Source organism: Acomys minous (genome assembly GCF_964271855.1).
Source record: "Acomys minous genome assembly, contig: scaffold_45, whole genome shotgun sequence".
NCBI classification, from domain to species: Eukaryota; Metazoa; Chordata; class Mammalia; order Rodentia; family Muridae; genus Acomys; species Acomys minous.
Genome location: NW_028182163.1, coordinates 629,511 through 701,599, shown reverse-complemented (window position 1 = coordinate 701,599; position 72,089 = coordinate 629,511). Strand labels below are relative to the sequence as shown.

Sequence of the window (72,089 nt, the reverse complement as noted above, 5' to 3'; positions counted from 1 at the left end):
GGGTCTGTGCTTATAGCCACACAGTGGAAAAAAATTCCAAGCTCTACTTAGTAGAGAATGGACAAGATTCACTGTAGAGTCCTGTGGCTTCATGAAAATTCAGAATAATCTATACTTGCTTATTTTTTGTTTTGTTTTGGACTTCTGTTGCTGTTTATTTTGTTTTGTTTTGTCTGGTCTTGTTATTGTTTTAGAGAAGGGAGTCACAGTGTGGCTCTGGCTGGCCTAGAATGCACTATGGAGATTAGGCTGGACTGGAACTCACAGTGATCAATCTGAAGGCCTGTGCAACCACATGAGATATAATCGATACTTGTGTCAATGTAAAAGAGCAAGGCATAAAATAGTGTAATTAATATGTTCCTATTCATTGAAAAATAGTAAGTAAATGCATAAAAATTATTGGAAGGGTACACAAAATGTTATTATATGTGGCAATACAACACTGGAGGTCTGTACCAAGAGAGATATTTTTGTTTCCTTAAAAGTAGATATATTATTTTATTTTTTAAAAAAATCTTGCCCATGCATTTCTTTTTAACCAGCGAAAGGCATTGAAGAGCACAAAGTGATAGGCCATTACAGAAAGGGGCTCCCCAACACTGATGCCATGCAGGACAGGAGGCTGAGTCCTGTGTAGAGGGATGCTGGCCCTCCTTGGCAGTTACATCTTAAAGACCACATTTGTCCCTTGAATGAAAGAACAAGTGTGATTTGGTTCTGATGATGTTTGGAAGAACATGGAGAAGTTCTCTTATATGTCACATCTCCTTCAGGGTCTTTCTAGTGTTATTCCAAATATGTGAGCTCATGGGACTGAGAGTAGATATGGCTCCAAAACTCCTTCATATCTGGTACAGGCCAAAGAATCTAAAGGGTGTCCTCATTTTTACAGAGGGATAGATGGGAGGGTCTTCATTCTCATGGAGGGACAAGGTAATGAATGGGAGAGAAGGGAAGGAAGGGTGAGAAATCCTGGGATCTGGGGAGGATAGGCAGTGGGGTGCTGCTGGAGAAGTTGAAGTCTGGTTTATTCAGACAGCCATCTGAGCTTGATCTATTACTACAGATTCCCTTTCTCAGAAGCATTCTCTCTTCCCCTGATCTGGGCACCCCCAGATGCTCTAAGAAGCATCACATAGCCCTCAGGAAAGATTATAGGCCTTACTCTTTACTAATAAAACCTGTTCAGCAAGCATCTGGGGATTCCTGGGGATACCTTCCCCTATGCTAAAGAGATCCTAGCCTTCGGCAAAGGTATGACCTTTAATCATACCTAGAAGTTCTTCCTCCACTCATAGGATAATTAAGTATTGTGTTTTCCTTCTTTTGTAGGATCCTGTGCTACTGCATGTAAATGAGGTTCTGTACAGCTACATGTAAATTAAGTATCTTGGGATCACTACCGCCAGCAAATCAGACACATTCACCTACAAACCCCTCCCCATTGCAAGGCTTATAAATAAAAGTTGGCTGGCATGCTCAAGAAAGTGCTTCCACCATTCCTCTACCACGATCATCTGAGACTCCATTTATTCTGAGGAAGAATCACTGCTGGACACCCTGAGCTTGACTGCTGCCTTGGCAGCCACTGAAGCCTGCTCCACTAATTCAGTGCCGACCTCAGGTGAAGCATCTGCCTGGCCTGCCTTCTGGCCAGTTTGGAGGATCAGCCCACATCCTCTGCTGTTCTTAGCATGGCAGCTAAACAAAGAGTTTTTGGTATCATCACAGGATCGTGGAGCTCCCCAGTCTCCACTGCCATCTAATACCAGCAATTTCATTCTAAAAGAGCTAAACTGTAACACTCCATGGAAAAAACTCTTTCCATATCCCAGCCTAGTGCACGAGCTTTGCCCAAAGCACTCTAGCCATTCTTTAAATGGGACCTTTGACCTTGAGGTCTATCTGCTCTCCTCAGGATGCTGAATGACAATGGTGAAAGAGGAAAGGGCAAATGGTTAGGAATATTACAAGACCTAGAAGAGACTATCAATTCTGGAACCTTCTACACTAGGGAACTGGAAGAGTTCCTTCTGATTCCAATATGCCTCTGAGACACCTGTAGTACTCTGTAAATTTGTTAACTTGTATGTCTAAAGCTGGAGAAAGTTTTAAAAAGTACTTAACTGACTCTCTCATCAGCACTTAACAGTACTTTTGTTAATATCATCTGTGGCTGATGAGATGGCACTACAGACAAGGGCGCTGACATGCATACCTAACAGCCTGTATTTGATCCCTAGAAACCATCTGATGGGAGAGGACAGACTCCCTGCATGTTGTCCTTTGACCTCCACACACAGGCATGGTATTTGTACCCCACAACACACACATGCTCAGATAATATATGAATGTAAAACATTCTCATTAATGATATATTGTTAACTATCTTTGTATAACATTGTATAACTTACATAGTAATAAATCCAGTTATATGATACTTAAGTGAAACATTTTTATCAGTTTAGTAATGCCTTAAAAGCACTTACAAGCATAAGTAAAACTCTGAAAGGAAAGAGACAGGCTAATGTTTATAACTGTAGTGGGGGCTCAAAGTGACAGTTTGACTTTATTTGTCATAATTTAAAATATACACAAACCTCGACCTAGTGGTTTCCTTTGCAGACATTTATCTTGCAGGAACACCCACAGAGATGAGAGGAGACTGTTGTAGAAGCATCTTCTTTATTGCTTAGCTCTTTGAGGTTATTCATCAGAAACAACCCCAAACGCCCAGCAACAGCTGGTTAAGCAGCCTCAGCACTTTCAGAGTGGAGCACCATACCGGTGACCCACATAGATAGAGGTACACATTTGGGATCTGAGCCAGGCATAGTGGCTCTTCAGCATTTGTATGGCAAGACTGAGGGATTGCTACAAGTTGAAAGCCAACCTGGGTTACATCATGAACTCTAGGACAGACTGGGACATAAAGTGAAAGATTGTGGAGATGGGGTGGGGCTGGCTGTGCAAGCCTGATAATCTAAGTTTGAATCCCTAGTACCCACTTAAGGCCCAGCATGGCCATGCACGTCTATGACCTCCTTCCATGTGTTCACTCACAGATGTATACCCTTGCACACATACACATACACCACATACACCCAAAAATTAAACTTTGAAGTTTATCAGGGGTGGGGGGAGGGAAGGAGAATGCATAAGTGAGCTATGGTGATATAAGACTGATCCCAGCACTTGGGAGATGAGTAAGGAAGAGCCAAGGATTCTAGGTCCTCTTCTGAGACCACCCCGGGCTACAAGAGTCCTTCCCTGCCTCCCCCGAAGAGAGGAAGAATAAGATCAGAATTAAAGGGAGAAAAACTGCAGGGAAAGCCACACGCTGTGTGCTCTTGTTTGAATTTACAAATGCTATAAAAACCTGGGATCACACACTCGGTGCTTGTCTCTGGTGCAGGAGGGACTCCCTATTCTACACACACATAACGTTCAACAGCCATGTACTAGTTTTGTTATGCGGAATAACAATGGTAATGCTGTAATAAGCAAGAAAAGTTCTAGTCAGAGAAAAGCCTGCTTGCCCATTCTGAAAAGCAGCTCATCCCAGGAGCTCATCAGTGCCATTCCTGGCCGTCAGTCTTGCCTTCTGAACAGGTGTGAGTACCAGTGCCTAAAATCTGGGAAGATACGTTTCTATTCTCTACCTACCTGGTCACATCTGGCCACTGTGTACAGTCAAATGTGCTGTCTGGGCCATCAAGATGACGCACGTGGTAGAGGGCCCTGCTGCCAGCCCTGACAACCTGAGTTTGATTCCCAAGACCCCAGAGTGAAAGAAGACATTGCCTCCCACAAGTTGCCCTCTGACCTCCACATATGAACACACACACACACACACACACACACACACACACACACACACACACACAAATCAAGTCAAATACACTTTTCCCATTGACCAGAAAAGCTGAGAGACCTGAGGTCTCATTTCCTAGTATTTATATAGTAAGGTTTCTTGTTTTGTTTTGTTTGTTCAAGACAGGCTTTCTCTGTGTAACCTTGACTGTCCTGGACTCACTTTGTAGATCAGGCTGGCCTCAAACTCACATTGATCTGCCTGCCTCTGCTGACACTACAGTCGTGGGCCACCACAGCTGGCTGGCACAACATGGAAAGTGGCAGACCTTTTATGTACATTAATATTTATTTTGAACAAATGAGATAATAGAGAATGAAAAGTAGGCAAAGACATTTGGAAACATCTAGAAGTCTTAGAGAATGTTTCTCTCGACTTCTCTCCATTGAAAATAGACCACGTTGGCCTTTTCTTAGAAGGTGCTCCTTCAGCATTCATCTTGTCACCATCCTCCCTTTCGCTTTTTATTTTTTCATGCCTCATGTGTTTCTAAACTTCTAAAACTGTGGGATGACAGTAGAAAAAACCTTCTCTATTGAGTGGCGTACGGTGCTCTCTGTTGGATGGCTTTTGAAATTCCCAGGCTGGTACATGACCTTGACTTCTCCCAGAGGAACCAGCAAAGGTAGCAAGGGTATGTCCCTTGCTCCCCTAAGTGCTTGCTGGTGCTGGGCTACCATTTGAAGGAAAGGATTCCCATTATTCCTGTCACTTGCCTGGTCTAGGACACTGAAAGGGACTAGGCTGTGACCTGTTCTTGCCTCATTTCAGTGAGGAACTTGAGGGGTGAATTGCTCACTGACTGCAGCTGAGTGCAGGTCTCCTCGCTGCTGACCCAGGACTCCCTCTCACAGCTGCTTTGCTCTTACCAGGGGTTGGAATGTCTCGGGTGTTTGACTCTAACAACCTAAGAACACCTTTGCCTTTCAGCTCATGCAGTCTGCAAGCTTCTGTCAGCACATTCTACTCAGGCCTGCCCCTAGGATCCCTGTCTTCTCCACCAGTAAGACAGGTCTTCACTTTGCCCCTACATTCTAGTGCCTTTGGTACAGGAAAGTACTCTGCACACTACCAAAAGAGAAACATAAGACACCAAGCCATCCACAAACCCTTTGACTTACAATGATGTCCTGACTGCAAGATATGCTAGTGCAATGGAGGCATGGCACAAAGCTCGTGGGAGTAACCAACCAATAACTGATTTGACTTATGGCCCACTCCATGAGATGGGGCCCATATCTGACACAGCTTGGGTGATAAAGAAGCAGAGACTACATAGCACCCAGACATAGGGTAAAACCAAATAATACTGATCTTTAAAAAGAAAAACAAAACAAAAACGTAGTGATAAAATAACTCCTAATGATATTCTCCTATACTCATATATCAGTGCCTTGCTCAACCATCATCAGAGAAACTTCCTCCTGCAGCAGATGGGAACAAATACAGAGACACCCCCCCCCAACCCCAGCCAGACATTATGCAGAGAGTGAAAGACCTTGGAACACTCTGCCCTAAATTGGATGTCATCATTAAATCCCTCCCCTCAGGACTCTCTAGAAAACAAGGCCCTCTAAATCAACATGAAGAAAATGTATATGAACTCACAGAGACTGAGGGAACATGCACAGGGCCTGCGTGGGGCTGCACTAGGCCATCTGTGCACATACTGTGGCTTCTAGTTTAGTGTTTTCATGGGATTCCAGAATGTGAGAGTGAGTGGGTCTCTGGTTTTTATACCTTCTCTTGGACTTTCTTCCTTCTGTTGGTTTGCATTGCTCAATTTCAATGTGAAGGTTTTTGTTTTATCTTATTTTATTTTGTTTTGTGATATTTCAGCATTAATTTTTAGGAAACCTACTCTTTTCTGATGAGACAGAAAGAGAGCCGATCCAAACGGGAGGGGAGGTTGGAAGGTACTGGGAGGAGTAGAGGGAGGGGAAACTGTAATCAGGATCTATTATGTGAGAAAACACTGCTTTTCAATAAAAAGGGAGGGGGAAAAAGGTTTTCAGGTCCAGGAGTTGCAGGACTCTGCTGTCCTAACAACCGCTGCACACATTGGCCTGGGTCACAAGGCCAGAGAAAAATCATGCTGCTGCTGCCCTCCAGTGTCCACCTGCGAGACCAGACCTACTTTTCTCTGGAAGGCAGGATGCCAGGTTTTTGAGGGACAACAACCGTGGGCTGAGCTGCAACACTAGAGCTTCCAGATGAGGCCTGAAGTGATTGACTCATTAGAGGCCAAGGGGTTTGTGTTGGGGCTCCATGTCCTTCAAGGAGGCAAGTTATAGTACTCCATGCTGATGTTTGTGAATGACATCAGTTTAAGGAGTAAACAAACATAGTCATGACCTCAAACAACTGGAAATGGCCCAGAATCATCAGTTCCTTACAAAACACCCATATCTTAAAGATGGGGGTCCTAAAGGCTTCTCCAAGTTGGAGTACCTAAAATTTACACAGTATTTCCAATGATGAATTGTGAAAGAGAAAAGAACTCTTATGGCATTAATATGAAAACTACATTTTTACCTACAATTCAAAGAATGAATTCATTTTCTATGCTCTTCACAGTAAATGATAATGCAAAATTGTTGAGGTATAGTGAGGCAATCAAAGTAGCAAATCCTGCCTGTGAGGAAACTGGAGGTGGGAAATTAGAGAGGAAAGTTTTGCTGGCTTGTTTATATGTTATTGTTCTGGATGTTCTAAGGATTAGAGAATTTGCCACAATTTTTGTAATTGTCATGATTTATTTTCTTTTTGTCATTTAATTGTCAACTTCACACAGCCTAGAACTACCTGTGATGCAAGCCTTGATAGAGAATTGCCTTGATCAGACTGGCCTGTGGGCATGTCGGGGGTGGGGGGGGGGCAGGGGATTATCTTGATTATTTTTTGATGTGGGAGGATCCAGTCCACTATAGGCAGCACCATTCCCTAGGCAGGTTGTCCTGCATTGTATAAGAAACTAACCTGAGCATTAGCCTGCAAGCTAGACAGCAAACATTTTCTCATGTTTTTTGCTTAAATGCCAGCCCTAATGCCCCTCAGTGATGAACTATGACCTGGAAGTATATGCCAAATAAATTCTTACCTAAGCTGCTTTTGGCATGAGTATTTCACCAAATCAACAGACTGAAACCCTCTAAATAAATATTCTTTTGGTACCTAATTTTGAACTCTTATTATATATTACATAATATATAATAATAGAATGCATTATATAATGTTGTGCTTCCATAAATCCAGATCAAATTCCTTCCTCCTTTCTTGTTCTGGTTCCTGGCTACACACATGTGTCCAGTCAGTGTCAAGTCAGTCCAGTCCAGGCATATTCCTGTAGCGATCCCTGGTGGCACCATCACCCTTCGAAAAGGTGTCCTAACTTTGCAAAGTAGCCTCATGTCTATAATTTCAGATCTAGTTAAACAATAGGTGCTTTGTAGCATTCAGTTATTTAAACTCTTCTGGCCTTTGTTTTTTTTCATCTGTACTGTGGAGTGGCCCTTGGACCTATTTTTATTATGTGTCTGTGGAGATTGAGTGAGTTAATAAATGGCAGGTGTTTGGAACTGGACCAAGCACAACGTAAGTATCAGGTAGGTGCTGGCTGCTGTCTTATTTTACTCATTGCCTGCTGTTTACATGGACTTCACAGTATACAAAAGAACAAGCCCTGCCCCCTGACTCCCCTTTTCTTCAAGATGATGATATTGAGAACTGGGAGGAGGCAGGGAAGAGGTTTTAGGACTTGGAGGAAAGACAGCAAAATCTTCATCACATATGATGACAACAGACAAAGTAAAGAGGCATAAATTTTAAAAATTGTGGGGAGAGCAGAATACAGAATGATAAATACCCAGAAGAAATAATTAAGGGCAGATTCCAAGATGGCAAGCATTGTGGACCTTGTTTAGAAGCTAGAGTAATCGAGTCAGGGAATTGGACTGATTTCTTAACCAGGAACACCAAGCTCCTTACCCTACTACAGGGGCAGAACTCCACAGTTTGAAAGGAATAAATTATGGGAAAACAGTGCTCCCCTGAACATGGGAAGAGCATGGACTCCCTGGAGAGCAGACTAGCATGGCAGCAGTGGCAACTGCTGAGGTAGGCTGATGGGAAGGCCTACAGGGAACCGCCGGCAGAGGTGATTGGCATGGTGTCCCTTAAGAATTGCTATGGGAAGTGGCATTTAACAGGGGCTGTGAGCAGTGGTAGGTGAAAGAGAGTGGAGACCAGCAACCTGCCTCAGTGGCAGGCTGTAAACCGCAGGTAGAAACAGAAGGGCAGACTGCTCGACAGCTCAGAGCAGCAAAACAGCACCCTCCACATGCACTGCTGCACAGGCAAGGAGCTGAGGAGAGGTTAAGGGGAAGCCAGGTGGAGTCCACTGTGCACTGGGGAAGCAGCTCCATGGAGCAGAACCAGCCGGCTTCCTGCCTGCTCCCTGCTCCCAGAATCGCAGCTCCAGAGCCCAGCAATGACTCAAACACTGAAACTCACCCCTCTGACAAAGATTGGGGATTCCTGTGGCATTTGATCTGCGAGGAAGATACCACAGAAACTGGGAACAAATTTGTGGGATACATTGGAAGCAGTGCTAAGAGGAAAATTCATGGCACTAAGTACCTTTAAAAAGAAATTGGAAACATCCCACATAAACAACTTAACAACACATCTGGAAGACCTAGGGAAAAAAGAAGCAGAAACATCCAAGAAGAGTAGACGTCTGGAAATGATCAAACTCAGGGCTGAAATTAACAAATCAGAAACTAAGAAAACAGTCCAAACAATCAACAAAACCAAGAGCTGGTTCTTTGGGAAAATCAACAAGATAGACAAATCATTAGCCAAACTAACTAAAAGGCAGAGAGACAGCATTGAAATCAACAAAATCAGAAATGAAAAGGGAGATATAACAACAGACACTGAAGAAATACAAAGAATCATAAGATCCTACTTCAAAGGCATATATGCTGCAAAATTTGAAAATCTAAGGGAAATGGACAATTTTCTTGATCAATTTCACTTGCCAAAATTGAACCAAGATCAGATAAACAAGCTAAATAGTCCCATTTCCCCTACAGAAATTGAAGCAATCATTGATAGTCACCCAACCAAAAAAAGCCCAGGGCCAGATAGTTTCAGTGCAGAATTCTAACAGACCTTCAAAGGTGCACTAATACCAATACTCCAAAAACTACTCCAAAAGATAGAAATAGATGGAACATTACCAAATTCATTCTATGAAGCCATAGATACCTAAAACTCACAAAGACCCAACAAAGAAAGAGAAGTTCAGACCAATTTCTCTTATGAACATTGATGCAAAAATACTCAATAAAATACTTGCAAACGAATACAGGAACACTTCAAAGATATCATTCACCATGACCAGGTAGGCTTCATAAATGTAATCCACCATATAAACAAACTGAAAATCAAAAACCACATGATCATTTCCTTAGATGCAGAGAAAGCATTTGATAAAATCCAACACTCACTCATGTTTCAAGTTTTAGAGAGATCGGGGGATACAAGGCACTTTCCTCAACATAATAAAGGCTATATACAGCAAGCCAATAGCCAAAATCAAATTAAATGGTGAGATACTCAAGGAAATTCCTCTAAAATCGGGAACAAACAAGGCTGCCCACTCTCTCCATATCTCTTCAATATAGTCCTCAAAGTTCTAGCCAGAGCAATAAGACAACAAAAGGAGATCAAGGGTATCCAACTGGGAAAGGAGAAAGTCAAATTATCCCTATTTGCAGATGATATGATAGTCTACATAAGTGACCCACAAAATTCCACCAGGGAACTCCTACAGCTGATAAACACCTTCAGCAAATTGGCTGGATACAAAATTAACTCAAAAAAGTCTGTAGCCTTCCTATACACAAATGACAAGCTTGCAGAGGAAGAAATTAGGAAAACCACACCCTTCACATTAGCCACAAGCAATATAAAATATTTAGGAATTACTCTAACCAAGCAAGTGAAGGACTTATTTGAAAAAAAATTCAAAACTCTGAGAAAGAGATTGAAGATGACATGAGAAGATGGAATAATCTTCCTTGCTCACGGATCAGGAGAATTAACATAGTAAAAATGGCCATCTTACCAAAAGCAATCTAGAGATTCAATGCAATCCCTATCAAAATACCTACACAATTATTTATTTTTTTATTTTTTTAAAGATTTATTTATTATTATGTTTACAGTGCTCTGCCTGCATGTACAGCTGCAGGCCAGAAGAGGGCATCAGATCTCATTATAGATGGTTGTGAGCCACCATGTGGTTGCTGGGAATTGAACTCAGGACCTCTGGGAGAGCAGTCAGTGCTTTTAATCTCTGAGCCATCTCTCCAGGTCACCACAATTTTTTAAAGACATTGAAAGTTCAATTCTGAACTTCGTATGGAAAAACAAAAAAACCCAGAATAGCTAAAACAATCTTGTACAATAAAAAATAATCTGGAGGAATCTCCAGACCTGATCTCAAGCTGTACTATAAAGCAACAGTAATTAAAACAGCATGGTACTGGCACAGCAACAGGCTGGTTGATCAGTGGAATCGAATCGAAGACCCAGATATGAATCCACACACATATGGTCACTTGTTTTTTTGACAAAGAAGCCAAATCCATTCAATGGAAAAAGGATAGCATCTACAACAAATGGTGCTGGTCTAACTGTATTTCTATGTGTAAAAAAATGCAACTGGACCCATATTTGTTACCTTGCTCAAAACTTAAATCCAAGTGGATCAAAGATCTCAACATAAAACCAGAGACACTAAGTCAGATAAAAGAAAAAGTGGGGAAGAGCCTGGAACACATTGGCACAGGAGACAACTTTCTGAACAGAACACCAACAGCCCAGACCTTAAGGTCAACAATTAATACATGGGACCTCATGAGGCTGAGAAGCTTCTGTAAGGCAGGAGACACTGTCAGGAGAACAAAGTGACAGCATACAGACTGGGAAAAGATCTTCACCAGCCCTACATCTGACAAAGGTCATATATCCAAAATATATAAAGAACTCAAGAAATTAAACACCACCAAACCAAATAACCCAATTGAGAAATGGGGCTTGGAACTAAGCAGATAAGTCTCAACAGAGGAATATCAAATGGCTGAGAAACACTTAAAGAAATGCTCAACCTCCTTAATCATCAGGGAAATGCAAATCAAAACAACTCTGAGATTCCATCTTACACCCACCAGAAAGGCTAAGATCAAAAATTCAAGTGACACCACATGCTGGCGAGAATGTGGAAAGAGAGGAATACTCCTTCATTGCTGGTGGGAATGCAAACTAGTATAACCACTTTGGAAATCTATCTGGTGTTATCTCAGAAAACTGGGAATAGGGCTTCCTCAAGACCCAGCTATTCCACTACTTGGAATATACTCAGAAGATGCTCCAGCACACAACAAGAAAAGTTGCTCAACCATGTTCATAGCAGCCTTATTCATAATAGCCAAAACATGGAAACAGCGTAAGTGTCCCTCAGTAGAAGAATGGATAAAGAACCTGTGGTACATTTAAACTATGGAATACTACTCAGCTATTAAAAACAAGGAATTCCCGAAATTTGTGGACAAATGGATTGAACTAGAAATGATCATAATGAGTGAGCTAACCCAGAAGCAGAAAGAGTCAAATGGTATATATTCACTTATATCTAGACACTAGCCCAAGGGGCATGTCCCATGAAAATCTTCACATACCACTAAAGTAGGTCAGAAGGGAGGACATCGTATTGGGACTTTAGGTGAGAGAAGCATGGGAGAATGGGGAAATAGAAGTATCCAGATGGTCCTAGAAACCTACAAGAAGAATATTGTGATAGGCAGATTTGGGCCTAGGGGTCCCGCTCAAACTATGGCATCAGCCAAGGACAATACCGGCCATAAACTTCAAACCCCTACCCAGATCTAGTCAATGGATAAGACATTCTCCACAGTTGAGTGGAGAGTGGGGACTGACTTTCCCACATACTCTGGTGCCTCATATTTGACCACGTCCCCTGAATGGGGAGACCTGGTGGCACTCAGAGGAAGGATAGCAGGCTACCAAGAAGAGACTTGATACCCTATGAGCATATACAGGGGGAGCAAGTCCCCCTCAGTCACAATCATTGGTGAGGGGAGTAAGAGGAAAATGGGAAGGAGGGAGGAATGGGAGGATACAAGGGAGGTGATAACCATTGAGATGGAATATGAATAAATTAATAAAATAAAATTTAAAAAAAAGAAACTTACACTTCAACACTGATGTGTTTCTCAGTGGTCAATTAATGGTGACAATTTTCTCACTGTGAGAGACCCCCAAATAAGTTTACACTGCTGGCAGTTTTTTCTCACCATGTCCAGAGTCTCAGTGGCTTTGAAATTATCTAGGTTTTAACTGAGATATTCTAAATTTACTATCAAAGACAAAGATGATTGAAGGAGGCAGATGGTGGGGTAAATGAAAATTTGTTGTATAGTTTCAATTGTCACCTTGACACAACCTAGAATTGTCTGAGTAGAAAATTGTAATGAGGAATTTTATATATTTATTTGGCCTATGGGCATCTTTATGAGGGGTCATCTTGATGTTGTTAATTGAAGTGAGAAGACTCAGCCCACTATGGGTGGCACCATTCCCTGTGCAGTTCACCAACTCTGAGAGCAGAAAGGATGACCAAAAACAAGAGTGCCTGTATCAATTTGTTCTTTGCTACTGGACTGTGGATATAATTGTTTCAAGCTCCTACCACTATGACTTCCCCATGGTGACAGACTGTAACCTGAAACTTTAAGCTACGATCATCCCTTTCTCCCCTAAGTTGCTTGGTCAAGATATTTTAATCACCACAATTGAAACAAAACTAAGACACACACTGTCTTATGTAGACTTTTTTACTAAGTGAACCAGAATGTGGGGCCAGTTTGCTGACAATATTTACAAAAGCAAACTGGGAAAGGTATGAGCTGTGCTTTGTGATCTCAAATACTGGAGTACTATTAATAACCCTGAAAAACAACTGAAAGATTGGCTCTAAGGGGCTGTGAAGAAAGTCTGGATCTTGCGGTGGAAATCTGTGGCCTTCTGTAACAGTTTTGTGTATTCAGGAAGTGTGTGTGTGTGTGTGTGTGTGTGTTATTAAACATAGAAGAAGCAGGAAGGGGGACAGTAACCAACTGCCTCTGTGGCTGGGTCCAGGTCCACCCCACAGTTGAGAGATTAAGACTTTCACCTACACTTCTCTATTGGTTCCAAGAAAAGTTAAAACATGGAAGCATGTGTATGACAGAAATCAATACCTTTTTATTTCTTCTTTGTTATCTATTTATTTTTCTGAGACAGGGTCTCACTAGCTTTGGTTTACCTGGAGCTCACTAAGTAGAGCCAATCTGGCCTTGAACTCCCAGAGATCTGCCTGCCTCAAGGATGCTGGGATTAAGGCATGAGCTACCACACTCAGCCCCATATTTTTCATTGAGGAAAAAAAATCCAAATTACATTAATATACCTTTAAGTTCTAAAGAACTCAGTCAGGACACTTTGTCTGTACTAAAGTAGCAAACTTAGTCTCATGGGTATGTATACTTGACATACGTTAACAAAGGAGTCTAGGATGGCATAGGCCATGGAAAGTGGGTTGAATCCACCAGACTCAACTTCAGCTACTGCCTCATTGGTTCACAAATCTTCCATGGTCTTGGGGTTTGGGAGAGCTGACTCTAAGAAAGAGTTCCAAATCACCAATATAAGGTAAGGACTAGGGCCATCTCAAACAAAGAATTCTCATCGTAGGTTGTTCAGTGGAACACAAACCCCAAGCACTAGGTACTTTAAAAGCAGGACTGAAAGAAATGAATGTTACCCTGTGATGGGATTCCATTTACACAAAGCTGTAGTCAAGGCAGTTAAGACACACTGTGAGGCACAGGGTGCTTACCTGCTAGAGTACAATGACTGTTTTGGCTACTGTGGTGCTACCTGAGGTATAACGTCTGATACAGGGAGGAGTTTTGTCATTTTTGGACTGGGCCATGGTAAGCAACAAAAAGCCCAGCAATGTGTGGTCCTGGGGAGTGCTGCATCATGGAGCTACTGAAGAGGCAAGGCTTTCCTGTGTGGGGTGGGGGGTGGGGGGTTGGGGTTGGGAGAGGAAACCCTTCACTTTCTCCTCAGCCTGTAAAGCCAGGGTGGAGTTTAGTGGTAATCCTTTCATTTCCACTGTTTGGTCTTGAATTCAATAACTTGGGTGGTCCTGAGACTATTTTGCTAAAATTTTTGTTTATGCTTGCATCTCTAATAGATTTTGGAAGTTTCTTGTTTTCTTTCTCCCTCTCCCCCACTCCTTTCTTATTTTTGGTTAGGAAAGAATAGGGCATTCACAGAAAGACGGATAGAAGGTATTCATGCAACCCCCCCTTTTTTTAAGAAGAAATGCTTACCTCCATAAATTGTCTAGATTTATAAATTATGTGATTCTGTTTTTACAAAACCAATTTCAAAATTCCTTATGCCATGTGGGTATCTGACACTGTTGTCTTCCAAGGCCAATTTAGAGCCTTGGTCTATAAGAACTTGCTAAGACTATATAACATCTGTAAAGGACTCTCACACCAACACCCTCCCTGCTACATACTTGGTGATAACACTTCAATCCAGAAAAGGTCAAGAAATCTTCTCACGGTCAGGACAGGCCAGTCAGGGAGCTAAGAGTGGGTCTCAGGTTTTGTAAGTTAGCCCCACGCTGTCCTTCACGTTTTTGATAAAATCTCCAAAGCTTCATTGTACAAATTACCCACAGCTGCTGTCTCCTGTTGGGTTCTGGAGGCTACAGCAGTACTATCTTCTACTGAGAACCAATGACATCTGTGCTTAAGTGGAAACTGAGTGGCTGGGTGATGGGAAGGGCGGAAGTGGGACTAGATATGCTGACTCTCCCAGAACATGAGTGTTGTGGAGGAATAGAAAATGCCTCCCATTGGCTCATGCATTTGAACATTTGGTCCCCAGTTAGTCATGCTGTCCTTTTAAAAGAGAATCATACCGGAGGAAGTATGTCACTAGTGAACTTAGAGGCTGTTTTAAACCACCCCACTTGCTGTTCCCTGTCTCCTCCCTGAGTGGGGAGGTAATGTGACAAGCCAGCGTCTGTTCCTGCTGCCTTCTCTGCCTATGGCTGCATCTTCCTGGCCATGATGGACTCTACCCCTGGAACTGTAAGCCAAAACAAGCCCTTTCCCCCTTAAGCTGTTTCTGTCAGATATTTTATCATAGCACAGGGAGAGAAATGGACACAACACAGAACTGTCTGTCTGCTTCTGCTATTGGATGTGTTCACACATGTGTTTTCCTTCTTTCCTCCCTGCCCTCATCGTCTGTCTTGCTTGCGGGCCTGCCCTTCATCTGTGCTGAGTGTGGGAGTTCCTCCAGGCTTGGCTTTGCCTTCTTTCCTATAACTTTCTGGAAACAGCCTCCTCCAAACACCACCAACTCACAAATCATTACCTCCAGACCGTCTCTGACCCTTCACTCTTCCTGGGCACATGGCATCTCAAATTCCCATTAGCCTACAGAACAAGCAATCTTCCCTCCGCCCCTAAACTCATCTTCCTCCAGGACTTCCAAGTGGGAATCTGTTAATCACACCAGAGCCTGCCTTCCCACACACCCCCCCTTGCTCCCATACTCTACAGCCTGCACACCTCTGAGTACTCATCCGGTGATTTGGTCAGCTTCTGACCCTTCGTCCCAGCCCACAATCCACACTACTATCACTTCTCATCCAGAGGGATAGCAGCTTCTAGCCTGCTTCTGGATCTGCTTCATGCCCCCCCCATCTCTCTCTCTCTCTCTCTCTCTCTCTCTCTCTCTCTCTCTCTCTCTCTCTCTCTTCTCTCTCTCTCTTTCTCTCTTTCTCATTTTACCCCAGTATCTCTCAATACACTCATCTGACTATAGTTAGAATCACAGGAAAAAAACACTTGCTTCTCTGGGCTGCAGTTGCTCTGCCTACTCTTGGGTCCCTGAAACAAGCCATGTTCCCAGGCCTGTGCACCCACCCAAGCTATCACAGAGTCTTCTTTCCTGGTCTTTTTGTGCCTGCAGACCTCCTGCCAAGTACACAAGTGTACACGAGCTCGTTACCATCCACGTATCCTGCATAGCTTGTCTCAAATATCTCCCCCTCAAGCCCATTTGCTGTCCCTGGGCTAAGCTCTCACTTAGATCATATTCTGGATATATGTAGCTCAAGTTTAGAATCATAGACAACCTTCTGCATCCACAAGGTTACGTGATCCGCAGAATGAACCACCCACAGGTCAAAACATTTTGGAATTTGTTCCAGATATACTGAACATGTGTGGATTTTTATCTTTTCATTGCTACTTACAGTACAGATGCTTACATAAATCATTAGGTGTGAACAGTAGTCTGGAGATGGTTGAAAGTACACAGTATAGTCTATGCCAGCTACATGCAAATGTGCATCTATAGATTGTGGACTCTTTAGGAAGTCATGAAACATCAATCCCCTATGTTCCCAGGGGCACCTGTGTGCACTATCTTTTAGTTAGTGGACTTAGTAAGTTACCTGCTTTTTGCCAGGCCTTGTTCTGCACACTTGAGAATTACTCAACCAGTAGAAAAGTAAACTTAAGTATGTTTTTACCTCATTGTTTGGATTTACTTGTTTTTGTTTTATGCGTGTGAGTGTTTTGCCTGCACTTGTGAATATGCACCATGTGCATGCCTGGTAGGAGAGGGTGTCAGATACCCTGGAATACAGTGGTTGTAAGCCGCTGTGTAGTGAGTGCCAGGTCCTCTAGAAAAGCAGCCAGTGTTCTTAACCACTGAGCAATCTCTCCAGACTGAATTGTAAGTAGTCTAGAAACGGAATAAAAAATTAAATTATATATAGTAATTATATCCCATTAATTACTGTAAGTTACTTTTGATGTGTTCCATTTCAAGTTCATCCCCTCACTGGGCTCTATGCTTAATGTGAGCTAGGACTGTGTCTGTCAGCCCTCAGCTCTAGGATCTATCAGGGACTCAACACCTGGGAAATTAATGAACATTCAAACCTGTAAGCCAGCAAATGAATGAATGATTTTAATACTTGGACCAATTTACATGGAATTATGGCATTTTTTCTTTTATTTTTTTTATTAATTTATTCAGATTACAACTCAATTGTTCTCCCATCACTCGTATCCTTACGTTCCTCTCACCCTCCCACCTCCAACCCTATTACCCTCCCTTAGGGCCATGTCCAAGGGGGATCTCCTCTCCCACTTTCTGTTCACAGGCTAACAAGTCTCATCTTGGTAGTGTGCCTATTCTTTCTTTTTAAAAATATTTTATTAATTTAGTCATATTACATCTCAATTGTTAGCCCTTCCCTTGTATCCTCCCATTCCTCCCTCCCTCCCTCTTTCCCCCTACTCCCCTCCCCTAAGTCTGTGACTGAGGGGGATTTCCTCCCCCTGTATATGCTCATAGGGTATCAAGTCTCTTCTTGGTAGCCTGCTCTCCTTCCTCTGAGTGCCACCAGGCCTCTCCATCAAGGAGACGTGGTCAAAAATGGGGCACCAGAGTTCGTGTGAAAGTCAGTCCCCACTCTCCACTCAACGGTCGAGAATGTCCTGTCCATCGGCTAGATCTGAGTAAGGGTTCGAAAGTTACTGCATGTATTGTCCTTGGCTGGTGTGTTAGTTTGAGCAGGACCCCTGGGCCCAGATCTGCCTATAATGTTCTTCTTGTAGGTTTCTAGGACCATCTGGATACTTCTATTTTCCCCATTTTCCCATGCTTCTCTCACCTAAAGTCCCAATACGATGTCCTCCCCTCTGACCTACTTTCATGGTAAGTGAAGATTTTCATGGGACATGCCCCTTGGGCTAGTGTCTAGATATAAGTGAGTATATACCATTTGACTCTTTCTGCTTCTGGTTGAACTCACTCATGATGATCATTTCTAGTTCACTCCATTTGTCCACAAATTTCGGGAATTCCTTGTTTTTAATAGCTGAATAGTATAGTACCACCAGGGCTCCCCTCCAAGGGGAGGTCATCAAATATGGAGCACCAGAACTCATGTCAGAGTTAGAGCCCACTCTCCATATAACTGTGGAGGGAATTGTGGCACTTTCAATACACCCAGTATGTATCAGCACGGACAGCGTATGTGTAATCCACGAGGTTGCTCTTCCCCTTCTCCACTAACCTTATATGTCAGCAGCTCTTCCTGCTGCCCTGGATAAAAGATCTGAAGACGCTCTTGAACAATGCTGCCATCTTGTGACCAAAGACAGCACCACAGCTGGACTAGCAAGTTCTCATCACTGCCTCTGAGTATCTATGAAAATCTTGCCACTGAGGTTGATCTTTGCCTAGAAACCCAAGAACATGCTGCCAGCTAGGAGGAAAAACAATGTCCATGCTAGTGTCTGTCTCTGCTGTGTCTACTTGTTGGCCCCCTGGACCATAGTCCTTGCCCTCTGCCTCTGCATCCTAGCACCATGGTACAAAGCCTTCAATGTGTGAACAACTGTTTTCTATCAGAATTGCTGGGGTTCAGTCACTCAGTGGACACTGGATGCCTTTACAGCTCCCTTCTCCAAAAAGCGTGGGTGCTAAAGACTAGGCCTGCTCAGTTGGCAGTTTAGGGAATCCATGCTACACTCAGTGCAAGATGTGCACCCCTGCCCTCCCCCTACTCACACCCTCCCCTCTTTCTCTTGTCCAGCTTCCTCCTTGGCCTCCTTTCTTATTCACAGCCCCATTCTCTTCCTTCTTTCCTCCTTCTCTCCCCTTCCCGGAAAGTCTATCTAAAATACTTGGATCAATAACAATTATAAATCTCTGGTTACAAAAGAATCATTATCGAAACTTAAGATCTCCCACCACACTCAATAAATGTGTGTGGGTTGTAGTAAAGGCCCTTCTAAAATAAAAGAATAAAACATTAGGAGAAATACTTTCTTTATAGCCTATGTGACCCTGTAAGGAAAATTATGGCAGGTTCTCTGAGGGCTAGAAAAGTTCTTAAAAACATTAATCTGGGGTGAGATGGCTGAGTGGGTAAAGACACTGTTGCCAAGTGGGAAGACCCAGATTAGATCTTGGGACCTACATGGTAGGAGTTGAGAACTGAATTCCTGCAAGTTGTCCTCTTAGCTCTATACACACGGCATGTGTGTACATTTGCATTCGCTACCACACAGACACAGAGATGCATATACATAATAAATGTTGGAAATGCTTATTTTTAAATAAATATGTAAAAATTGTGTTCCTTTAGAAAATCTGCAAATTTGAAAATCTGGCTGTGATGCCAGGGAGCCTTTGTATAGTTCAGGTTGCACAAGTGTAGCATCTTAGCATCCCAGCATCATCCCACCATCCCAGCATCCCAGCATCCTAGTATCCCAGCATCATCCCAGCATCATCCCAGCATCATCCCGGCATCCCCCCAGAAAATCTTCCAACAAATCCAGAGAGATGAGACACCTTGAAATGCTCTCATAAGAATAGTCCATGTCTGGGAGATTGCATGGGCAGGTGAGTGACATACAGACCCATTAAAACGTAGTTAATCCTCAGCTTCTTCTGGGGAAGTTTCTAGCAGAGTCTTGATTCAGAGAAGTGAAAGTGTTGAATAAGAAAACAAAACTGTAGGGCTAAGAGGTTTGTCATTCTTTGAGGATTAACCCTCTGGTCAAGACAGGAAACCCACGGTAGCCAGATGACCATCTTTTCCTCTGTGTGGGCCTTGCGTGTTGACAAGGATCTCCTCACTTGAAGGAGGATTTTTGGTTACCCAAGTTCTCACTTCTCTTTACTATTCACTACAGTTCCTGACACAGATTGAATGATTCTAACTCTCCAGATTTAAAGTTCACCTTTGAACTCCTGCTTCTGAATAGTCATGTCAAAAAAAAAAAAGGAAAAAAATAATGCTTTAAGTAGCAAACTTCCAGTTACAATGGAGAAAACTAAACAAAGCAGCAATTTTTCTGATTTTATGTCTAGAAGCTATGCCAATGTACTTCCCTGGCCAGCACGGAAGCTTTCGGAGAACCTGGCCTTTGCACCCACATGTGGGTGGCCTAGTTCACCAGAGATGGGCAACTTTGTGCAAAGGTTTCAGTCCCAGCCAAACAGTGTTGCAAGCACTGAGCAGTACAGCCTCTGTATGACTCCTGCCCCTTTCATGAAGTAAGATACCCGCCAGCAATTTCCTGTACTGACAGACTGGGGACAAAGGCCCTGAACAGAGGAGGAATGGAAACCTGGCTGGCTTAGGCTGGTCATTTGGGAAGACTAATGCTGGGTGTGAAGAACTTGCCTGACATCCATCACCTGGCTATTTCAAATTGTCCTGGGAGTCTGTGGAGAAGACACTGAGCCATTCTTTCCTCTCAAGCCCAGCTTTCCAGAAGTAGCATTAAAACAGGAGGCCTTTCTCTCTGGAGAGCACTAAGCCCTCATGGTGACTTGGGTGAGAGACACGAGAAACCACTGATAAAGACATGTATGTCTCAGATGGAGAGGAGTGATTCTTGGACAGGAGTGCCAGGGGAACTGCTCATGTCCCTTTACTCTGAATGAACACCTGTCATACAAGTTCCACCTGCTGATGAAATCAAACTCCCTAAAGCCCACTGAAGGAGAAGCTGATGAAGTCTAGGTCCCACAGCCAGAGATGCTGATGTAATTTCTTGGATTTGGCTTCTAAGTCACGATTGTTAAACCTTCTTGGGTAATTTTCACTATGCAACCAAGATGAAGAACCCACTGTGTCCCCATAAGGAGACATTAATGGATTGAGGAATGTGATTTATTGATGCAAAATATTAAAATACGTTGAAGAGCTATGGATGGTCTATTGAATTTTTCTATCAGATGCTTGAACCACTTGAAACAACTTTACATTTTACAAATTGTTCACTTTTTATTGAATTACTGATGGAAGCAGAGAGATCCACTACTGAAGAGGGAGAAGAAGGATTGCAGAAGCAAGCATAGTCAACCCAGAGATGAATCCACACACGTTTGCTCACCTGATTTTCGACAAAGAAGCCAAATCCATTCAATGGAAAAACGACAGCATCTTCAACAAATGGTGCTGGTCTAACTGGATGTCTACATGTAGAAAAATGAAATTAGACCCATATTTGTCACCATGCACAAAACTCAAGTCCAAGTGGATTAAAGACCTCAACCTAAAACCACAGACATTAACCCAATTAGAGGAAAAAGTGGGGAAGAGTCTGGAACTCATAGGCACAGGAGACAACTTCCTGAACAGAACACCAACAGCCCAGGCCTTAACATCAACAATTAATAAATGGGACCTCATGAGGCTGAGAAGCTTCTGTAAGGCAGGTGACACTGTCAAGAGAACAAAGCGACAGCCTACAGACTGGGAAAAGATCTTCACCGACTCTTCATCTGACAAAGGTCTAATATCCAAAATATATAAAGAACTTAAGAAATTAAACACCACCAAACCAAATAACCCAATAGAGAAATGGGGCACAGAGCTAAACAGAGAATTCTCAACAGAGGAATATCAAATGGCTGAGAAACACTTAAAGAAATGCTCGACCTTCTTAGTCATCAGAGAAATGCAAATCAAAACGACACTGAGATTCCATCTTACACCCATCAGAATGGCTAAGATCAATAACTCAACTGACACCTCATGCTGGCGAGGGTGTGGAGAAAGAGGAACACTCCTGCATTGCTGGTGGGAATGCAAACTAGTACAACCACTTTGGAAAGCTATCTGGTGCTTTCTCAGAAAAAAGGGAATAGGGCTTCCTCAAGACCCAGCTATTCCACTCCTTGGAATATACCCAGAGGATGTACTACTACACAACAGGGATATATGCTCAACCATGTTCATAGCTGCCTTATTCATAATAGCCAGAACTTGGAAACAACCTACGTGTCCCTCTATAGAAGAATGGATAAAGAAACTGTGGTACATTTACACTATGGAATACTACTCAGCTATTAAAAACAAGGAATTTCCAAAATTTGTGGACAAATGGATTGAACTAGAAATTGTCATAATGAGTGAGTTCACACAGAAGCAAAAAGAGCTAAATGGTATATACTCACTTATATCGAGACACTAGTCCAAGGTGTACGTCCCCATGAAAAACTGTACCTACCAGAATAGTGGGTAAGAGGGGAGGACATCCTATTGAAACTTTAGGTGTGAGAAGCCTGGGAGAAAGAGGAAATGGAAGGACCCAGTGGGTCCTGGAAAACTACAGGCGAGTCTGGGCCCTGGGGCCCTCCGCAAACTGTGGCAACAGCCAAGGAAAAAATAGGCAGTAAAAACCTTGAACCCCTACCCGGACTAGCCGATGGACATTCTCCACTGTTGAGTGGAGAAGGAGATCTAACTTTCACACAAACTCTGGTGCCCCATATTTGAACATGTCCCTTGGACGGAGATGCCTGGTGGCACTCAGAGGAAAGATAATAGGTCACCAAGGAGAGACTTGATACCGTATGAGCATATTCAGGGGGAGGAGGTCCCCCTCAGACACAGACTTAGGGGAGGGGAGGGGAGTAAGGGGGAAGTGGGAGGAAGGGAGGAGTGGGAGGATACATGGGATGGGCTAACAACTGAGATGTAATATGTATAAATTAATAAAAATGTATAAAAAAAAGGACAGCACAAGAAAATCCACAGAATCAACTAACCTGAGCTAATAGGAACCCACAGAGACTGAATTGGCAACCAGGGAGTGTGCATGAGTCTGACATACACCCTCTGCATACAGTTGTGTACCTTGGTCTTCTTGTAGGATTCCTAAAAGTGGGAGTAGGAGCTGTTTCTGACTCTTCTGCCTGCTTTGGGGACCCTTTTCCTCCTACTGGGTTGACTCATCCAGCCTTAATACAAGCAGGGTGCCTACCTGTCCGGAGCCAGCCCAGGGTCATTCAAGGCTAAAAGAATCTACTGGCTGAGGCAAAATTCTGAAGCCCCATTCCAAAGCTAAACTTCCTTATTTCAGCCTCTGCATAACTTCCTTATTTCAGCCTCTGCATAACTTCCTCATTTCAGCCTCTGCATAACCCCCTCCTTTCGACCTCTGCATAACCTCCTCCTTTCGACCTCTGCAGATGTTGTTTAGCCGGGACTTTCCAAGAGATAGTTAGCTAAATAAAGTAAGATAGGAATTGTTTCAAGATGAATCACAGGATGTTCCCCTGCTGAGATCACCTGGAGACATTCTCAGACCCCCTACTGCTTGGCTCCTGCTTCCACCCCATATAAGCTTTTGCTTTTGATTCAATAAAGAAGACCTTGATAGGAGTTCTACTTGGTCTCGCCTCCTTCTTTCTCGTCCCATCTTTTCAGGTATGGCTCCCCTCGCGACCCCGTAATTACTGGTCCTGCTGGACGGGACACGTGGCGCCCAACGTGGCCACGAGGTACGAGCCCTCTACCACGACAGAGACCCTTCGTGGGAAATAATTCAGAAACGCCGCGGTCAAGTATCTCGCCGAGGTCAAAAGTACCTCCGATCGTCTCGGGTGCGGGCCTGCTGCTCACAGGACCTCTCCGCACTTAGGTAAGTGTTCATCTCTGTCAATAAGATGGGTTAAAGTCTCTCAAAGGAGGCGTAATTTATTCGCCACCTTAAAATTTTTCTCAGGGAAAGAGGAGTTAGAGTTTAAAAACCCCTTGTAAGCATTAGCTTTTCTTACAGAGATTCAAACAGTCCTTCAGGACACAGGGAACTCGGGTATTGCTTTATAATCGTCATGTCAAATTTTATGTCTATGTCTGTAAATTTGTTTAATTTTTTAAAATACTGTTTCATTTTTCTATGTCTTGATAGAGGGCTAAGCTTTACTCGCTGGCCAATTTTCTAAAACAGTGCAGCACAACATGGCACACACAGCCTATGGGGCAGTAAGAGTATTGCCTCTGAGGCAGGAGCAGACCTGCCCTTTCCAGGGCCTGAACCCAGGCACAATGGCTGCCTGTGGGGCTTGCCTCTTACAGAACAGGCATGGCTGCAAACATGTGACAAGTTGAAAAAGCACAGTCTAAGAAATAGAGTTTATTGCCTAAAACTTAAAATTTTCTTGCTTAATTTTTTTGCTTATAAGTGACTAACAGTTTTTCAAATTGGTCTAGCAAATAGAGTTAATTCCAAATTCCTTAGCTACAAGGTGTTTATAATTTTCTTGTTTATTTGCTTAATGTTTACTTGAAATATTTCTTAAAAATTTTAGGTGCTCAAATAAGAGATATAAACTAGTTTTGTCCTTGGAAACAAACATTTACAGCTGAGAATTTCCAGCTTAGATCCAACTAACTAAACAAGTCCAGGGCTAATATTTCCTTGGGCCAGATAATTTTACAGACACTGCTCCTAGTTATCTGTGGGCTTGACTCCTACAGAGCAGAGATGGCTACAGACACGAGGCGGAACTAGGAGGCTGATAGATTTCTAAACTAGGCTAGGGAATGTAGTTAACTACCTAGGACTTAGAATTTTCTTGTTTCCCTGATTAATTTTTGTTTGAGATGTTTAAAATTTTTTTACTAAAATTAAAATAAAACAATTAAACAAGTCACGGTGGCACATGCCTTTAATCCCAGCACTCGGGAGACAGAGACAAGCAGATCTCTGTGACAGGGCATGGTGGTGCACACCTTTAATCCTAACACTTGGAGATTAACAGAGACAGAACTCTTAAATTCCAACCTGATCTCCACAGAGCGTGATCTACTGATAAGCTAATTTTCTTACAAAGATGTAAGTTTTTAAACTTATATTAGACTTAAGGATTGTTTTTTCACTGTATCCCCTGCACCCCAGGCAGATAAGATCTCTTGGAGAAGTGATGTCCCTGTCTGGGTAGACCAGTGGCCTCTGACACCCCCTAAATTACAGGCTGCCCTAGCTCGCGTTGAGTCTGCCATTAACAACCAAACCATCTCCTTTTTTGACCCTACTAAACCCTTACAATTCATTGTCCTTCCCACCCCTTTTACGCCCACTGGGGTGTTTTGGCAGGGCGCCCCCCTTTACTGGGTACACCTCCCTTCGGAATCGTCTAAGGTTCTTGCCACCTACCCATCTCTGGTGGCCCAGCTCATAAAGGATGGCCGCTTACAATCGAGAAAAACCTTTGGAAAAGACCCTGACATTTTGATCCTCCCCTATACCCCAGCTCAGATTAATTGGCTATTTATCAATTCTGATATCTGGGCCATTAATTGCATAGATTTTCAAGGCAAAATCGATAACCATTATCCCCCCGATAGGTTGCTTCAATTCCTTTACAAAATGCCTATTATTTTCCCTAAAAGGACGAAATTGTCCCCTATCTCCCAGGCTAGTTTAGTTTTTGCGGATGGATCTTCTAATGGTATAGCAGCTTATTCCATTGATGGAGTAACCACTCGTGTGTCTTCCCCTTTTCTTTCGGCACAGCTAGTTGAGTTATATGCTATAATACAGGTATTTACAGCCCTCCCAGACCATTCCTTTAACCTATATACCGACAGCGCCTACATTGCCTGTTCGGTCCCCTTGCTAGAAACAGTGCCTCACATAAAACCTACCACTAATGCTGCCCCATTATTTGCGGCATTACAAAGCCTTATCCATCGGCGCACCAAACCCTTTTTTGTTGGACATATTAGGGCTCATTCTGGACTCCCTGGACCTCTTGCCGAGGGAAACCGGTTAGTCGATGCCGCCACCCAGATGGTCGGGTCTATTCAGGTTCAAGATTATCCCTCTGATCTAATTTCCCAAGCCCAACAGGCCCACGAGCTCCACCATCTTAATGCCCACACCCTTAGGTTGCGGTTCAAAATTACCAGAGAACAGGCTAGACAGATAGTTCGTAATTGTAAGAGTTGTTTGACTTTTCTCCCCGAAGCCCACTTCGAGGTCAACCCTCGAGGACTGGTCCCAGGCGAATTGTGGCAAATGGACGTTACCCATGTTGCCTCTTTTGGAAAACAAAAATATGTCCATGTTACCATTGATACGTATAGTGGCTTTCTTTACGCCTCCCTTCAAATGGGAGAGGCCACTAAAAACGTCATCAACCATGTACTGATTTGCCTCTCTGTCATGGGACAGCCCAGAACTATCAAAACAGACAATGGACCTGGATATACCAGCGCCAGTTTTAAACAATTTTGTGCCCAATTAAACATCAAACATATTACTGGCATTCCCTACAACCCGCAGGGACAGGGAATTGTCGAGCGAGCTCACCAAACGCTTAAAAATATGCTGCTGAAATTACAAGGTACAGGGGGAACACTCTTCCCCACATTGGGCAATAACAAAACCCTTCTGTGCCATGCACTTTTTGTCTTAAATTTCCTTACCCTAGACAAAAATCACAGATCAGCAACGGATCGCTTATGGCATGGTACAACCTCTCAGACTTATGCTCAAGCCTTATGGAAAGATCTGTTCACCTCCCGGTGGCAGGGTCCTGACCCTATTCTTATTTGGGGAAAGGGACATCGTTAACTCCTTCCTCTATCACTCATCAAACACCCTGGCTTACTTAGGAAGTGGACTTATGTATGCTGGCCTTGGGAGCCAGCGAGGCCTGGGGAACCCCCTCCTATTATATACCCCAAGATAAGCCACTGGATCTTCGGCCTGAGGGTGTCCAAGCAGGATGTGATGGACAAGTGCCCAGGTACTTTTTGGGAGAAAAACCCATTTATGTGTGTCCCGGGGGACACAGAGACCGCTCCCTTGGTCACAAATGCGGCTTCTCTAGTGACTTTTACTGTGCCGCTTGGGGATGTGAGACTACGGGAGATACCTATTGGAAACCTTCATCTTCTTGGGATTATATAACTGTTAAAAGAAAGGATCTCCCAGAGACAGTTGACCCCTCTGGCACACGTGACTGTAGTAATTGGTGCAACCCCCTTGTGATTACCTTCACTGACAAAGGAAAGAAAGCCACATGGGAGAATTGAGGCCTAGAGTGGGGACTTAGGTTATATACAATTGGATATGATCCTGGCCTCACTTTTCAAATTAAACTACTCAAGACCATTCCCAATTCAAAACCGGTGGCCATTGGCCCAAATCAGGTCTTACAGAACCTGTGGTCTGATTTACGCCACCCAACAGCCACTGGTACACCCCATACCACCCTGTTTCAACCCACCGTACCTCCTGGTCCCTCACCTTCTGTTAATATTATCCTGACCATGGTTAATAAATCCTGGTCTGCCCTGCACGCTGTTCGTCCCGACCTTGCAGATGATTGTTGGTTATGTTATCATGCTTCCCCACCCTTTTATGAGGGTGTTGCTATCCTTAACAATCTTACTGCTACTAACGACTCCTCCCTGGTTCGCTGGAACCCAGAGGCCAGGGAAGGCATGACCCTGGCCCAAGTCTCAGGCCTGGGGCTCTGCATCAGGGGGCCCAGGATGCGTTTACCCTCCGTTATTTCTCCTCTGTGTAATCAGACCCTTGAGGTCAGTGGTGGCTCCACCTACCTGGTAGCCTCAAATGATACATATTTGGCATGTTCCACTGGCCTAACCCCATTTATCATGGTACAGCCTTTCCTACAACAATATGATTACTGTGTGCTTGTTCAGCTACTTCCTCGATTAACAGTTTATTCTACAGATGAATTTCTCAACTTCTGGACTCCTCCGGGTACACCATCCAGAGTCAAACGCGAGCCCATTACAGCCGCAACCATCGCGGTTCTACTGGGGCTCGGGGCTGTCGGGGCCAGGACGGGCATTTCATCTTTAGTGATCTCCAATCAAAACTATCGCCAGCTTAGTGCAGCCATAGATAAGGATATTGCTGAAATACAGGTTGCTATGGCAGCTTTAAAGGATTCGCTTTCCTCCCTTGCAGAAGTGGTACTGCAGAATAGGAGAGGGCTAGATTTGCTGTTTTTACAACAAGGGGGATTATGCGCAGCACTCAAAAAAGAATGCTGTTTCTATACCGATAAAACTGGGATCGTAGAAGATAGCATGAGGAAGGTCAGAGAAAGTCTAGAAAATCGCAAGCGGGAGCGAGATAGAGCTGAATCCTGGTATAAAAACTGGTTTTCTGCTTCCCCTCTTCTGACTACCCTCCTCCCTTCGTTGCTGGGACCTCTTATAGGGTTCTTGTTACTAATATCTTTTGGACCGTGGGCTTTCAGAAAGATTACTGACTTTGCCAAACGCCAAATAGACTCTGCCATACAGGGACCCACCCATGTGGAAGTTCATTACCACAGGCTCGAACCACCTGACCCCAAGGCAGAAGACTGTGCCGTCCTTGATAATGCGGCTAAAAGTGGCCTCGACTTCAACAAGCTGAGACCTAAGGGCTTGAGTCGATTGTTCGCTTGAGAGGGTGCGAGGCTAAGCACTGCAGGGAACCATGCCAGACACCTCGGTAGGTTCCTGAGGAGCACGCCTGACTGCATATAGGCTGACGCGCATAAAGGATGTTACTATCCTTTTCCTGTCCTCCGCAAACGCGTCTGGGAGGTTGGGGACATGTGTGACCTGAAAAAATGGCCATGCAGTGACCTCTTAACGCAACGCCCATCTTCAGGAGGGTCAGGCCTCTACTCCCCTCTCTCTCTCTCTCTCTCTCTCTCTCTCTGCTTCTATTTAAAAAAGTGGCCTCGACTTCAACAAGCTGAAACCTAAGGGCTTGAGTCGATTGTTCGCTTGAGAGGGTGCGAGGCTAAGCACTGCAGGGAACCATGCCAGACACCTCTGTAGGTTCCTGAGGAGCACGCCTGACTGCATATAGGCTGACGCGCATAAAGGATGTTACTATCCTTTTCCTGTCCTCCGCAAACGCGTCTGGGAGGTTGGGGACATGTGTGACCTGAAAAAATGGCCATGCAGTGACCTCTTAACGCAACGCCCATCTTCAGGAGGGTCAGGCCTCTACTCCCCCCCCCTCTCTCTCTCTCTGCTTCTATTTAATAAAGAAGGGGCAGATGTCCAGAGCCAGCCCAGGGTCATTCAAGGCTAAAAGAATCTACTGGCTGAGGCAAAATTCTGAAGCCCCATTCCAAAGCTAAACTTCCTTATTTCAGCCTCTGCATAACTTCCTCATTTCAGCCTCTGCATAACTTCCTCATTTCAGCCTCTGCATAACCCCCTCCTTTCGACCTCTGCATAACCTCCTCCTTTCGACCTCTGCAGATGTTGTTTAGCCGGGACTTTCCAAGAGATAGTTAGCTAAAGTAAGATAGGAATTGTTTCAAGATGAATCACAGGATGTTCCCCTGCTGAGATCACCTGGAGACATTCTCAGACCCCCTACTGCTTGGCTCCTGCTTCCACCCCATATAAGCTTTTGCTTTTGATTCAATAAAGAAGACCTTGATAGGAGTTCTACTTGGTCTCGCCTCCTTCTTTCTCGTCCCATCTTTTCAGGTATGGCTCCCCTCGCGACCCCGTAATTACTGGTCCTGCTGGACGGGACACCTACCTAGTTTTACTACAATTTGGTATGCTATGCTTGGTTGATATACGTGAGAGGCCTGCCCTTTTCTGAAGAGAAAGAGGAGGAGTGGATGGGGGTACAGAAGGGAGGTATGGGGAAGGACTGGATGGAGAGGTGTGAGGGGAAACTGTGGTGAGGATATAAAAAAATATATGAAAAAAATTTTAAACAAATAAAAAATGGAGAGATGCTTCAGTAGTTAAGAGCACTGGCTGCCCTTCTAAGGACCTGGATTTGATTTTCAGCACCCACTGGCAGCTTACAACCATCTGTAACTCCAATTCCATGAGTTCTACTCTAATACCCTCTTCTGACTTCTGTGAGACCAAACATTTATGAGATACACATGCATACATTCAGGCAAATCACTCATATACATAAAATAAAACCAAAAAACACTTAAGAAAATCAGGTGTGAACATTTGGTGTTTCGTTATTTTTCCTATGACTTTTCTTACTTTGCGGCAAGTTCATATTGTTGAATTTTCTCATGTTCACTACTGAGTACACCTGATTGGATAGATAAGCGTGGTCCCTCAGATGAGAATGGCCACCATAGGCTCATATGTTTCAATATTTGGTCCTCGGTTGGTGGAACTGTTTGGGAAGGATTTGGAGGTGTGGCCTTGTTGGAGGAAGTGTGTGAATGGAGTTGGGATTTAAGGTTTCCAAAGCCCATGCAAATCCTAGTTAGTTCTCTCTGTGTGCTACTCTTGGTTAAAGACAAGCCACTGGGCAAAATGTCCTCATTTCTACCACAGACAGAATTCTGCCTTAAAAAAGGACAAGCTTGGATGCAGGCAGAGTGGACAACTGAACTCTGTCAAGACAGGGTAAGCAAGTCCTCAATAGTTCCTGCCTCACAAATATGTCTGTCCGATATATAGGCCCAAAAGCTGAGAAAGATGCTCCAACATTATAGAGAGTTTTGGGTGACTATTCAGGTAGCAAACTGTCTCTGTCATGTTCTCATTTGGAAAGTTACTAACTTGCACTGCTGGCATACTCGGGTAGTCAAGTTTATTCCTTCTCAACTCTCTGATGGAGTCAAAGACCAGGTAGCTTAGTTTTACAATGAAGCTTAGTTGTTTAGGGGTTAAGATGTTTTTAGGTCTAGATAGATGTTTTAAGTTGATAATGACAAGATGTGATGGAGCTTGATTTACATTCAGAATTTTAGATCCACCAAGATAAGAAAGATGTTTTCTTCAAAGGTGTCAAATACAAATAGCTAAAACACTAAAAATGTAACATATAATTCCTGATTCTGTCATGGTTCTTCTTGCTATAGGTAGTTTATTATATATGTGTGTGATAATATAAATGTATATGTAAAAAATATGAAAAAATAAAATTAAAATAAACTAGCTTTAAAAAGATACAAGATATTAGCCACTACTCCAGCTCCATGCCTGTCTGCTTCCATGCTCCACAATATAATGGCCATAGGCTCTAATGCTCTAGAACTGTAAGCCCCAGTAAACGTTCTACAAGTTGCTTTGGTCGTGGTATCTCTTTATAGCAATAATAAAATAATTTAGACACTGGCAGAGAATCTTAGGCTAGAAAGAAGCAAGTTCACTTACAATTGCAGAAATAAGATTCCAAAAAGAATATTGTCTTTGTCCACTTGAGTTACTATAATAAAATAACTTAAACTGGTAATGTATAAAGAATAGAAATTCATTACTCACAGTTCTGGGGACAAAGGCATCTGCGATTGAGGTTTCAGAAAGTCCAGCTTTTTCTGAACACTCAAGCTTTACTTTCAAGGTAGTACCTGGTTGCTGTGTCTTCACACAGTGGAAGGGATTGATGGGGAAACACTCACTCTCTCAAGCCCTTCACAAGGGTGCTGATCCTACCCATGAGGGTATCACCCACATGGCTGAAACATCACTCAAAGCCATCACCAATTTAGAAAATTATATTTTGTTAATTCTTTAAGATTTTCAAACACCCTAATTTGATAATATTCACCCACCCCCTTCTCTCCTCTTCACTCTGAACCTACGCCCATTTTGTCTGACAGTAGATGTTCTGTTCCTCTGGCTCTTGAACTCTTTCCATTTCTTCTTCTGAGATGCTTCTTGAGTTTAGGTCTAGGGCTTGTGCTGTAGATGTAATCTTTAGGGCTGTCCACCCCACAGAGCTGTTCTCTGTGTTCTGACCAGTGAGTTTCTGTAACGGTCTCTGTCTGCTGCAAAGAGAAGCTTCTTTGATGAGGAGTGAGATACACTATCTGTGGGTATAAGGATAAGTATTTAGATTGCAGTTCAACTGTGGCAGTAGTGGGTTCTCTTCCGGGTTCTATGGCCTTACCAGCTGTAGGTAGTTGGCTGGGTTTACAGTACCAGTATGATTTCTCTCATATTGAGCCTTACGTCTAAATAGCTATTGGTTACCTCCAGGGTATAAGCATCACTACTGTGCCTTCAAAAAATGCCTTGTCACAGTGGTGCACACCTCTAATCCCAGCACTCAGAAAGGCAGAGGCAGGAAGATCTCTGTGAGTTTGAGTCCAGCCTGGTCTACCAAGTGAGTCCAAGATAGCCAAGGCTACACAAAGAAACTTAAAATATATATTTTTTCATTCTGATCATTGTTGAATAAGACTATTGATTGCTGAAGTCATCATATTTTTAAACCATTACTTTGAGGAGTATATTCTAGCATAATTTTTGGGGGCTACCAACATTCAGAACTGACCAGTTATCATGACCAGATTCCTTTTGAATTACTGTCATAAATATGTTTTAATAGCTCTGGGATAGTATAGTAAAGCTGTACTGCATTCTGGTGGCCCACTATTTTAGGAATAGCAAAGGAATTATTGTCAAGGCAGTATCAAGTTCAATAACCACTTTCCATTCTTCTCCTGCTGGTTGAGCTTTCTTTACCATAATTATGGAACTCAGCCCAAGGCCCATTAAAAGGCGACAGCTAACATTTTCATGGCTGCACTGAGCTAATGCACACAAAGTGATAACAGTTAGTACACGCATGTTTGCTGGCTCTTTAATTGTGAGAGCCCCATTCTACTGCTTCCTGAGAAGCTACTATTGTAAATTTAGCATGCCTTTCAGCACTGGTAAATGCGATAATTGTGTGAGTCCAAAGATTCCCATTTAGCATAGTCAAGTGAAAACAGAGGAAAGGGTAGGTCCCACCCCTAGTCACCTGAATGAATGCTATGGGACACACATGTTCCCTCATTCATAATAGCTACCTTAATAAAAATATTTAGACTCTAATGTAATAGCCACAAGACAACAGAGCTTTCTTTTGTCTTTAGACAAAAAGGGGCTCACTAAGATGCCCAGGATAACCTTGGATTCGATCCCGAGCCCAAGTTAACCTCAAACTTGGCAATCCTTCTGCCTCAGCCTGCAGAGTGACTAGGATTGCTGTCACTGTGCCACTAGGCCTGTCAGACTTCTTAGTTGACAGTTACCCTCAGACCTTCCCATCTTTCCTAACGTATCTCCAAAGTCGCTGGGCTAATCTTTAAACTTCTGCAAGTACTTCTTTGCTGGCTGTGTATCCAGGATTCCCATTTGTGCTACTTTAGTGCCCTCTATTGGCTCAGCTATTTTCACCAGCACAGTAACAGTAAATAAAGGCAGACAGATTGTTTGGGCAGTCCTTAAAAAAACAACACATTATTTTAAGTAAGTTGTTATGACCTCTGGAAAGTTCTTCACAACCATTCCTTCCTAGTGTACAGATAGCTCTTCTTACTATAAACCACAGATGGTCACTCCAATGCCATGACATTGTTCTCGACCTGTAGTACTAATTGTACTTCTGCCTCCCGCATGCAAGAGTCTATATGGGCAAATGTCAATGGCCAATTTGGACTGATTCAAAAATACTGCCCAAACATCATCTAGACAAACAAAAGTGATGGAACTATCTAGGGAAGAGTTAAATTTAATCCCTCAGCTCGCATCTCCTCACGAAAGGGAATTATAGTTGGACTAAAAATTCCCTTGTCTGTGATCATGCCGGGGCAGTGGGAACCTGCTCCATTTGCAGGGTTTGAAGAGTTCTGCATAGCCACTAGTCTGCATAGACACTAGTGACACATATTGATGTACCGCTAACAGGCTCTGGGCTTAGGCAATAAACAGTAAGACTGCAGGGTGCACACAGCACCGCATGGCATACCCAGGCATGAACTTAGTTCTTGGTCTCACAAGGCTAACAGTATGTAATTTCACTTGCAAACTACAGACTACATCCAGTCAGCCTGAGTCCCTCTGAGCCATTATCAGACCCTGATGTTAGCCACAGGACCTGTTTCAAAATCTTGCAATTTATGCTTTCCATAGATCTCTTTTCATAAAAATGCCTAAACTTCACTGGCTTCCTGGGCCCATTTTTGATAACCTAAAATGAGTTTATTTGGCTCTCCAGTGTCACCTGAGAGCCCTTGCCATGGCTGAGGGTTCCACTGTCTCCTAGAGGAAGGTCTTCCCAATGCAGCAGTACCCTCAGACTTTCCAATTTCATGGAGACCCTCTGCTGGCTCCCGTTTCCCTGTCCTTTTTTCTTCTGCTTTGTCTTAGTATCATGGCAGATTAGATACAGTTTTACATGTACACGTTGCTCATGTACATATAAATGTATATATAGCAAGAGCACATGTTGTGTCACTGTTAAATGTCTTACACCAGCAAGTGTGACATGACTGCATGGGATGCTCTTTGAGGAGCACTGCATGAGGAGCACTGCATGAGGAGTACTGAGTGTCTTGCATAATTTCTATGAACCCTTTCTAAAGGGTTCATAGCCCCAGCTATAGTGTAACAGTGTATGACATTTAGCAGTGATACAACATTTGCTCCCGCTATGGTCCTGGTTCCTGTACCCTCAGCGCTGCAAATGCGGTGGAGTACAGGCTGTGCACTAGTAGCCTAGAGAGTGAAACCAAAGAAAGGTGGACTTTACAGAAAGACTGAAAGGCCTGTGCCCACATCTCTGCTGTCACTAAATGGCCTTGGGCAAATCACTTGCCCTATTAGTTCCCTAAAATGGGGCCAGTAGCAGAACACAAGGTTGCCTGTAAGCATGGAGTAAGAAGCTTTGAGATGTTCTTTGCACCCACATGTCTACATAGGATGAAGACATTTTCTTTAAAAGAAGTTGCCCAAATCATCTTCATTGTCCTCTTCATACTTTCCAAATGTCAGCATAATTTACATGGATTCCAGAGCTTTGCATTCTGGCTTTGCCAGGGCCCAATAGTAGGACCTTTGGTTCCTTAGAACTTTAGGAATTTGGGGGTCTGGGGACTGAAAAATAGAAATTTACATGTTCTTCACAAAAGGGCTCATAGAAACGATGCAAGTAATGTAGTGTTCCTCATGCAGTGCTCTTCATGCAATGCTCCTCAGGCAACATTCCTCATGCATTGCTCCTCATGCAGTACTCCTCATATAGTGCTCCTAAAGCAGTGCTCCTACAGCAATGCTCCTCATGCAGTGTTCCTCATGCAACACTCCTTATGCAGCTTCTTAATGCAGCACTCCTCATGCAGGGCTCCTCATGCAATGTTCCTCATGCAGTGTTCCTCATGCAGCGCTCCTCATACAGTGTTCCTCATACAGTGCTCCTCATGCAGCACTCCTCATGCAGCGCTCCTTATGCAGCACTCCTCATGCAGTGCTCCTCATACAGCCCTCCTCATGTAGTGTTCCTCATACAGTTCTACATGCTCCTCATGCAACATTCCTCATGCAGTGCTCCTCATGCACTGCTCTTCATGCAGTGTTCCTCATGCAGTGCTCCTCATACATCCCTCCTCATGCAGTCTTCCTTATGCAATGCTCCTCATGCAGCCTTCCTCATGCACCGATCCTCATGCAGTGCTCCTCATGCAGTGTTCTTCATGCAGCACTTCTCATGCAGTGCTCCTTCTACAGTCCTTCTCATGCAGCACTCCTCATGTGACGCTCCTCATACAGTGTTCCTCATGCAGCTCTCCTCATGCAGCACTCCTCATGCAGCCCTCCTCATGCAACACTCCTCATGCATTGCTCTTCATGCAGCGCTCCCTATGCAGCGCTCCTCATGCAGTGCTCTTCATTTAGCCCTCCTCACACAGTGCTCCTCATGTAGTGCCCTTCATACAGCCCTCCTCACGCAGTGCATTTCATACAGCACTCTTCTTGCAGTGCTCCTCATACATCCCTCCTCGTGCAGTGTTCCTCATGCAATGCTCCTCACGCAGCCTTCCTCATGCAGCGCTCCTCATGCAGTGCTCCTCATGCAGTGTTCTTTATGCAGCATTCTCATGCAGTGCTCCTCCTACAGTCCTTCTCATGCAACACTCCTCATGTGATGCTTCTCATACAGTGCTCCTCATGTGATGCTCCTCATACAGTGCTCCTCATGTGATGCTCCTCATACAGTGCTCCTCATGTGATGCTCCTCATACAGTGCTCCTCATGCAGCCCTCCTCAAAGAGCATCCCATGCAGTAGTGTCACACCTGCTAGTGTAGCTCTGCTTTCTGCAGTCTGAGGCTTCCCCCAGTTTGCTCATGAAAGAAAGGGGTTAAGCCATTTTTTTTTCTCCAAGGACTTTAACACTAATGTCCTATGACACTTTGTAATATATTATGCCAGTCCCCACAAGACAGAATTGGAAGAGGAGCAATTTAAAGGTGGGTCCAAAGCCCTGGCTTCATAGAAACTAACTTCTTGTTCCTGGCTGGCCTTCTCATGTTGTACCCTGGACCCTCTTCTTCCTAATTTCCTGTGGTGAGTTCTATGACCGCCTTTTCTCTCTCAGAACAAGAATATTTCTCTTTATTATATCATTGTCACTGTATAACATATTCTTTTAAAAGTTGTTCTGTATTTTGTGACCTGACCTGCTTCCCAAACCCACTTGCCATCCACCTCAGCCAGTCTTCTCCATTTCCTTCCTTTCAGTTACTCAATTAAATTTTTTTATTAAGGGCTAGAGAGATGGCTTCTATCTCCTGTGCTTCCCAGCACCCACCTGGTGGCTCATAACCACCTGTAACCCTAGTTCCAGAAGATCTGATGCCCTCTTCTAGCCTCCTTGAGCACCAGACATACACATGTAGTATGCATATATACATGCATACACACTCACACACACACACACACACACACACACACACAAATAAATATAAATAAGTCTTTTAAATCTTGGGCATTATTCTTGAGTCCTTCTTTCAGCACATCTAAGCATTCAACAAATCTTTTCATTCTGCCTCCAAAATTCAGCCACATGCATCAACTTTCTCCATTTCCACCAGTGCTGCACTTAATCAACCTGCCACCATCTTCAGCAGAGAATTGCTATAATATATCAACCTCCCATCCTTTCTCTTATGGTAACCAGACTGAGCTTTCAAAGAATGTCGATCAGTCTGTGTGTTTTCCTTGCCTGAATTTGTCCAAACCATTGTCCTTTGATTTTCTGAGGCTCCATATAAAAGCACCATTCCCTGCCTCCCCAGCCTCACTGTAGAGCCCCAGCCTCTCTGAACTTCATGCTAATCATATACCCACAACTCATGTCTGTTGGACATTCCTGCTCAGGCTCCTTCCTTTCCCTGATACGTTAGCTTTCAGTCCTCAGGATCAACGTCACCTGCTCAGGGACACCAGTCCACACAGCACAACACGAAGTGTCATCTCCCTCCTCTACCACAGTGTTCTACATCGACAGCTGCTCTCTGAGATCTTTCTTATGTGATTTTCAGGCCATTCTACTGACATCAGGACCCTACCTTATCTTCTTTGCTGGTGCCATTTCAGAGCCTAGAACTACATATGGCTAAGCTGTTCAGTAAATAATTGTAGGAACACAATCAAATCAACCCATGTTGGCCTTGCAGCACTATTATCATTTCACACCACTAGAGGGCAGTCATTTCATTAGAATGAAGAAATCGGTGTCCTTGCATACATCCTAATTTGTCCATAATTGACTTTAATCATTAATGGCACAGTTATATTTAAGAAAAAATATTTTTCTATAAAAAAAAAAAAGAAAGGCCCTAGATTTTTAAAACAGCCACCGGGCTTAAGTCCAGGCAACAGTTTATTCCAGAATAACAAATGGTGATATTTTAAGCAGGTTTTCTGCTTAATGCTGTTATTCAAATTTGTTTGTTTTGAAATTTTCATTATATAGAGTGATATGTTTAATTTGGTGATGTGAATTGTCTAGGAACTCAGATGCAAGCCTATGCACACAGACTGAGAAAGGCTGTGGATGAATGAGTTCTGGAGATGAGGCGGAAGCTGCTGATCTGCATCTGGTGAAAGTGTTCTGTGCCATAAAGCAATGCTTGCAGGACAGCTTCAAATGAGGATCACTTTGTTGTATGATGGGTGGATTTTGTGTCTATGACAAATGTTCTGTGGTGCCCCAAGGGCACAGGCCATTTCTATCTTTTCTGTCCCTTGTTCTTAGCAGAATGGCTCTTAGTGTTTCACTTTTTGTTTTATGGTATGTCTTCAGGAATCATGTTCAAGGTCAAGAGGCAGGAGAAAACCTTTCTGTTAAAGACAGTGGCCAGCACAACCTTTAAGGGAATCTGGGAGAGTCAGGATCTGTTTAGCAGCAAGAGAATCATCTCGATGGGTAGGTCAGCCATGATTTACTGCCAATTACAGGCTATGTGCTACCATAAGTGGAACCAGTTTCCCTTAGCATCAAAGGAAGGGCCTCTTACACACTCAACAGTATCTACGTCAACCCTCTGCTGTCGCTCAGGTGTCCCTGAACATGTGATTCTTCAGATGGCTTAAAAAGGAAATGACACAAGCTCCAGAAATCTGCAGATGTGACCTCTGCTTCGGATGCCTGCTTCTAGCTTCCTTCCTCTTCTGAGCCAACTTCTCCTACACATTCATGGTGGTTGGGAGGAGGTCCCAGTAGATTCCTGCTTATCCTTAAACTTTGCCTAAAATGATCTTCACTAGTCCTTTCTTGGCCCTAGCTCAAAGCTTTAGGCATGTTGGGTCATCCTTGCTCTCACAGACAAGTCCACTCTGGCACACAGCACACTGATCGGTAGCTATTTGGGTTTTCTCTTTGTTCACCACAAGAGTGAGCATGGAGCCTGGTACATAATGTAGCTTAATAGCTATGAACTAAACAGATGAGAATTGCAGAGCTGTGCTGTGCAGTGTACATGGAGCTGGGTAAAACTCACAGAGAGACTTGCATCATTATCATAAAAGAGTATAGCTTTCAGAGGAGACGTCCTTGTTTTGTAATCACCTTTTTATATAGAGTGGACAATAAATCTTTATTAGATAGATAACTTGAAAATATGCTCTCCTATTGTCTCAGGGAAGTGCTTTTTGTATGAACCACAAGGATCTATTCTCTCTTCTGTGGCTGGTACTTTCAGCATCCTATGAAAGGAACCACTGCTTAACCCAAGGCGACAGACATCTACCCTTTTGTTTTCCTTTAAGACTGTCTAGTTATATAGCCTTTACATTTATGTCTTCAACCCATTTGAGAGCTAATTTCTCTACATTGGTATGAGGTAGAGGTACAGTTCCATTCTTAGGCACGTTTATGTCATGTTGAAAACATTCTTTCTGCATATAGTTGTCCTCGTGCATTTGTCAGAAATCAACTGGAGTCACACATGTAAAAATATGAAGATTTGCTCATGAGCCCTATTCTCAGCCATATTTTGTTAGTCCTGACTAAGTCAGGGAAACAGACACAAGAGAAAATCACATGCACACACAGCGAGAGAGGGAGAGAGGGAAGGAGAGGGAGGGGAGGAGGAAGGGTCAGAGAGAAGAGGGAGAGAGAGAGAAAAAAAGTGTGTGTGTGTAAACATATAAAAGTGACTGATTTGCACAATTGCAACAAGGTCAGCACTGTCAGGAAGACCAGACCACAACCCTGACACAGGTATAAAGCTTCAGTTGACAGGAAGAATTTCTTCCTCAAGGGAGCTTTGATCCCCCCTTCATGTGGTTCAAGCTCTAGATGGCCTACGATGCTCTTCTTTACTTGAACTTAACTGATTATACACTTTAGTGACATCTACAAAATAAATCCATAACAACATTTAGATTAGCATCTGACTGAATAATAGAATAAAGTCTCACCAGGCTGACTCATAACACTGACCGTCACAATCCGTAAGTCTTTGCTCATTCCAGTACCACAGTCTTCTTTACTATAGCTTGGTGGTAAATTTGCAGCTGGGCAGTATACATTCTCTGTGTTCTTATTTTTTTATTTTTATTTGTAGTGGGGGGAGTCACTTGCAGAGACCACAAGAGGACACTGCATCCCCTGGATCTGGAATTACAGGTCATTGTGAGCTACCCAGTGTGGACACTGGGAAATCATTTTAGGTCCGCTGCAAGAGCACTTGAGTTCTTAACCCCTGAGCCATCTCTCCAGGCCACAGTCTTCTTTTTAAAGTGTTTGTTTGGGGGGGGGGTTGGGGTTTTTGTTTGTTTGTTTTTGTTCTGTTTTGGGGGTTGTTTTGTTTTTGTTTTGTTTTGTTTTGTTTTGGCTATTCTAGGTGTCTGTGTCTGTAAGCCAGATGTCTGTGAGGCAGGGTAGAAAAGAAGCAGGACATATTTATCTGATGTAAGCTTTGTGCAACATGGTGACTTCATAACTGAAAACCCAAAGAAATAAAGAAAATGGTGTTTTTAAAGGCAGCCATGCAATGGTGTGACCAGAAGGCCACAAGACATGAACTAGGGAGAACTTAGCACAATTCACTTGGCAGGATGCTGTGTCTCTGTCTCTACTCATGGACCTGAGGTCCAGAGCAAGCCCCCTCTCAAACAGGACCTGTTTGAGGCAACACAGACAAGAGGAGGTGAGGATGACACTGATGTGTCTGCTGCTTTGTCCTGTGCTTAAGACCCACACCGGGGACAACATGTCCTGAACCCTGTTGTCCCTCAAGACCACTCACTACATTTCCTACCTGCCTGTGTGAGGGGCTGAAACCAGACGGCATCATGAGAATAAGTCAATTGCTGTGGCACCCAATAAGCTGTTTTAAGTGTCAAACACTGTAGCCAATAGTACCTTCCTCTCTGCTCATGAAAAAGTGGCAAGTTACATATGTGTGACCTAGTGTGGCTCTCCTGATAATATGGATGATAGTTCAGCCTTCTTGTGTGAGGAAATCCTGTTTGAGACTTTAAGAAGTCACCTGCCCTGGGGAGTGCCTTGTGATGAATGCGATGCCAAGAGATGAAGGGACGTGCTTGCTTTCTGTGGAAAGTTTGAGTGCCTGTGAGAACAAATGCCATTGACATGTGTCATTAATGTGATTTTTTTGTATAGTGTATACATGTGCACACATGTGAGTATGGTTACATGTACATGTGTACATATGGACGGGTGTCAGCATCTGTCACTTTCCATATTTTTTTTGAGACACAGTCTCTCAGTGAACTGAAACTTCCCAGTTGGCTAGACTGGCTGATTGATAGCTTCAGTCAATCATCTACCACCACCACCACTACCACCACCACCATCACCATCACCACTATCATCACCACCACCACCATAACCATCACCACCACCACCACCACCACCACCATCACCATAACCATCACAACCACCACTACCACCACCACCATCACCATCACCACCACCACCACCACCACTACACTACCACCACCACCACCATCACCACCACCACTATCACCACCACCACCACCATCACCATCACCACCACCACCACCATCACCATAACCATCACCACCACCACCACCATCACCATAACCATCACCACCACCACCACTACCACCACTACCATCACCACCACCAACAACAACAATACCCTTGGTAGGGTGTCAGATGCACACTACCATGCCCTGTTTCTTATGTGGATCCTGGGAGTATGGATGGATCCTTATGCTTGCTCAGCAAGCACTTTACCAATGGATGATGCCCTTTTAAGAAATTCAAGTTGCAGATATCAGCACCTCCACTGTCACATGGTTGTCGTCTCTGTTTCATTAGGACAAGAGGGTGACTGCTTGCAGGGATGTGCTTCAGCCTATTCCTTCCTGCTTGGCCTTGTTTTCTGGGAAGTCTGCTCAGCAGTCCACCGAACTGAAAAGATTTGAGAAACAATGGGTATTGTTAAAAATCAGTAAACAGATACCAGTCTGCAAAGATGCCTAGTGAGCAGGTAGAGGGGGGAGCTGTAAGCTCTGTGCTGGAGGACAGCATCGCAAAGCCCTGGGTTCAGGACTTAGGGAATGGCTGGGGCTTGTTTTAACAGAGCCCTGTGCACTCTAGTAAGGAATAGAGTCAAGCGCTCTCTCCCAGATTGAAGAAGTGGATTATATTTTATGAACAGACTTTCTTTGATTTTCTTGTTCAGGAAGACAAGTGCTGGTGAAGTAGAAGGCACTGAGATCAAGAGTGAGAAGCTAAGTGTCTCTACTGCTGGAAAAGTGTGTACTTATCCCTGAAACAGAAAGTGGTCCTTGATGTGCCTGGGGTGGGGGAAGTATATGTGCTTATGTGCTGCTGTTTCCCGGTTTGTGTGTGCCTGCAGGGGGGTGGAGGTGAGGGACAATGTGTTTACATGATGGTGTATCCAAGTGTGTGCCTGAGCTTGTGAAGGTCAGAGATTGACTGTGGTTGTCCATGTAGTAAATCTTAAAAATAATCTACATCTTTATTGACCACTTTTACTCTGGGAAGCAAGCTGTCCACTTCACTTCACTGTGTAGTCAGAACTAGTCCAATTGTATTGAACTCTCAATGAGTCCAGGCTGTCTGGCAGGTAAGATGGAGGGGCTACCTCCATCTCCCCAGCACTGAGATTGCCAAGTGGGCAGCACCACACCAGATGTTTTCCACAGGTGATGGAAGGAACCCAAACCCAGGGCTTTACACTTACAACTGTCTCCTCAGCCTGACCCTTGACTGTTAGTTGAAGACTTTGTGAACTATTGATGAGCATCGGCCCCTCACCCCACCATGAGTATGTGAGTAAGGGTTGGTTATAGAAGATCATTCAAAATATAATTTCAATGACATTCGCCAAAATCCGGGTAACAATGCTAACAATGATGACACAGGGAGGCAAAGCAGCCAGTTTGCTTCTCAGAGAAAAGGAAGTCAACAGAGATGTTGATTATTCTAAAGGTTTGCTGCCCAGTATTTAGAACTTGACCTGCTCCCTGCCCCCAGACCAGTTTAAAATCAGCATGAATGTTGTGTAATCTAATGAGTTTGATCCAGGTCAGTTATTAAGGGCTAAAATGGATTAAACAAAAGACATTCCCTCATAACGAGAAAGAATACTTCAAAGGTGGGATTTGCTCTTGTTATGACAAAGGAAGTGGATTTGCAGACTGCCTCTGGGGCACACCCCTCAGTGACTTTTGGTTTCTCAGTAAGGAGAGTCTTTTTTTCTCTGTCTTTCTGATTCTTCCCTCCCCACAACCCAGGCTCTGGTCCAGAGTCTCCCTCAGGTTAGAGATGCAAGTTAAGAGGATCTGACTGTCAACATCTTTTCTTGTTTTTTAAAGACCAGGCAGCAGGCATCACCACCATCAAATGAGCAAATGACATGCCTGGGCTCCTAGCAAGGAGTAATGTAGCAGAGGACCTGCAGCAGGTAAAACAGGCCACACTGTACAGACTCAGGGCTTGAGATGCTGACATCAGGACACATGGAACACTCTATCCTGGTACCTCCATTCTGTGTGGAAATCCTAAAGAGAGAATCCAAACAGGAGCCAGGAGATCTAATAGATTTTTTTTAAATCACTCCATCAACATTTCCCACTGCATAAACTTACAGGGTCAGGACTGGGCTCTGGGGTTCATCTTCAATACACTGACCTTTTATAGTACCGATGTAACCCAACAAAATGGGTTGGTGGTGAGTTGGTGAGTGCAAAGGCCAAACACAAGGTTACAGCATGAATGAGTGGAGAAAAGTAGATTGCCTGTGGCAGGTAAGAGGCCTCTCAGAAGTTCCCTGGGGAGGTGGTGGTGGGGATTGAGGATTTTATTTGGGAAGCATACACATATTTGTACTAAGAGAACTTCGAGGGTGAGCACATTACTATGTATGCTCAGTTTAAGGTAGGAATTTAAGAAGGAAAAGGCTGGGGCTATAATACAGTGAAGAGTGCTTGCTTTGTTTATTTGAAGCCCTAGGTTCTAGGCCAGTCCTGGGAGTCGATAGGAGAAGGGGTTCCATTGTGCTGCTTGTCCTAGGGCCTTGGCAGAGGCACAACAGTCAAGCCACCAGTTGTAAGATCCCTTTGGCTACATCACACATAGCCGCTCCACCTGCACTGGCACCTTCCCCAAGCGGCCATGCACATACACACATGGCTGCCTTTGGCCCCACCCTGCCTCCCTGCCTGCCACAGCACTTTGCCCAAGCAAAATGTTGCTGGCGGTAAGACCCCTTTGCCATGCCACACCACGCCATTCCATGTCATGCCATTTGGTGCTTCCAGGACAGGAAGATCTGTCCACGCTAACCTGACATACTAATCTTCCCATCAGAATAGCAGCTGACTTCTCAATGTCTTTTAAAGCCAAAACAGCTTGAAAAGCAATGTACTTCAAGTCCTAAAAGACCACAGACCCAAACACTGACCAGTCTACTTGGTAAAACTATCTCCTATAATTGAAGGAGAAAGAAACTTGGCACCATTAAAAAAAAACCTAAAGGAATTCATGTACAAAACCAGCCCCCAAAGAGAACACTGCAAGGAGTCTTTTGTACTAAAAAGAAAGATAAGTATATCTAAAAGGTTACAGGAAGAAAAAAGTAGTACTATGACTGGATATAAAATGGTACCAAGAAAGCAAACACCATAAATGCAACAAAATGACAACAATAAACACACACTTTTAAAATGATAACTAAATATTGATGGCCTTAACTCCAAAATCAAAAGCCATAGGCTAGCTGATTGGATTAGGAAACAATATCCATCTTTTTCTGTCCTCAAGAAATACACTTCACCTGGAGGATGCACAGTGAGTGAAAAGATGGAGAAAAGTATTCCAAGCAAATGAGACCAGGACACATGTAAGCATCCCTGCCCTGACTTGACAAGATAGACTTCAAAGCAAAACTAATCAGAAGAGACAAAGGTCATTTGATTCTGATTAGGGGCACAAGCTTTCGACTTGTTGGTCGGGGGAATATATTTAAGTACAACACATCTTCTAGGAATTCAAAGCCATCGTGGATTTTGGAATATATATATATATATATATATATATATATATATATATATATATATATTCATACACTTGAATATACACAAATAGTAACTACACAAGTAGTAACTACTACATTAGAATTACTCTTAAAATGTTTAATTCCTCTGGAATAGCAGTAAAAGTAGTGCTGGCATACAAATGCTATATAATAGCCTCTCTACATACAGTTGTACAAATGCTTCAAAAATATCTCCCACTGTTCTCCAGATGTTGACTTCAATTACGCTTATAATAATATTACTTAAACCTGTATGAACATAAAACTAGTTAGGAGCTCCTAACGTCGTAGTTCTTATTCAATTACAAAAACCGAGTGAATGCACTAATTACAAACAAATTGCAAAACCAATAAAATTCAAATTAACAACATTAAATTAATGTGACACAAAATGTCGTATTGAAATTGAATTACCATATACAACATAACTATGGTGAGGTGCTGGAGGCCCCTCCCACATTCTTTTGAGTTAGGCCCCCACTAATTTCTCTAGACAACCTTTTTCTAACTAAATACCATCAATTATTTGATGCTGGTTATTATTTTCTTTGAATGGTGATGATAATAATTTTTCATGGCTGAGATGTACCATTTCGTTTTGCCAGTGGAGTTGTAAAGACCTGTGTATTGAGTCTGCCTGTCACTCTACACATTCACTTGAAGCAGAAAAAAATGCTGTGGGCCACCTGACTACTCATTCCAGGAAACTTGGTAAGGTTTGGGCTTGACCCTTGACATCTCCGTCATTAAACTAATTTTGAAAATTGAGTCCATCACAGTTAAATCAGGTGTCAGGATTTTCTTATATGTTGTCATCAGAGGATACAGATGATCCTCTGTATGAAAAAGATCATCACCTATATAAAAACAGAAAGTCAACAGCTTTTAATAGAGAGCCAGGTGGGCCGTGGATCATGTACTTGGATTTCGGTTTAAGGGTCAGAAATGCTTCAGATGCTAAGCAGTAACTATTCCCAAATCCATTCTCCTGCTACAGGACTGAATACTTGTATTAATGAAAAAAGGCAAGCTGAGTACATTGGGACAGGCCTGCAATCCTAGCTACTCAGGAGACTGAGGCAGTAGGACTACAAGTTCAAGGTCAGTCTGGGAAACTTAGCAAGATCTTATCTCCAAAGCAATAAGAAAATAGGTGTGTGTGGGGGGTGGTGGTGGATGTACTTGGTTTTTTTTTCATTCTTTAACTATTGACGTGGTGGTTTTAATGAGCAGTACCCCTGCCCCATGGACTCACATATTTCAACAGCTGGTCCCAAGTTGCAGAGATGGCACAATCCATTTAGAGAAAGAGTGTCACTGCAGGCAGGCTTCGAGAGTTCATAGCATCACCTCATTTCCAGTTTGGTTGGAGATGTGATTTCTCCGGTTCTTACTCTGGATGCCTGCTGCCACCCACCCTACTCTCACCCTCCCCACTGCATAATCGACTCTCCCTCTGGAAATGCCAGCCCAAATCAACTCTTTCTTCTGTAAGTTGCTTCCAGTTTGTGTATCTTATCAGAACACTAGAAAAGTAACTGATAGAGCGAGGCCAGAGTTCAGGCCCCAGTCACCTAACGAGTCTTCATGGTCTCTGTGGAGCCAGCTAGTATTCCCTGGCTGCAGATGAAGCAGCCAATAACCAGTTCATGGACCAGGCATCTCTCTTTAAGGAGCTTACAACTTAGGGAGACAACACACACATTAAAAAATGTATGTTTGAGGATGTTCAAAGCTTGCTTGTGAAAATGCACATCCTCCCTAGTCAGAACACAAGGGGAAAGGTTGGAGGCTCAGTAGCATCACCTGTCATTCACACCCATCATAAAGCCTCAAGTCCTTCTTCCCTGCAGGAACAAAGTACCATTCCATTGGGTGCCACCCACGACTTGAATCGGTAAACCTGATAGCGTCTAGGGGTTGACAGTTGGCCCCTGTGACATTAGGGTGTCTGAAAATTCTGATCATCACAGTCAAAAAACAGAGGCCATTTTTCTATTCCAGCTGAGCACCAATATATTTCTGGAGAAGCATGTGGACACAAGGAATAAAAGACATGCACAATAAAAAGGAGTGTACATTTCTGCTAAGTTCCAAGGTCCTTAGAATTAGAAAAGAAGTCTACAAACAGCAACAACAGAAAAGCGAAGCCAGTCTGATGACTTATGTGAGTAAACCTGGGTGCTCAGATCACGGGACTGCAGAAGAATTTGAGGATAAGGTACAGCTCCAATTCCAGGCAGTGGGCTCTGTGAGAGCACCTATTTGCAGGGTCCTTAAATTTAATGCCATGAAGACAGGAGGATGATCTGCCAAGATGACTGGCAAAGAACCCGATCTCTTCTTGCCTGGAACCTGTCAATCAGCAATGTCAGACCTCGGACTGGCTGGAGGTAATCCAAGTTTTTCAGTTCTGGAACGATTAAATTCAGAACAATTAAATTCAAAAAATGCAACAGTGTCATTTCAATATATGTCAGTAAAGAGCAATCTCTGTGTACTTGAGCTCATGATACTTTAAAAGAAACCATCCTGCTAGAATAATTTATAACTTTCATAATTTGAGCATAAAAATTAGTGAATATGGGATAGTGAGATGACTCAGGGGGTAAAGTTCACCAAGAAGGCCTGACGACTTGAATTTCATTGCCAAGACTCATAGTGGAAGGAAAGAACAGACTTCCAAAGTTGTCTTCTGACTTTTATAGGAGTGGCATGGCACACACACACACACACACACACACACACACACACACACACAAACACACACACAAACACACACACACACAAAGGAATTGTGTTTTTGACTAATAAAGATAAAAATATCAACTCTAAACAGAATTGATTTTTTTAATTAGCTTTTTAAAAATAATCAGCTAAAGGACTCAGAGACAATGGAGATACATCATACTACTTGGTAAATAGTTGTTTGTCAGACTGACAATAATTTTTTTAATTTCCATATCAAACCAAAGGAAGTGTTCAAAGTTTCTAATTAGACTGTGTAGAAAATAGAAACAATATTCCTATTTTTACTTCTGCCTTTATCCTCCTAGCACAGATAGATTAGCCTATAAATAAACAACCTAAACCCTCACAACTTGGAGTGGTTTAAGTGAGAACAGCCCCTTGGCTCATAAAATTGAATGTTTAATCACCAAGGAGTGGAACTGTTTGGGAAGGATTAGGAGGTATAGCCTTATTGGAGGAAGTGCGTCACTAAGGGTGAGCTTTAAGGTTTCAAAAGATTGTCACCATTACCAGTGCGCTGTCTCTGCCTCCATCTTGCAAATCAGATGTGAGCCCTCAGCTACTTCTCCAGCACCATGCCTGCCTACCTGCCACTGCGGTCCTTCCCAGGATGCTTTTGGACTCACCCTCTGAAATTGTAAACAAGCCCCAACTAAATGCTTTCTTTTAGAAGAATTGCCATCATCACAGTGTCTCCTCACAACAATAGAAAGATACTGTGTAACCTGCTGCAGCCAGTGTAGTGTCATTTGATAGACTCCAAGGAGAGATTGGAGTGGGCGTGTGCACCAGGCTTGACTTCTGTTACACTACCACTTTCCTGTGAGGCATGTGGAGGCCCACTGTGCTACAACTTCCTGTCTTACCAGACTGCATCATACTGTACAGATACAGAAGCTATCAACATAAAAAAGCTGTGGGAGGTTGTCAGCTCCTCCTGGTCATTCCCACCAGTAGAGACAATGGATCCTTTTGACTGACAGACTTTCACAAAGAGGCTTGGAGCTGGTGTGCATTTCAACAACTATGAAGTGTATGATGATGTTCTTGTTTTCCTTCTTATCTGAACTCTTTTTTTCTAAGATTTCCTAGTTGATTTATTCAATGTGTATGAGTGTTTTGCATGCATGTATGCCTACGTACACATGTGATTTTGCAGTGCCTTCAGAGGCCATCAGAACCCTTGGAGCTGGGATTATAGTCCATTGGATCCTGGGATGGAATCCCAGTCCTCTGTAAGAGTAGAAAGTGCTCTCAACTGCTATCTCTCCAGCCACCATCATGTTTTTAACATGAATTAATTATTCTATCAGGAACATGTACCAATCAACACTTTTCATCCTAAGAAACAAGTGTGACCTCATATGATCATTATGGAACCTACCCACAAGGTCATTACATGTGTTTATGATGTCTAATAAAGGCTTGTGGTGTCTCTCAGGGGGTATTGGAGGGGCTCTTCCCAGAAGCCTGATAACTCTGAGAAGAGTCTTTCCGTATCTAAATATTGGCTGGATATTTTTTCCTGCCCTGGACAATAGTTAATAAAGCCTAGTAGATCACTCACATGCCAAGTACTATGAGTTGAATCCCAGTAAGAAAATGAGAAAGAAATTCTGTGAATCATTTTAAATCTAAACCCATTAGTTGAAAAAAATGACCCTGAAGTTAATGTCATCTCATTCAGTAATTAGATCTTCTTTGCATAGCAAAAAAGAAGTTCTACACCAAAGGCATAATAATTCTATTAGAAAGTTAAACCATGATATTGTACAGTTCGGAGGCTCTGAATTCATATTTAATTATGCAGGTAATGTAATTATACAATCACTTCTCATCTGATATCAAGAGGAAAAGTTCTTGGTGAGTCTGTGAGAGTGTTTTTTACAAGGTTTTGTGGAAGGGGCATGCAATTAATATGACGCTCTTAAGATGAAAATGTAAAGATATCTTTGCAAGCCTGTATCCCCTTCCATGCATGCACACTGAATTAGCTGCTTAGATCTTTGCCGTTGCTAATAGAGTTGTGGCTCCTTATCTTAGCATGGCCTGCTATAACAATTAGCACTAGGATTGAGCAAAGACCTCAGCCCTTTATTTCAGAGCTCAGCATCATTCCACAGAACAACCGAAAACTAATAAGTCAAGAATTTTGATTCCCTTAAATGCTTATAAGAATTTTTTTCGTGTTCACTATTTCTATTTAATTCACTAACAGACAAACTTATATACTTCTCTTAGCTTTTCCTTTTTAAGTCCATGGGACAATTTTGCCTGGTAAGCTAAAGAGAAGCTTTGGTTAAAATAGAATGCAATAGCAAAATCAAATCAAAGAAAAAACTCCTGTTGCCTTTCGTACTGGCACTTTTACCAATGACACCCAAACAAACATGCGTATTACCTTGCTCTGTGTTCACAGTATTAAAATGAGGGCAGGGTTTCTTGCCTCCCTACCAACAGCAGGGCCTGTTCAGCCCAGTTCCTCATGCTGAATGGTGGTAACTCGCATAATATTATCCGGAGGCCCCAGATCAAAGCCTCTGTGCTCTGGAAAACCCACATTGCCATGCTTTATCACACCAGCAGGGTACACATCACCACACTCCTGCTTGGTACCTCATCAGTAGACACCTGAGTGATGTCATTCTGGTGCAGCACCTCCATGGTTGTGAAGTCCCAGGTTGCGGCTCTTTTGTCCATGCCATAGAAGTGTCCCATGGTGGACAGGACACATTGGATGCTGTTTGGCAGAGTCTACCTTGAAGTCAAAAGTCAAGCAGCAGCCATCATCATTGTTAAAGAGCACTGTGTAGCAGTAAGGCCAGCAGGCAATACACTGTTCTCTGGGATGAATGCCACACTCACCGGTGGTGCGAGCCTGGCTTTCAGAGTTGGAAGCTGCAGACTTTTCTAGGCTTCAGCAACTCACATGGCAGTGCTGTAGCTGACCAGAGCTCTCCCTGGAGAAGATTGTGAATCCATGCACCAGGCAACCAACGGGACCACCAAACTCTGACATCTGCTAACCAAAAGGCACCTTGCTACCATAGTGCTGCCAGCTGGCTTCTCACTCACCTCTTCAATACAGGGAGAAAACACTGTGCACTTGAAGTCATATGAGCCTGAAAAGCGTTGTTAGGATGCCAGTCCAAGCTGAGGACCATGGACCCACCTGTTGTTTCCAGACTGCAAGTGGAAAGCAGAAATGAGCCAACCTCCACTGCTGACTGCAAACTCACTCTCTATGGAGAATGACCCTACACATTGGCTCTGCATGCGAATTAAACCTCATTATCACATGATGTCCGCTTGGCAGGTGGCTGGCCTGGCTCTGAAGAACCTTGGCAATACATATGTTGTGTCCCTTACTTTCCTGAGTTCATGAGCTTTCAGGTATAGGGTTCCTATTCTTGTAGGTGTGAACTGTCCAGGCATGGCCACTGACACACACAGTGCTTCCCAAGGACACAAAGCCTGGATCTGGGTACCCTAGTGTTTGGAGGACAGGAGTCACTGATGTCAGTCAGTAGATGCTAACACGATCCAGTGTACTCTGGCAGAGAAGGCAGGCCCACAGGTGTTGGTTCAAAAAATGTTTTGTTTTGTTTTGTCAAGTCAGAGTCTAGCTAGGAAGCCCGGGCTGGCCTGGAACTTGTCGAGCAGACCAGGCTGGCCTCAAATGCATAGAGATCTGTTTGTCTCTGCCTCCCAACTCCTGTTATCCCAGCAAATACACTGCTTCTAAGGAAATGGGAACACAATGAGGAGACACTTGTGGGAGCTACTGTGACTAAAACTGAGCTTCCCTACGCACAGGGAAGCAAGAGAAATGATGATTTCATCAAACCCAGTTACATATCCAGAATCTGTACTGCTGCGCAATTAGGCAAAACTAGTGCGTTCTAAAGCACGTCTCTTTAGGCAAAAAACACGTTTCCTACAAAGTTGCCAAATGCAACTCCAAAGTGTGCAACTTGTTCCCTGAGTTAGAAAACGTCGAGAAACGGTCGTTTCTGCTAGCGCTGTGCTTCTACACATGTCTTTGCTGAACGGTGAAAGGGCACAGTAATGTACTTTTCTCCCAGCAAATACGCTATTTGGAATTAACTGCGAACACACTGAGGAGACGCATGTGGGAGCTCCATTGACTAAAACTGGTTGTCTCTATGCACAAGGAAGCAAGAGAAATGATGATTTCATCAAACACAGTCACATACTCAGAATCTGTACTACTGCGCAAAGAGGAAAAACTAGTGCGTTCTAAAGCACGTCTCTTTAGGCAAAAAACTCATTTCTGACAAAGGTGCCCAAATGCCTCTCAAAAGTGTCCAACTTGTTCCCAGAGTTAGAAAACATCAAGAAACTGTTGTTTCTGCTAGCGGTGTGCTTCTACACATGTATTTGCTGAACGGTGAATCGGCATAGTAATGCACGTTTCTCCCGGGAAATACACTGTTTCTACGGAAATGTGAACACACTAAGGAGACACTTGTGGGAGCTCCTGTGACTAAAACTGAGCTTCCCTACACACAGGGAAGCAAGAGAAATGATGATTTCATCAAACACAGTCACGTACTCAGAATCTGTACTACTGCGCAAAGAAGAAAAACTAGTGTGTTTTAAAGCACGTCTCTTTAGGCCAAAAGCTCATTTCTGACAAAGTTGCCCAAATGCCTCTCAGAAGTGTAGAACTTGTTCCGCGAGTTAGACAACATCAAAAAACTGTTGTTTCTGCTAGCCCTGTGTTTCTACACATGTATTTGCTGAACGGTGAATCGGCATAGTAATGCACTTTACTCCCAGCAAATACACTGTTTAGAAGAAAGTGCGAACACACTGAGCAGACGCTGGTGGGAGCTCCTGTCACTAAAACTGAGTGTCTCTATGCACAGGGAAGCAAGAGAAATGATGATTTCATCAAACACAGTCATGTACTCAGAATCTGTACTACTGCGCAAAGAGGAAAAACTAGTGCGTTCTAAAGCACGTCTCTTTAGGCAAAAAACTCATTTCTGACAAAGTTGCCCACATGGCTCTCAGAAGGGTGCAACTTATTCCCCGAGTTAGAAAACATCAAGAAACTGTTGTTTCTGCTAGTGCTGTGCTTCTACACATGTATTTGCTGCACGGTGAATCGGCATAGTAATGCACTTTTCTACGAGGAAATACGCTGTTTCTACGAAAATGTGAACACACTGAGGAGACACTTGTAGGATCTCCTTTGACTAAAACTGAGCTTCCCTACGCACAGGGAAGCAAGAGAAATGATGATTTCATGAAACACAGTCACGTACTCAGAATCTGTACTACTGCGCAAAGAGGAAAAACTAGTGTGTTTTAAAGCACGTCTCATTAGGCAAAAAGCTCATTTCTGGCAAAGTTGCCCAAATGCCTCTCAGAAGTGTAGAACTTGTTCCGCGAGTTAGACAACATCAAGAAGCTGTTGTTTCTGCTAGCGCTGTGCTTTTACACATATATTTGCTGAAAGGTGAAACGGTACTGCAATGCACTTTTCTCCCAGCAAATACGCTGTTTAGAAGAAAGTGCAAACACTGAGTAGACATTTGTGGGAGCTCCTGTGACTAAAACTGAGCTTCTCTTCGCACAGGGAAGCAAGAGAAATGATGATTTCATCAAACACAGTCACATACTCAGAATCTGTACTACTGCGCAAAGAGGAAAAACTAGTGCGTTCTAAAGCACGTCTCTTTAGGCAAAAACTCATTTCTGACAAAGTTGCCCAAATGCCTCTTAGAAGTGTGCAACTTGTTCCGCGAGTTAGACAACATCAAGAAACTGTTGTTTCTGCTAGCACTGTGCTTTTACACATATATTTGCTGAAAGGTGAAACGGTACTGCAATGCACTTTTCTCCCAGCAAATACGCTGTTTAGAAGAAAGTGCGAACACTGAGTAGACATTTGTGGTAGCTCCTGTGACTAAAACTGAGCTTCTCTTCGCACAGGGAAGCAAGAGAAATGATGATTTCATCAAACACAGTCACATACTCAGAATCTGTACTACTGCGCAAAGAGGAAAAACTAGTGCGTTCTAAAGCACGTCGTCTCTTTAGGCAAAAAACTCATTTCTGACAAAGTTACCCAAATGCCTCTCAGAAGTGTCGAACATGTTCCGCGAGTTAGAAAACATCAAGAAACTGTTGTTTCTGCTAGCGCTGTGCTTCTACACCTGTATTTACTGAACGGTGAAACGGCACTGTAATGCACTTTTCTATGAGGAAATACGCTGTTTCTACGAAAATGTGAACACACTGAGGAGACACTTGTAGGAGCTCCTTTGACTAAAACTGAGCTTCCCTACGCACAGGGTAGCAAGAGAAATGATGATTTCATGAAACACAGTCACGTACACAGAATCTGTACTACTGAGCAAAGAGGAAAAACTAGTGTGTTTTAAAGCACGTCTCTTTAGGCAAAAAGCTCATTTCTGGCAAAGTTGCCCAAATGCCTCTCAGAAGTGTAGAACTTGTTCCGCGAGTTAGACAACATCAAGAAGCTGTTGTTTCTGGTAGCGCTGTGCTTTTACACATATATTTGCTGAAAGGTGAAACGGTACTGCAATGCACTTTTCTCCCAGCAAATACGCTGTTTAGAAGAAAGTGCGAACACTGAGTAGACATTTGTGGGAGCTCCTGTGACTAAAACTGAGCTTCTCTTCGCACAGGGAAGCAAGAGAAATGATGATTTCATCAAACACAGTCACATACTCAGAATCTGTACTACTGCGCAAAGAGGAAAAACTAGTGCGTTCTAAAGCACGTCTCTTTAGGCAAAAACTCATTTCTGACAAAGTTGCCCAAATGCCTCTTAGAAGTGTGCAACTTGTTCCGCGAGTTAGACAACATCAAGAAACTGTTGTTTCTGCTAGCGCTGTGCTTTTACACATATATTTGCTGAAAGGTGAAACGGTACTGCAATGCACTTTTCTCCCAGCAAATACGCTGTTTAGAAGAAAGTGCGAACACTGAGTAGACATTTGTGGTAGCTCCTGTGACTAAAACTGAGCTTCTCTTCGCACAGGGAAGCAAGAGAAATGATGATTTCATCAAACACAGTCACATACTCAGAATCTGTACTACTGCGCAAAGAGGAAAAACTAGTGCGTTCTAAAGCACGTCGTCTCTTTAGGCAAAAAACTCATTTCTGACAAAGTTGCCCAAATGCCTCTCAGAAGTGTCGAACATGTTCCGCGAGTTAGAAAACATCAAGAAACTGTTGTTTCTGCTAGTGCTGTGCTTCTACACCTGTATTTACTGAACGGTGAAACGGCACTGTAATGCACTTTTCTATGAGGAAATACGCTGTTTCTACGAAAATGTGAACACACTGAGGAGACACTTGTAGGAGCTCCTTTGACTAAAACTGAGCTTCCCTACGCACAGGGTAGCAAGAGAAATGATGATTTCATGAAACACAGTCACGTACACAGAATCTGTACTACTGAGCAAAGAGGAAAAACTAGTGTTTTTAAAGCACGTCTCTTTAGGCAAAAAGCTCATTTCTGGCAAAGTTGCCCAAATGCCTCTCAGAAGTGTAGAACTTGTTCCGCGAGTTAGACAACATCAAGAAACTGTTGTTTCTGCTAGCGCTGTGTTTCTACACATGTATTTGCTGAACGGTGAATCGGCATAGTAATGCACTTTACTCCCAGCAAATACGCTGTTTAGAAGAAAGTGCGAACACACTGAGGAGACGCTCTGGAGCTCCTGTGACTAAAACTGAGTGTCTCTATGCACAGGGAAGCAAGAGAAATGATGATTTCATCAAACACAGTTAAATACTCAGAATCTGTACTACTGCACAAAGAGGAAAAACTAGTGCGTTCTAAAGCACCTCTCTTTAGGCACAAAATCATTTCTGACAAAGTTGCCCAAATGCCTCTTAGAAGTGTGCAACTTGTTCCGCGAGTTAGACAACATCAAGAAACTGTTGTTTCTGCTAGCGATGTGCTTCTACACCTGTATTTACTGAACGATGAAACAGCACTGTAATGCACTTTTCTCCCAGCAAATACGCTGTTTAGAAGAAAGTGCGAACACTGAGTAGACATTTGTGGTAGCTCCTGTGTCTAAACTGAGCTTCTCTTCGCACAGGGAAGCAAGAGAAATGATGATTTCATCAAACACAGTCACGTACTCAGAATCTGTACTACTGCGCAAAGAGGAAAAACTAATGTGTTTTAAAGCACGTCTCTTTAGGCAAAAAGCTCATTTCTGGCAAAGTTGCCCAAATGCCTCTCAGAAGTGTAGAACTTGGTCCGCGAGTTAGACAACATCAAGAAACTGTTGTTTCTGCTAGCGCTGTGTTTCTACACATGTATTTGCTGAACCGTGAATCGGCATAGTAATGCACTTTACTCCCAGCAAATACGCTGTTTAGAAGAAAGTCTGAACACACTGAGGAGACGCTTGTGGGAGCTCCTGTGACTAAAACTGAGTGTCTCGATGCACAGGGAAGCAAGAGAAATGATGATTTCATCAAACACAGTTACATACTCAGAATCTGTACAACTGCGCAAAGAGGAAAAACTAGTGCGTTCTAAAGCACGTCTCTTTAGGCAAAAACTCATTTCTGACAAAGTTGCCCAAATGCCTCTTAGAAGTGTGCAACTTGTTCCGCGAGTTAGACAACATCAAGAAACTGTTGTTTCTGCTAGCGCTGTGCTTTTACACATATATTTGCTGAAAGGTGAAACGGTACTGCAATGCACTTTTCTCCCAGCAAATACGCTGTTTAGAAGAAAGTGCGAACACTGAGTAGACATTTGTGGTAGCTCCTGTGACTAAAACTGAGCTTCTCTTCGCACAGGGAAGCAAGAGAAATGATGATTTCATCAAACACAGTCACATACTCAGAATCTGTACTACTGCGCAAAGAGGAAAAACTAGTGCGTTCTAAAGCACGTCTCTTTAGGCAAAAAACTCATTTCTGACAAAGTTGCCCACATGGCTCTCAGAAGGGTGCAACTTATTCCCCGAGTTAGAAAACATCAAGAAACTGTTGTTTCTGCTAGCGGTGTGCTTCTACACATGTATTTGCTGAACGGTGAATCGGCATAGTAATGCACTTTACTCCCAGCAAATACGCTGTTTAGAAGAAAGTGCGAACACACTGAAGTGACGCTTGTGGGAGCTCCTGTGACTAAAACTGAGTGTCTCTATGCACAGGGAAGCAAGAGAAATGATGATTTCATCAAACACAGTTAAATACTCAGAATCTGTACTACTGCGCAAAGAGGAAAAACTAGTGCGTTCTAAAGCACCTCTCTTTAGGCACAAACTCATTTCTGACAAAGTTGCCCAAATGCCTCTTAGAAGTGTGCAACTTGTTCCGCGAGTTAGACAACATCAAGAAACTGTTGTTTCTGCTAGCGCTGTGCTTCTACACCTGTATTTACTGAACGGTGAAACAGCACTGTCATGCACTTTTCTCCAGGAAATACGCTGTTTAGAAGAAAGTGCGAACACTGAGTAGACATTTGTGGTAGCTCCTGTGACTAAAACTGAGCTTCTCTTCGCACAGGGAAGCAATAGAAATGATGATTTCATCAAACACAGTCACATACTCAGAATCTGTACTACTGTGCAAAGAGGAAAAACTAGTGCGTTCTAAAGCACGTCTCTTTAGGCAAAAAACTCATTTCTGACAAAGTTGCCCAAATGCCACTCAGAAGTGTCGAACATGTTCCGCGAGTTAGAAAACATCAAGAAACTGTTGTTTCTGCTAGCGCTGTGCTTCTACACCTGTATTTACTGAACGGTGAAAAGGCACTGTAATGCACTTTTCTATAAGGAAATACGCTGTTTCTACGAAAATGTGAACACACTGTGGAGACACTTGTAGGAGCTCCTTTGACTAAAACTGAGCTTCCCTACGCACAGGGAAGCAAGAGAAATGATGATTTCATGAAACACAGTCACGTACACAGAATCTGTACCTCTGAGCAAAGAGGAAAAACTAGTGTGTTTTAAAGCACGTCTCTTTAGGCCAAAAGCTCATTTCTGGCAAAGTTGCCCAAATGCCTCTCAGAAGTGTAGAACTTGTTCCGCGAGTTAGACAACATCAAGAAACTGTTGTTTCTGATAGCGCTGTGCTTCTACACCTGTATTTGCTGAACGGTGAATCGGCATAGTAATGCACGTCTCCCGGGAAATACACTGTTTCTACGGAAATGTGAACACACTGAGGAGACACTTGTGGGAGCTCCTGTGATTAAAACTGAGCTTCCCTACGCACAGGGAAGCAAGGGAAATGATGATTTCATGAAACACAGTCACGTACTCAGAATCTGTACTACTGAGCAAAGAGGAAAAACTAGTGCGTTCTAAAGCACGTCTCTTTAGGCAAAAAACTCATTTCTGACAAAGTTGCCCAAATGCCTCTCAGAAGTGTAGAACATGTTCCGCGAGTTAGAAAACATCAAAAAACTGTTGTTTCTGCTAGCGCTGTGCTTCTACACCTGTATTTACTGAATGGTGAAACGGCACTGTAATGCACTTTTCTCCAGGAAATACGCTGTTTAGAAGAAAGGTCGAACACACTGAGGAAACGCTTGTGGGAGCTCCTGTGACTAAAACTGACCTTCCCTATGCACAGGGAAGCAAGAGAAATTATGATTTCATCAAACACTCTCATGTACTCAGAGTTTGTATTACTGGGCAAAGAGACAAAACTAGTGAGTTCTAAAGCACGTCTCTTTAGGCAAAAAACTCCTTTCTGACAAAGTTGCCCAAATGCCTCTCAGAAGTGTGCAACTTGTTCCGCGAGTTAGAATACATCAAGAAACTGTTGTTTCTGACACATGTATGTGCTGAACGGTGAATCGGAATAGTAATAAATGCACGTTTCTCCCAGGAAATACACTGTTTCTACGGAAATGTGAACACAATGAGGAGACACTTGTGGGAGCTCCTGTGAGTAAAACTGAGCTTCCCTACGCACAGGGAAGCAAGAGAAATGAGGATTTCATCAAACACAGTCACGTACTCAGAATCTGTACTACTGCGCAAAGAGGAAAAACTATTGCGTTCTAAAGCACGTCTCTTTAGGCAAAAAAACTCCTTTCTGACAAAGTTGCCCAAATGCCTCTAAGAAGTGTGCAACTTGTTCGCCGAGTTAGAAAACATCAAGAAACTGTTGTTTCTGCTAGCGGTGTGCTTCTACACATGTATTTACTGAACGGTGAAACGGCACTGTAATGCACTTTTCTCCCAGCAAATACGCTGTTTAGAAGAAAGTGTGAACACACTGAGGAGACGCTTGTGGGAGCTCCTGTCACTAAAACTGAGCTTCCCTACGCACAGCGAAGCAAGAGAAATGATGATTTCATCAAACACAGTCATGAACTAAGAATTTGTACTACTGCGTAAAGAGGAAAAACTAGTGCGCTCTAAAGCACGTCTCTTTAGGCAAAAACTCATTTCTGACAAAGTTGCCCAAATGCCTCTTAGAAGTGTGCAACTTGTTCCGCGAGTTAGACAACATCAAGAAACTGTTGTTTCTGCTAGCGCTGTGTTTCTACACATGTATTTGCTGAACGGTGAATCGGCATAGTAATGCACTTTACTCCCAGCAAATACGCTGTTTAGAAGAAAGTGCGAACACACTGAGGAGATGCTTGTGGGAGCTCCTGTGACTAAAACTGAGTGTCTCTATGCACAGGGAAGCAAGAGAAATGATGATTTCATCAAACACAGTTACATACTCAGAATCTGTACAACTGCGCAAAGAGGAAAAACTATTGCGTTCTAAAGCACGTCTCTTTAGGCAAAAACTCATTTCTGACAAAGTTGCCCAAATGCCTCTTAGAAGTGTGCAACTTGTTCCGCGAGTTAGACAACATCAAGAAACTGTTGTTTCTGCTAGCGCTGTGCTTTTACACATATATTTGCTGAAAGGTGAAACGGTACTGCAATGCACTTTTCTCCCAGCAAATACGCTGTTTAGAAGAAAGTGCGAACACTGAGTAGACATTGGTGGTAGCTCCTGTGACTAAAACTGAGCTTCTCTTCGCACAGGGAAGCAAGAGAAATGATGATTTCATCAAACACAGTCACATACTCAGAATCTGTACTACTGCGCAAAGAGGAAAAACTAGTGCGTTCTAAAGCACGTCTCTTTAAGCAAAAACTCATTTCTGACAAAGTTGCCCAAATGCCTCTTAGAAGTGTGCAACTTGTTCCGCGAGTTCGACAACATCAAGAAACTATTGTTTCTGCTAGCGCTGTGCTTTTACACATATATTTGATGAAAGGTGAAACGGTACTGCAATGCACTTTTCTCCCAGCAAATACGCTGTTTAGAAGAAAGTGCGAACACTGAGTAGACATTGGTGGTAGCTCCTGTGACTAAAACTGAGCTTCTCTTCGCACAGGGAAGCAAGAGAAATGATGATTTCATCAAACACAGTCACATACTCAGAATCTGTACTACTGCGCAAAGAGGAAAAACTAGTGCGTTCTAAAGCACGTCGTCTCTTTAGGCAAAAAACTCATTTCTGACAAAGTTGCCCAAATGCCTCTCAGAAGTGTCGAACATGTTCCGCGAGTTAGAAAACATCAAGAAACTGTTGTTTCTGCTAGCGCTGTGCTTCTACACCTGTATTTACTGAACGGTGAAACGGCACTGTAATGCACTTTTCTATGAGGAAATACGCTGTTTCTACGAAAATGTGAACACACTGAGGAGACACTTGTAGGAGCTCCTTTGACTAAAACTGAGCTTCCCTACGCACAGGGTAGCAAGAGAAATGATGATTTCATGAAACACAGTCACGTACACAGAATCTGTACTACTGAGCAAAGAGGAAAAACTAGTGTTTTTAAAGCACGTCTCTTTAGGCAAAAAGCTCATTTCTGGCAAAGTTGCCCAAATGCCTCTCAGAAGTGTAGAACTTGTTCCGCGAGTTAGACAACATCAAGAAACTGTTGTTTCTGCTAGCGCTGTGTTTCTACACATGTATTTGCTGAACGGTGAATCGGCATAGTAATGCACTTTACTCCCAGCAAATACGCTGTTTAGAAGAAAGTGCGAACACACTGAGGAGACGCTTGTGGGAGCTCCTGTGACTAAAACTGAGTGTCTCTATGCACAGGGAAGCAAGAGAAATGATGATTTCATCAAACACAGTTAAATACTCAGAATCTGTACTACTGCACAAAGAGGAAAAACTAGTGCGTTCTAAAGCACCTCTCTTTAGGCACAAAATCATTTCTGACAAAGTTGCCCAAATGCCTCTTAGAAGTGTGCAACTTGTTCCGCGAGTTAGACAACATCAAGAAACTGTTGTTTCTGCTAGCGCTGTGCTTCTACACCTGTATTTACTGAACGGTGAAACAGCACTGTAATGCACTTTTCTCCCAGCAAATATGCTGTTTAGAAGAAAGTGAAAACACTGAGTAGACATTTGTGGTAGCTCCTGTGACTAAAACTGAGCTTCTCTTCACACAGGGAAGCAAGAGAAATGATGATTTCATCAAACACAGTCACGTACTCAGAATCTGTACTACTGCGCAATAAGGAAAAACTAGTGTGTTTTAAAGCACGTCTCTTTAGGCAAAAAGCTCATTTCTGGCAAAGTTGCCCAAATGCCTCTCAGAAGTGTTGAACTTGGTCCGCCAGTTAGACAACATCAAGAAACTGTTGTTTCTGCTAGCGCTGTGTTTCTACACATGTATTTGCTGAACCGTGAATCGGCATAGTAATGCACTTTACTCCCAGCAAATACGCTGTTTAGAAGAAAGTGCGAACACACTGAGGAGACGCTTGTGGGAGCTCCTGTGACTAAAACTGTGTGTCTCTATGCACAGGGAAGCAAGAGAAATGATGATTTTATCAAACACAGTTACATACTCAGAATCTGTACAACTGCGCAAAGAGGAAAAACTAGTGCGTTCTAAAGCACGTCTCTTTAGGCAAAAACTCATTTCTGACAAAGTTGCCCAAATGCCTCTTAGAAGTGTGCAACTTGTTCCGCGAGTTAGACAACATCAAGAAACTGTTGTTTCTGCTAGCGCTGTGCTTTTACACATATATTTGCTGAAAGGTGAAACGGTACTGCAATGCACTTTTCTCCCAGCAAATACGCTGTTTAGAAGAAAGTGCGAACACTGAGTAGACATTTGTGGTAGCTCCTGTGACTAAAACTGAGCTTCTCTTCGCACAGGGAAGCAAGAGAAATGATGATTTCATCAAACACAGTCACATACTCAGAATCTGTACTACTGGGCAAAGAGGAAAAACTAGTGCGTTCTAAAGCACATCTCTTTAGGCAAAAAACTCCTTTCTGACAAAGTTGCCCAAATGCCTCTAAGAAGTGTGCAACTTGTTCGCCGAGTTAGAAAACATCAAGAAACTGTTGTTTCTGCTAGCGGTGTGCTTCTACACATGTATTTACTGAACGGTGAAACGGCACGGTAATGCACTTTTCTCCCAGCAAATACGCTGTTTAGAAGAAAGTGTGAACACACTGAGGAGACGCTTGTGGGAGCTCCTGTCACTAAAACTGAGCTTCCCTACGCACAGCGAAGCAAGAGAAATGATGATTTCATCAAACACAGTCATGAACTCAGAATTTGTACTACTGCGTAAAGAGGAAAAACTAGTGCGCTCTAAAGCACGTCTCTTTAGGCAAAAACTCATTTCTGACAAAGTTGCCCAAATGCCTCTTAGAAGTGTGCAACTTGTTCCGCGAGTTAGACACCATCAAGAAACTGTTGTTTCTGCTAGCGCTGTGTTTCTACACATGTATTTGCTGAACGGTGAATCGGCATAGTAATGCACTTTACTCCCAGCAAATACGCTGTTTAGAAGAAAGTGCGAACACACTGAGGAGACGCTTGTGGGAGCTCCTGTGACTAAAACTGAGTGTCTCTATGCACAGGGAAGCAAGAGAAATGATGATTTCATCAAACACAGTTACATACTCAGAATCTGTACAACTGCGCAAAGAGGAAAAACTATTGCGTTCTAAAGCACGTCTCTTTAGGCAAAAACTCATTTCTGACAAAGTTGCCCAAATGCCTCTTAGAAGTGTGCAACTTGTTCCGCGAGTTAGACAACATCAAGAAACTGTTGTTTCTGCTAGCGCTGTGCTTTTACACATATATTTGCTGAAAGGTGAAACGGTACTGCAATGCACTTTTCTCCCCGCAAATACGCTGTTTAGAAGAAAGTGCGAACACTGAGTAGACATTGGTGGTAGCTCCTGTGACTAAAACTGAGCTTCTCTTCGCACAGGGAAGCAAGAGAAATGATGATTTCATCAAACACAGTCACATACTCAGAATCTGTACTACTGCGCAAAGAGGAAAAACTAGTGCGTTCTAAAGCACGTCTCTTTAGGCAAAAACTCATTTCTGACAAAGTTGCCCAAATGCCTCTTAGAAGTGTGCAACTTGTTCCGCGAGTTCGACAACATCAAGAAACTGTTGTTTCTGCTAGCGCTGTGCTTTTACACATATATTTGATGAAAGGTGAAACGGTACTGCAATGCACTTTTCTCCCAGCAAATACGCTGTTTAGAAGAAAGTGCGAACACTGAGTAGACATTTGTGGTAGCTCCTGTGACTAAAACTGAGCTTCTCTTCGCACAGGGAAGCAAGAGAAATGATGATTTCATCAAACACAGTCACATACTCAGAATCTGTACTACTGCGCAAAGAGGAAAAACTAGTGCGTTCTAAAGCACGTCGTCTCTTTAGGCAAAAAACTCCTTTCTGACAAAGTTGCCCAAATGCCTCTCAGAAGTGTCGAACATGTTCCGCGAGTTAGAAAACATCAAGAAACTGTTGTTTCTGCTAGCGCTGTGCTTCTACACCTGTATTTACTGAACGGTGAAACGGCACTGTAATGCACTTTTCTCCAGGAAATACGCTGTTTAGAAGAAAGGTCGAACACACTGAGGAAACGCTTGTGGGAGCTCCTGTGACTAAAACTGACCTTCCCTATGCACAGGGAAGCAAGAGAAATTATGATTTCATCAAACACTCTCATGTACTCAGAGTTTGTATTACTGGGCAAAGAGATAAAACTAGTGAGTTCTAAAGCACGTCTCTATAGGCAAAAAACTCCTTTCTGACAAAGTTGCCCAAATGCCTCTCACAAGTGTGCAACTTGTTCCGCGAGTTAGAATACATCAAGAAACTGTTGTTTCTGACACATGTATGTGCTGAACGGTGAATCGGAATAGTAATTAATGCACGTTTCTCCCAGGAAATACACTGTTTCTACGGAAATGTAAACACAATGAGTAGAGACTTGTGGGAGTTCCTGTGACTAAAACTGAGCATCCTTACGCACAGGGAAGCAAGAGAAATGAGGATGTCATCAAACACAGTCACGTACTCAGAATCTGTACAACTGCGCAAAGAGGAAAAACTAGTGCGTTCTAAAGCACGTCTCTTTAGGCAAAAAAACTCCTTTCTGACAAAGTTGTGGAAATGCCTCTAAGAAGTGTGCAACTTGTTCGCCGAGTTAGAAAACATCAAGAAACTGTTGTTTCTGCTAGCGGTGTGCTTCTACATATGTATTTACTGAACGGTGAAACGGCACTGAAATGCACTTTTCTCCAGGAAATACGCTGTTTAGAAGAAGGTGCGAACACTGAGTAGACATTTGTGGTAGCTCCTGTGACTAAAACTGAGCTTCCCTACGCACAGGGAAGCAAGAGAAATGATGATTTCATGAAACACAGTCACATACTCAGAATCTGTACTACTGCGCAAAGAGGAAAATCTAGTGTGTTTTAAAGCACGTCTCTTTAGGCAAAAAGCTCATTTCTGGCAAAGTTGCCCAAATGCCTCTCAGAAGTGTAGAACTTGTTCTGCGAGTTAGACAACATAAAGAAACTGTTGTTTCTGCTAGCGCTGTGTTTCTACACATGTATTTGCTGAAAGGTGAATCGGCATAGTAACGCACTTTACTCCCAGCAAATACGCTGTTTAGAAGAAAGTGCGAACACACTGAGGAGACGCTTGTGGGAGCTCCTGTGACTAAAACTGAGTGTCTCTATGCACAGAAAAGCAAGAGAAATGATGATTTCATCAAACACAGTTACATACTCAGAATCTGTACTACTGCGCAAAGAGGAAAAACTAGTGCGTTCTAAAGCACGTCTCTTTAGGCAAAAAACTCATTTCTGACAAAGTTGCCCAAATGCCTCTCAGAAGGGTGGAACATCTTCCGCGAGTTAGAAAACATCAAGAAACTGTTGTTTCTGCTAGCGCTGTGCTTCTACACCTGTATTTACTGAATGGTGAAACAGCACTGTAATGCACTTTTCTCCAGGAAATACGCTGTTTAGAAGAAAGTGCGAACACTGAGTAGACATTTGTGGTAGCTCCTGTGACTAAAACTGAACTTCTCTTCGCACAGGAAAGCAAGAGAAATGATGATTTCATCACACACAGTCACATACTCAGAATCTGTACTACTGCGCAAAGAGGAAAAACTAGTGTGTTTTAAAGCATGTCTCTTTAGGCAAAAAGCTCATTTCTGGCAAAGTTGCCCAAACGCCTCTCAGAAGTGTAGAACTTGTTCCGCGAGTTAGAAAACATCAAGAAACTGTTGTTTCTGCTAGCGCTGTGTTTATACACGTTTATTTGCTGAACGGTGAATCGGCATAGTAATGCACTTTACTCCCAGCAAATACGCTGTTTAGAAGAAAGTGCGAACACACTGAAGTGACGCTTGTGGGAGCTCCTGTGACTAAAACTGAGTGTCTCTATGCACAGGGAAGCAAGAGAAATGATGATTTCATCAAACAGTGTTACATACTCAGAATCTGTACAACTGCGCAAAGAGGAAAAACTAGTTCGTTCTAAAGCACCCCTCTTTAGGCAAAAACTCATTTCTGACAAAGTTGCCCAAATGCCTCTTAGAAGTGTGCAACTTGTTCCGCGAGTTAGACAACATCAAGAAACTGTTGTTTCTGCTAGCGCTGTGCTTTTACACATATATTTGCTGAAAGGTGAAACGGTACTGCAATGCACTTTTCTCCCAGCAAATACGCTGTTTAGAAGAAAGTGCGAACACTTGTGGTAGCTCCTGTGACTAAAACTGAGCTTCTCTTCCCACAGAGAAGCAAGATAAATGATAATTTCATCAAACACAGTCACATACTCAGAATCTGTACAACTGCGCAAAGACGAAAAACTAGTGCGTTCTAAAGCACGTCTCTTTAGGCAAATAACTCATTTCTGACAAAGTTGCCCAAATGGCTCTCAGAAGGGTGCAACTTGTTCTTCGAGTTAGAAAACATCAAGAAACTGTTGTTTTTGCTAGTGCTGTGCTTCTACACCTGTATTTACTGAACTGTGAAACGGCACTGTAATGCACTTTTCTCCAGGAAATACGCTGTTTAGAAGAAAGGGGGAACACACTGAGAAAAGGCTTGTGGGAGCTCCTGTGACTAAAACTGACCTTCCCTATGCACAGGGAAGCAAGAGAAATTATGATTTCATCAAACACTCTCAGGTACTCAGAGTCTGTATTACTGGGCAAAGAGATAAAACTAGTGCGTTCTAAAGCACGTCTCTTTAGGCAAAAAACTCCTTTCTGACAAAGTTGCCCAAATGACTCTCAGAAGTGTGCAACTTGTTCCGCGAGTTAGAATACATCAAGAAACTGTTGTTTCTGACACATGTATGTCCTGAACGGTGAATCGGAATAGTAATTAATGCACGTTTCTCCCAGGAAATACACTGTTTCTACGGAAATGTGAACACAATGAGGAGACACTTGTGGGAGCTCCTGTGACTAAAACTGAGCTTCCCTACGCACAGGGAAGCAAGAGAAATGAGGATTTCATCAAACACAGTCACGTACTCAGAATCTGTACAACTGCGCAAAGAGGAAAAACTAGTGCGTTCTAAAGCACGTCTCTTTAGGCAAAAAGCTCATTTCTGGCAAAGTTGCCCAAATGCATCTCAGAAGTGTAGAACTTGTTCCGCGAGTTAGACAACATCAAGAAACTGTTGTTTCTGCTAGCGCTGTGTTTCTACACATGTATTTGCTGAACGGTGAATCAGCATAGTAATGCACTTTACTCCCAGCAAATACGCTGTTTAGAAGAAAGTGCGAACACACTGAGGAGACGCTTGTGGGAGCTCATGTGACTAAAACTGAGTGTCTCTATGCACAGGGAAGCAAGAGAAATGATGATTTCATCAAACACAGTTACATACTCAGAATCTGTACAACTGCGCAAAGAGGAAAAACTAGTGCGTTCTAAAGCACGTCTCTTTAGGCAAAAAGCTCATTTCTGACAAAGTTGCCCAAATGCCTCTCAGAAGGGTGCAACTTGTTCCGCGAGTTAGAAAACATCAAGAAACTGTTGTTTCTGCCAGCGCTGTGCTTCTACACCTGTATTTACTGAACGGTGAAACAGCCCTGTAATGCACTTTTCTATGAGAAAATACGCTGGTTCTACGAAAATGTGAACACACTGAGGAGACACTTGTAGGAGCTCCTTTGACTAAAACTGAGCTTCCCTACGCACAGGGAAGCAAGAGAAATGATGATTTCATGAAACACAGTCACGTACTCAGAATCTGTACTACTGCGCAAAGAGGAAAATCTAGTGTGTTTTAAAGCACGTCTCTTTAGGCAAAAAGCTCATTTCTGGCAAAGTTGCCCAAATGCCTCTCAGAAGTGTAGAACTTGTTCTGCGAGTTAGAAAACATCAAGAAACTGTTGTTTCTGCTAGCGCTGTGCTTCTACACATGTATGTGCTGAACGGTGAAACGGAATAGTAATTAATGCACGTTTCTCCCAGGAAACACACTGTTTCTACGGAAATGTGAACACACTGAGGAGACACTTGTGGGAGCTCCTGTGACTAAAACTGAGCTTCCCTACGCACAGGGAAGCAAGAGAAATGAGGATATCATCAAACACAGTCACGTACACAGAATCTGTACTACTGTGCAAAGAGGAAAAACTAGTGCGTTCTAAAGCATGTCTCTTTAGGCAAAAAACTCCTTTCTGACAAAGTTGCGGAAATGCCTCTAAGAAGTGTGCAACTTGTTCGCCGAGTTAGAAAACATCAAGAAACTGTTGTTTCTGCTAGCGCTGTGCTTCTACACATGTATTTGCTGATCGGTGAAACGGCACTGTAATGCACTTTTCTCCCAGCAAATACACTGTTTAGAAGAAAGTGCGAACACACTGAGGAGACGCTTGTGGGAGCTCCTGTGACTAAACCTGAGTGTCTCTATGCACAGGGAAGCAAGAGAAATGATGATTTCATCAAACACTCTCAGGTACTCAGAGTCTGTATTACTGGGAAAAGAGATAAAACTAGTGCATTCTAAAGCACGTCTCTTTAGGCAAAAAACTCCTTTCTGACAAAGTTGCCCAAATGTCTCTCAGAAGTGTGCAACTTGTTCCGCGAGTTAGAATACATCAAGAAACTGTTGTTTCTGACACATGTATGTGCTGAACGGTGAATCGGAATAGTAATTAATGCACGTTTCTCCCAAGAAATACACTGTTTCTACGGAAATGTGAACACAATGAGGAGACACTTGTGGGAGCTCCTGTGACTAAAACTGAGCTTCCCTATGCACAGGGAAGCAAGAGAAATGAGGATTTCATCAAACACAGTCACGTACTCAGAATCTGTACTACTGCGCAAAGAGGAAAAACTATTGCGTTCTAAAGCACGTCTCTTTAGGCAAAAAAACTCCTTTCTGACAAAGTTGCCCAAATGCCTCTTAGAAGTGTGCAACTTGTTCCGCGAGTTAGACAACATCAAGAAACTGTTGTTTCTGCTAGCGCTGTGCTTTTACACATATATTTGCTGAAAGGTGAAACGGTACTGCAATGCACTTTTCTCCCAGCAAATACGCTGTTTAGCAGAAAGTGCGAACACTGAGTAGACATTTGTGGTAGCTCCTGTGACTAAAACTGAGCTTCTCTTCGCACAGGGAAGCAAGAGAAATGATGATTTCATCAAACACAGTCACATACTCAGAATCTGTACTACTGCGCACAGAGGAAAAACTAGTGCGTTCTAAAGCACGTCTCTTTAGGCAAATAACTCATTTCTGACAAAGTTGCCCAAATGCCTCTCAGAAGGGTGCAACTTGTTCCTCGAGTTAGAAAACATCAAGAAACTGTTGTTTCTGCTAGCGCTGTGCTTCTACACCTGTATTTACTGAACGGTGAAACAGCACTGTAATGCACTTTTCTCCCAGCAAATACGCTGTTTAGAAGAAAGTGCGAACACACTGAGGAGACGCTTGTGGGAGCTCCCGTCACTAAAACTGAGCTTCCCTACGCACAGGGAAGCAAGAGAAATGATGATTTCATCAAACACAGTTAAATACTCAGAATCTGTACTACTGCACAAAGAGGAAAAACTAGTGCGTTCTAAAGCACCTCTCTTTAGGCAAAAATCATTTCTGACAAAGTTGCCCAAATGCCTCTTAGAAGTGTGCAACTTGTTCCGCGAGTTAGACAACATCAAGAAACTGTTGTTTCTCCTAGCGCTGTGCTTTTACACATATATTTGCTGAAAGGTGAAACGGTACTGCAATGCACTTTTCTCCCAGCAAATACGCTGTTTAGCAGAAAGTGCGAACACTGAGTAGACATTTGTGGTAGCTCCTGTGACTAAAACTGAGCTTCTCTTCGCACAGGGAAGCAAGAGAAATGATGATTTCATCAAACACAGTCACATACTCAGAATCTGTACTACTGCGCACAGAGGAAAAACTAGTGCGTTCTAAAGCACGTCTCTTTAGGCAAATAACTCATTTCTGACAAAGTTGCCCAAATGCCTCTCAGAAGGGTGCAACTTGTTCCTCGAGTTAGAAAACATCAAGAAACTGTTGTTTCTGCTAGCGCTGTGCTTCTACACCTGTATTTACTGAACGGTGAAACAGCACTGTAATGCACTTTTCTTTAGGAAATACGCTGTTTAGAAGAAAGTGCGAACACTGAGTAGACATTTGTGGTAGCCCCTGTGACTAAAACTGAGCTTCTCTTCGCACAGGGAAGCAAGAGAAATGATGATTTCATGAAACACAACCACGTACTCAGAATCTGTACTACTGCTCAAAGAGGAAAAACTAGTGCGTTCTAAAGCACGTCTCTTTCGGCAAAAAACTCATTTCTGATAAAGTTGCCCAAATCCCTCTCAGAAGTGTAGAACATGTTCTGCGAGTTAGAAAACATCAAGAAACTGTTGTTTCTGCTAGCGCTGTGCTTCTACACCTGTATTTACTGAATGGTGAAACGGCACTGTAATGCACTTTTCTATGAGGAAATACGCTGTTTCTACGAAAATGTGAACACACTGAGGAGACACTTGTAGGAGCTCCTTTGACTAAAACTGAGCTTCCCTACGCACAGGGAAGCAAGAGAAATGATGATTTCATGAAACACAGTCACGTACTCAAAATCTGTACTACTGCGCAAAGAGGAAAAACTAGTGTGTTTTAAAGCACGTCTCTTTAGGCAAAAACTCATTTCTGGCAAAGTTGCCCAAATGCCTCTCAGAAGTGTAGAACTTGTTCCCTATGCACAGGGAAGCAAGAGAAATGATGATTTCATGAAACACAGTCACGTTACATTACATACAAGAGAAATGCTGATTTTATCAAATCCAGTCACATACTCAGAATATGTACTACTGCGCAAATAGGCAAAACTAGTGCTTTCTAAAGCACGTTTCTTTAGGCAAAAAACCTGTTTCGTACTTACTTGCCCAAATGCATCTCCGAAGTGTGTAACTTGTTCCCTGAGTTAGAAAACGTCGAGAAACGGTCGTTTCTGCTAGCGCTGAGTTTCTAAACATGTCTTTGCTGAACGGTTAAAGGGCACAGTAATGCACTTTTCTCCCAGCAAATACACTGTTTCTGAGGAAATGGGAACACAATGTGGAGACCCTTCTGGGAGCTACTGTGACTAAAACTGAGCTTCCGTACGCACAGGGAAGCAAGAGAAATGCTGATTTCATCAAGCCCAGTTACATACTCAGAATCTTTTCTACTGCACAAATAGGCAACCTCTCTTTAGGCAAAAAAACCGTTTCCTACCAATTTGCCAAAATGCATCTCCGAAGTGTGCAACTTGTTCCCTGAGTAAGAAAACATCAAGAAACGGTCGTTTCTGCTAGCGCTGTGCTTCTACACGTGTCTTTGCTGAACGGTGAAAGGGCACAGTAATGCACTTTTCTCCCAGCAATTACACTGTTTCTAAGGAAATGGGAACACACTGAGGAGACACTTGTAGGAGCTACTATGACTGAAACTGAGCTTCCCTACACACAGGGAAGCAAGAGAAATGCTGATTTCATCAAGCCCTGTTACATACTCAGAATCTGTACTACAGCGCAAATAGGCAAAACTAGTGTGTTCTAAAGCACGTCCCTTTAGGCAAAAAACTCATTTCCGACAAAGTTGCCCAAATGCATCTCAGAAGTGTGCAACTTGTTCCCTGAGTTAGAAATCGTCAAGAAACGGTCGTTTCTGCTACCGCTGTGCTTCTACACATGTCTTTGCTGAACGGTGAAAGCACACAGTAATGCACTTTTCTCCAAGCAAATACACTGTTTCTAAGGAAATGGGAACACACTGAGGAGACACTTGTGGGAGCTACTGTGCCTAAAACTGAGCTTCCCTACGCACAGAGAAACAAGAGAAATGCTGATTTCATCGAACCCAATTACATACTCAGAATCTGTACTACTGCGCAAATAGGCAAAACAAGTGCGTTCTAAAGCACGACTCTTTAGGCAAAAAAACAGTTTCCTAACAAGTTGCCCAAATGCATCTCCGAAGTGTGCAACTTTTTCCCTGAGTAAGAAAACATTGAGAAATGGTCGTTTCTGCTAGCGCTGTGCTTCTACACGTGTCTTTGCTGAACGGTGAAAGGGCACAGTAATGCACTTTTCTCCAAGCAAATACACTGTTTCTAAGGAAATGGGAACACACTGAGGAGACACTTGTGGGAGCTACTGTGACTCAAACTGAGCTTCCCTATGCACAGAGAAGCAAGAGAAATGCTGATTTCATCAAACCAACTACATACTCCGAATCTGTACTACTGCGCAAATAGGCCAAACTAGTGCGTTCTAAAGCACCTCTCTTTAGGCAAAAAACTCATTTCTGATAAAGTTGCCCAAATGCATCTCAGAAGTGTGCAACTTGTTCCCTTAGTTAGAAAATGTTGAGAAATGGTCGTTTCTGCTGGCGCTGTGCTTCTACACATGTATTTGCTGAACGGTGAAAGCACACAGTAATGCACTTTTCTCCCAGCAAATACACTGTTTCTAAGCAAACGGGAACACACTGAGGAGACACTTGTGGGAGCTACTGTGACTAAAACTGAGCTTCCCTACGCACAGAGAAGCAAGAGAAATGCTGATTTCATCAAACCAATTACATACTCCTAATTTGTACTACTGCTCAATAGGCAAAACTAGTGCGTTCTAAAGCACGTCTCTTTCAGCAAAAAACCCGATTCCTACGAAGTTGCCCAAATGCATCTCCGAAGTGTGCAACAAGTTCCTCAGTTAGAAAACGTCGAGAAACAGTCTTTTCCTGCAGCGCTGTGCTTCTACACATGTCTTTGCTGAACGGTGAAAGGGCACAGAAATGCACTTTTCTCCCAGCAAATACACTGTTTC

The 72,089-nt window shown here is 43.1% G+C and overlaps 1 long non-coding RNA gene across 1 annotated transcript; it reads right to left on the bottom strand.

Moving 5' to 3' along the window:
* Window positions 1-40,853: 40,853 nt before the first annotated feature.
* On the bottom strand, window positions 40,854-47,387 carry LOC311591779. The gene is made up of 2 exons (XR_014777198.1): window positions 46,947-47,387; window positions 40,854-41,531 (listed from the first exon to the last, which is right to left on the bottom strand). It is a non-coding gene; the product is annotated as an uncharacterized lncRNA (long non-coding RNA).
* Between the last annotated feature and the right edge of the window lie 24,702 nt (window positions 47,388-72,089).